This window comes from Lithobates pipiens, unplaced genomic scaffold (assembly GCF_037356315.1).
Source record: "Lithobates pipiens isolate NorthernLeopardFrog02 unplaced genomic scaffold, aLitPip1_a1.2 Scaffold_24, whole genome shotgun sequence".
In the NCBI taxonomy this organism is placed as follows: domain Eukaryota; kingdom Metazoa; phylum Chordata; class Amphibia; order Anura; family Ranidae; genus Lithobates; species Lithobates pipiens.
Window position 1 is genome coordinate 17,246,598 of NW_027507786.1, and position 72,089 is coordinate 17,318,686.

General features: G+C 42.6%; 1 protein-coding gene across 1 annotated transcript; it reads right to left on the reverse strand.

Annotated features, from left to right (window-relative positions):
• Positions 1 to 15,363: 15,363 nt before the first annotated feature.
• LOC143929581 (vomeronasal type-2 receptor 26-like) lies at positions 15,364 to 55,580 on the reverse strand. Its single transcript, XM_077453461.1, has 5 exons — positions 55,344 to 55,580; positions 45,298 to 45,495; positions 35,271 to 35,498; positions 22,615 to 22,741; positions 15,364 to 16,383 (listed from the first exon to the last, which is right to left on the reverse strand). Exons 1-5 carry the CDS (start codon positions 55,578 to 55,580, stop codon positions 15,458 to 15,460), a joined length of 1,716 nt encoding a protein of 571 aa, XP_077309587.1. The 3' UTR covers positions 15,364 to 15,457.
• Positions 55,581 to 72,089: the final 16,509 nt, after the last annotated feature.

A 72,089-nucleotide genomic window follows, 5' to 3' on the forward strand; every position in this document is an offset into this window, starting at 1 on the left:
AGCAAGGCGAGCCATGGCCGTGTAAGATCTTCTGAAATGGGCCGAGATTTTCCTTGCCTGCCGCAAGATGTCCTGGACCCCAGGGTATTTGACAAGGAATCGCTGCACGACCAAGTTTAAGACGTGTGCCATGCACGGCACGTGCGTGATTTTGCCCTGTTTCAATGCGCTAAGCAGATTGGCACCGTTGTCACACACCACTTTACCAACTGTCAAATTGAGCGGTTTTAGCCACTCATCTGCCTGTGAACGCAAAGCTGAAAGGAGTGCCGGGCCAGTGTGGCTCTTTGCTTCCAGGCACAACAGACGCAGCACGGCATGGCAACGTCTCACCTGGCATGTGGAATAGGTTCTGGGGAGCTTGGGCGGTGCAGCGGAAGAGACGCTAGCAGCGGAAAAGGAGGAGGCAGCTGAGGAGGAGAGGGAGGAGGATGGAGTAGGAGGAGGAGAAGAAGAGTCAGGCCTGCATGCAATCCGTGGCGGTAAAACCAAATCTACACGGGTGCCACGGGTTACATGCTTGACGGCCGTCAGAAGGTTCACCCAGTGGGCAGTAAAAGTGATATACCTTCCCTGCCCGTGTTTGCTAGACCACGTGTCTGTGGTCAGATGTATCTTGGCACCGACACTGTGTGCCAGAGATACATTCACTTGCCGCTGAACATGGCCATATAGCTCTGGGATGCCCTTCTCTGAGAAATACTTCCTTCCTGGGACCTTCCATTGTGGTGTTCCAATGGCCACAAATTTGCGAAAGGCCTCCGAGTCCACCAGTTTATATGGCAGTAGTTGGCGGGCTATGAGTTCTGACAAGCCAGCCGCCAACCGTTGGGCAAGAGGGTTATCCGGCGTCATCATTTTTTTACGCTCAAACATTAGGCCCACGGAAGCCTGCCTTTTTGCAGAAAAATGTGAGCTTGGCGTGATGGAAGGTGGAGTGGAGGACAATTGTGAGGAGAGAGGAGAAGGAGAAGTAGAAGACGAGGCTGGACGGTGAGAGCCTGCAGTGTGGCTTTGTGTGTTCCGTTGCTCCCACTGGGCTCGGTGATGGCTGCTCATGTGCCTTCTTAAGGCGGTCGTCCCTAGGTGAGTATTGGGCTTACCGCGACTAACGCGTTGACTGCAAAGATTGCAGATGGCAACGCTATTGTCAGCAGCGGACACGTTAAAAAAAGCCCACACTGCGGAGCCATGTGCCGGTGTCCTGGGAGCGCCAGATGTGACCGTACATGGTCGATGACTCGCTCCTGATACATTTGCAGTCTGCTTTGTCCCTCCTGTGCAATGTAAGTTATTCCTGCTTCTCCTCCCTATCTGCTGGTCCATATCTCCCTCTGAACTCCCCTCCTCTTCCTCTCTTGTGGGCACCCACGTGACATCACTAGACACGTCATCATCAACGTCACCTTCCCCACCGCTATAAGTAGAGATCTCGGAGTAGGCAGCAACACCGGGGACCAACCTCCTCCTTGGGCTGATCTGGGTACTGTCGTCAGACTGCTGAGTAGCGCTTGTTGCTACCTCCTCTTCCTGATCCAATACCAAGAGTGGCTGCGCATCAGAAATGTCCTCTTGATATGGATCGGAAAATAATTCCAGTGACTCAAGCGGAAGGTATGTGGTGGTGGTGGTGGTGGTCGTGTTGTTGGTGGTAGTGTCTTTGGGGGTGCACATAGCAGAGAGTGAAGAAGAGGGTGCAGATCGAGAGGATGAGGAGGGTGCAGAAGAGTAAGGCTGAGCGAGCCACTCAACCAAGTCTGGTGCATCCTTTAAAGTAATTGAACGCACCTTCTGCAACTTCCCACTTTGGCTCAAGCCTGTTGCTCCTGCCCTACCCCTACCACCCCTGCGGAAGGGCCTGCCTCTTCCTCTGCCTGTCATTTTTTAAATGACCCTGTGACAAAACTCTTAGTCCCTATACCGATGAAGGACTGCTGCAGTATAGGGCAGCAGTCAGCAGTGGTGCACGTCAACCCTATCTATTGTGGACCGATAGCGGTCCTTACAGAACAGCAGACTGTACCGCACTCAAGCCTATGTACCGTAGCACCCTATACCAAGTTACCAGTCCTTATAAGAACTTTTGTGGACCAAGCAGGTTGTGTATTAGTGTTTAGCAGACTGTACGTCAGTCCCTATACCGCTGAAGGACTGCTGCAGTATAGGGCAGCGGTCAGCAGTGGTGCACGTCAACCCTATCTATTGTGGACCGATAGCGGTCCTTACAGAACAGCAGACTGTACCGCACTCAAGCCTATGTACCGTAGCACCCTATACCAAGTTACCAGTCCTTATAAGAACTTTTGTGGAACAAGCAGGTTGTGTGTTAGTGATTAGCAGACTGTACGTCAGTCCCTATACCGCTGAAGGACTGCTGCAGTATAGGGCAGCGGTCAGCAGTGGTGCACGTCAACCCTATCTATTGTGGACCGATAGCGGTCCTTACAGAACAGCAGACTGTACCGCACTCAAGCCTATGTACCGTAGCACCCTATACCAAGTTACCAGTCCTTATAAGAACTTTTGTGGAACAAGTGAGTTGTGAATGTTTAGCAGACTGCAGCAGAAGGGCAGCAGTCAAGTATAATATCCTTTCTATATTTGGAAGAAAGAATATTATACATGTACAAGCCTATTACTGTACCACTGATACCAGTCCTGAAAAGAACCTTTGTGGAACTAATAATAACAGCAAGTCTTTAAAATTACCCTCACTGCCTGACAACACTGCTTCCTTCCTGTCCCTATACAAATTGGCAAAAAAAGAGAACGATTAGTGGTTACTGGAACAGCTCTTTTGTGGACCTTGATAGTAACAGCTAATGATGATGATGATGATGATGAAAGACTAATCTGGCTGTCCCTGTAGCATACACCGTCCTTTCCCTTTCTCTAAACTAACAAAAGACACTCAGGCTGCTGCAAGAATCAGCAGCACAGCAAACCTATCAACACCTAACACCTATACCAGTCCTGAAAAGAACTTTTGTGTACCAAATAGCTAGTGGTTTATCTCTCCCTACTCCACACAGGAACCTGTCCCTATCGTAACAGAAGAAAGAATGTAAAATGGCCACCGGATCGGGTGTATTTATAGGTTAGGGGGAATGTCCAAGTGTCCATGTGCTGTCATGTCTCAATTGGCTGTCCTGTATCACATGATAAACGTGTCACCAAAGGTTAAAGTTCTTGTATACATTAAACACGTAAGTCCGCCGCGGCGAACGACGGAAAAAGGCGTTCGAACGTGCGGACCGCGAATGTCGGAAATTCGCCGCGAAACGACCGCCGGGCGAAACGTTCGTCCATCACTACTTGTTGGTTCTAGTTAACGATAAATTATACCCAATAGATAGGCAGTTGCCGATCTCATTTGGATTATTATGGCTTAATGCCGTGCTGTGACGTTGATATTTACTTACAAGGCATTTCATCTTTTGGATGGGTTTTTCCATCTCCTAGCCTGCCTTTAATATATGGACAGGACATATTACTTATCCTGACGGACATCTTTCTTATTGAGGTTTTTTTGAAGTCCAACTTCTTTGTTTTGAGGTTATGTTGTTGCCTATTCCCATGCTGAAAGTCCTGTGCATTTAACTCAGGCTGTGTGGCACTTATTGTGTGTTATTATGCCGCGTACACACGATCGAATTGTCCGGCGTACTTAGTCCGACATACAATCCGGCGGATAGTCTGGCGGACTTTCTACCGAACAGACTTGGCCACACACGGACACACAGAAAGTCCGACATTCGCTTGCGCGATGATGTACAGCACGTACGACGGGACTAGAAAAAGGAAGTTCAATAGCCAGTAGCCAATCGCTTCCTTTTTCGTACTTGCTTCTGAGCATGCGTCATTCTTAGTCCGCCGTACTAGCATACTGACGAACGTATTGTCTGCTGAAACCCAAGTCCGACGGGAAGATTGGAGTGCAAAAATACTTTCTTAGTCCGCCGGACTTCACGCTGGAAAAGTCCGCTGAAGCCCACACACGATCGAATTGTCCACTGAAATGCATTTCGGCGGACTAAGTACGCCGGACAATCTGATCGTGTGTACGCGGCATTAGTCTCCTATTGTTATAAAAATTACTGCTCCTGAGGAAGCGTATTCCACGCGCAACATGTCGAGCTTCTGAAAAAATTGATATACCCGGACCTAGATTTAGACAGACACAATTTATTGGATATTTACATCAGGCAATAATTCAAGAACCTATATGGTTCAATGTCATGAATGTGGTTACACTAGCTATTATGTGATGTAATTTTCTTTATGCGTAGGGTATATTAACAATTCATTTTATTCTTGTGTTATATATTTTTGTAGTAACTGTACCCCAGTTTTTTATACCTTTTTTTAATAAAACAAGATAAATATTATTAGCGTTTTTCTAGATCTATTACTCGTGTGCCTATAAAGTCCACTTTGTTTAGTATTTCAACCTCTAATTATCCCCAATAGATGATCAGGATACCGAATGTAGTATATCTTGATAGAAAAAAGAGGTACTTGGAACTTTGAGGGAGGCCCGCCATGTCAGAAATGAGGACAAATATCAATAAATAAATAAAATTACAGTACATGATTTATTATTGCAAAGATTCATACCAGATTCATAAGAAAAACATTGTATCAAATGTATAGGTAGTCCCTTGACTTACATTGAAATATGCTGCTCATAGCATGTAAATATTTCTTAATCGAGGATGATGTAGCCCTATTTTGAATTTCTCTCCTCTTTTTTACACCATTGACTTTGACCTGGAGCTGGAACAGGGCTGGAGAGGTAGGAACGTGCTCTCACGCTGAAATAAATAATAATAATATATACAATTTTAACTATGTCTCCATACTAAAATGACTATATTTCTATACTGTGATTGTTAATGTTCAATGACTTGCTATACTAAACTAATGTATCTCCAGACATAGGTAATGTCCTGAAGAAGCTGTGAAGCAAAACTAGTCGAGCAATTACCTCATCCGTCTCTACCAATTGTGTCATTTTAATATGAATTAATGTCTTGATCCCAATCTATTTGTAAAAAGTTACATGTGCCCTGTAATGGTCCCCATGCTCACACTTCTTCTGTTGACACCTCTGATAGGAGACCAGAGACATCAACACCTCCTTTTAACTTACATTGAAATATGCTGCTCATAGCATTTAAACATTTCTTAATTGAGGATGATGGTAGCCTTTTTTGAATTTGATATAAGATTATTATGATGAAATATTATTTTGTAAATGATAATTAGTAAATTCCTCCTGAAGAAGTGGCCTTTTACCACGAAACATGTAAAGTACTATACATCAAGTTATACTAGAACAGTGAATTGGATGTGACCTGACGCACACATGGCGTGCCTCCATCCCTATATATAGAATAAAGAGGTACTTGGGACTATGAGGGAGGCCCGCCATGTCAGAAATGAGGACAAATATCAATAAATAAATAAAATTACAGTACATGATTTATTATTGCAAAGATTCATACCAGATTCATAAGAAAAACATTGTATCAAATGTATAGGTAGTTCCTTGACTTACATTGAAATATACTGCTCATAGCATTTAAACATTTCTTAATTGAGGATGATGGAAGCCCTATTTTGAACTTGATATAAGATTATTATGATGAACTATTATTTTGTAAATGATAATTAGTAAATTCCTCCTGAAGAAGCAGCCTTTTACCACGAAACATGTAAAGTACAAGTATTATACATCTAGTTATACTTGAACAGTGAATTGGATGTGACCTGACACACACACATGACACACACGGCGTGCCTCCATCCCTATATATAAAATAAAGAGGTAATTGGGACTTTCAGGGAGGCCCACCATGTCAGTAATGAGGACAATATCAATAAATAAATAAAATTACAGTACTTGATTTATTATTGCAAAGATTCATACCAGATTCATAAGAAAAACATTGTATCAAATATATAGGTAGTCCCTTGACTTACATTGAAATTTGTGGCTCATAGCAAGCAATACAATATCAAAAAATATATATTTAAGAGGATAAAAATACATAATGAAACCAGGTATCTTTGGACATCTAGTGGCACTCAACGAGTTTCTTGGCATTTCAGCCAGTCATCAGGAGTGTAATGATGTAATATACTAGAAAGAGAGAAAAATATTGATTGTTATATATTCCATCTTGTTGGAATATATATATTTCTTCCCTTTTCATTAGAGGGCATATTTAACAACCAACATTTATCTCTCTTTCTAGTATATTACATGATTACACTCCTGATGAATGGATGAAATGCCAAGAAACGCGTTGCGTGCCACTAGATGTCCAGAGATACCTGGTTTCATTATGTATTTTTATCCTCTTAAATATATTTTTTTGATATTGTATTGCATGCCATGAGCAGCATATTTCAATGTAAGTCAAGTTACTACCTATATATTTGATACAATGTTTTTCTTTGCAATAATAAATCATGTACTGTAATTTTATTTATTTATTGATATTGTCCTCATTTCTGACATGGTGGGCCTCCCTCAAAGTCCCAAGTACCTCTTTATTCTATATATAGGGATAGAGGCACGCCATGTGTGTCATGTGTGTGTGTCAGGTGACTTCCAATTCACTGTTCTAGTATAACTTGATGTATAGTACTTTACATGTTTCGTGGTGAAAGGCCGCTTCTTCAGGAGGAATTTACTAATTATCATTTTCAAAATAATAGTTCATCATAATAATCTTATATCAAATTAAAAATGGGGCTACCATCATCCTCAATGAAGTAATGTTTAAAGGGGAAAGCCGGGGACTGTCCCAATCATGTCCCTGGCGAAAAGGGGAAAAATGGACTATCTCGGTACCCACAAATTAACAAAGATTTTTGTAAAAAATATAACATTTTACTTATACAAATTCATTAAAAATGATATTGTACAGATTCATATATATGAATAAAAAGAATGGTTATATCGGTGCATTTGTACTTGTTGGTTCTAGGTAGCAATAAATTATCCCCAGTAGATGATGTGGAAACTGAATGTAGTATCTCTTGATGTATAATCCTTCACATGTTTCATGGTGAAAGATCGCTTCTTCAGGAGGAATTTACTTATCATTATCATTTGCAAAAAAAATAGATCATTGTAATAATCTTATATCAAATTAATTTGGAACATACAGAAAAAATATAACATAAAAAGGTGGAAAAAAACAGGATCTGAAAAGACACCATACAACTAGGGGGTTCTTTGGTCATTGTATTGCTTACCCAGAATAGCCAACAATCCACAGCAACAAGGCGGGGCACCAAAAGATATCCCGCTCCACTCCTTTCCCTTTCCAGTTAATTTTTCTGTTTCTCTTATTATTTATTTTTCCCTTGCCGTCCTGCATTACACAGAGAGAATTATTGGTACCATGTGAAGTATTAATACCTTTTATTTTGGGTAACTTTTAGATATGTGCGCTCCTGAGTGCCCCCCGCCCCCGTGTCCACGGTGGGGGGGGAATAATTTTTGGTGCCCCTGCCTTGTTACTGAGGATTGTTGGCTATCCCGAGTAAGCAATACGATAACCAACAAACCCCCTATTGATATGGTGTCTTTTCTGATCCTTTTTTTTTTGTTTAGTTTAGTTTTTGTTTTGTTTTTGTTGTTTTTGTCTGTATGTTTGATTGCATGGTGAATTTGATATAAGATTATTGTGATGATCTCATATTTTGTAAATGATAATAAATAAATTCCTCCTGAAGAAGCAGTCTTTCACCACGATGTAGAGGACTATACATCAAGCTATACTACATTTGGTATCCTCATCATCTATTGGGGATAATTTATCACTACCTAGAACCTACAAGTACAAATGCACCGATATAACTGTCATTTTTATTCATATATATATATATATATATGAACATGTAAAAATATACTTTTCAATTAATTTGTAGAAATAAAATGTTATATTTGTTATAAAAAATCTTTGCTAATTTGTGGGTACCGAGGTGCATTTTACTCTTTTCACCAGGGACAAGATTGGGGCAGTCCCTGGCTTTCCCCTTTAAACATAGGTGTATTTTAACCACTTGCCGACCAGCGCACGCCGATGTACGTCGACAGAATGGCACGGGCAGGCAAATGGGCGTACATGTACATCCCTTTAAATTTGCCGCCCTGCCATCGGGAGCGCGCCGCCGATGGCACGCTCCCGCGCTGGTTGGTACACCCGTGAGTCCGGTCGCGGGAACCGCGGACTCGATCACCACGGGCAACCCCGCGATCGTCTCACGGGACGGCCGAATGGAGAAGTGCCGTTGTAAACAACATTTCTCCATTCTGCCTAGCAACTAGTGACGCTGATCTCTGCTCCATGTGATTGGAGCAGAGATCAGTGTTCACTAAATGAAAGCCCAACCCCCCCACAGTTAGTAACACATCCCTAGGAACACTTAACCCCTACACTGCCACCCACTGGTTAACCCCTTCACTGCCAGTGTCATTTACACAGGAATCACTGCATTTATATAGCAGTGATTACTGTATAAATGACAATGGTCCCAAAAATGTGTCAAAAATGTCCGATGGGTCCCCCACAATGTCGCAGTCACAATAAAAATCGCTGATCGCCGCCATTACTAGTAAAAAAAATAATAAAAAATGATTAATAAAAATGCTATAAAACTATCCCTATTTTGTAAACGCTATAACTTTTGCGCAAACCAATCAATAATCGCTTATTGCGATTTTTTTACCAAAAATATGTAGAAGAATACGTATCGGCCTAAACTGAGGGAAAAAAATGTTTTTTTATATATTTTTGGGGGATATTTATTATTACAAAAAGTAAAAAATAATGCGTTTTTTTCAAAATTGTCGCTGTATTTTTGTTTATAGCGCAAAAAATAAAAACTGCAGGGGTGATCAAATACCACCAAAAGAAAGCTCTATTTGTGGGAAAAAAAGGACGTAGATTTTGTTTGGGAGCCACGTCGCACGACCGCGCAATTGTCAGTTAAAGCGACGCAGTGCCGAATCGCAAAAAGTGGTCTGGTCTTTGACCAGCAAATTGGTCCAGTCTGAAAGTGGTTAAATGATAGTGACAGAATATCAACCAAAATCTAGAAAAAACACAACACAAATGTTAAAGATTAAGTTTCAGTTCAGTGAGTAAAATAAGTATTTGATCCCCACGCAAAACATGACTTGATGAAGAAACCCTTGTTGGTAAGCACAGAGATGAGATGCTTCTTGTAGTTGGTGACCAGGTTTGCCCACATCTCAGGAGGGATTTTGTTCCACTCTTCTTTACAGATCTTCTCGAAATCCTTAAGGTTTCTTAGCTGATGCTTGGCAACTCAAAGTTTCAGCTCCCTCCATTCATTTTCTATGGGCGTAAGGTCTGGAGACTGGCTAGGCCACTCAGTGACCTTAATGTGCTTCTTCTTGAGCCACTCCTTTGTTGCCTTGGCCATGTGTTTTGGGTCATTGCCATGCTGGAAGACCCATCTTCAGTGTGCTGGCTGAGGGAAGAAGGTTCTCACTCAAGATTTTTACAATACATGGCCCCATCCATTGGCCCCTCAATGCAGCAAAGTTGACCTGTACGTATGGCAGAGAAATAGCCCCAAAGCATCATGTTTCCACCTTTGTGCTTGACTGTAGGGAAAGTGATCTTAGGGTCATAGCCCACATTCTTCTTGCTCCAAACTGTATTTTTCTCACTGTATTTTACAATTTTACATTTCATACACATATTACATACATTTCATGCATGTTTAACCACTTGAGACCCGCGCTATAGCCGAATGGCGGCTACAGCGCGGACCTCCTTTGTTGGGACTACGTCTATTGACGTCGTCCCGTGCACGAGCGGCCTGCGCGCCCCCTGAGGGGCACGCGCGGCGCACTCTGTGATCGGCGAGTCTATAAGACTCGCCTGATCACTGATCCGAGCAAGGGGTCGATCCCGACCCCCTTACCAAGTGATCAGCTGTCAGCCAATGACAGCTGATCATGTGATAAAACGGAGCCGGTAATCGGCTATTATTTCTCCTCGCGCTGACAGCGTGAGGAGAAAAAAAAGAGCCGATCACGGCCAGCCCTGCCAGTGCCCACCTGCCCCCTGCCAGTGCCACCTCATTAAAAAATAAGTGCCCCCCGTCAGTGCCACCCAGCAGTGCCCACAGTGCCACCCATCAGTGCCCACAGTGCCACCCATCAGTGCCCACAATCTGCCTCAACAACGGTGCTGCACCCCAGTGCCACATATCCATGCCCATCAGTGTCAGCTACCAGTGCCCATCAGTGCCGCCCATCAGTGCCCAGCAGTGCCACCTATCAGAGCCACCTATCAGTGCCACCTATCAGTGCCCATCAGTCCCATCTATCAGTGGTACCTATCAGTGCCCACTTAGTGCCACCCATCCGTGCCACCCATCCGTGCCATCTTATCTGTGCCCATCTTTGCCCATCAGTGCCGCCTTATCTGTGCCCATCAGTACTGCCTTATCTGTGCCTATCGGTGCCACCTTATCTGTGCCTATTAGTGCCGCCTTAACTTTGCCTATCAGTGCCCACCAATGCAGCCTATCAGTGCCGCCTCATCAGCGCACTTCAATGAAGGAGAAAAATGACCTGTTTGCAAAATTTTATAACAAACTATTAAACATGATTTTTATTTTATTTATTTTTTGCATTTTTTTTGTTTGTTTAGCAAAATATAAAACTCCCAGCTGTAATTAAATACCACCAAAAGAAAGCTCTATTTGTGGGAAAAAAATGATAAAAATTTCATTTGTGTACAGTGTTGTATGACCGCGTAATTGTCATTCAAAGTGCATCAGCGCTGAAAGCTGAAAATTGGTCTGGGCAGGAGGGGGGTTTAAGTGCCCAGTAAGCAAGTGGTTAAAAAGTTTACAAATACCAAAAAAGATGAAAGAAAAGGAAAACATTTTGGAATAGGATTTTAAAAACTTTTTTTTTGTTTCTAAATGAAGATGGAGGATAAGAATGTGAGAATTGTGGAAACAAGACAAGATTGAGCCAAGGATATTATTGGGTGAGAGTCAAAAGACAATTGTGTGTTCCTATGGCACCAGAATACAGGCTGTCCCAAAAGTCGCAATATATAGGGAAAATGGGAAATATTTATTACAAAATTTTAGAAAATATGTTGGCCACCGCTTTCTAAATAAGTTTATATATTTTTTTTCAAATATTAGGAACTAAAGCACTTTAAAAGGTACAAAATATTTATTTTGCATAAACTATTTCACCACTAAGATTAATTTTCAAGCAGACACGGAGTTAACTTGAAACTGGCTATCGATGTTCTTTACATTTATTCTTGTGTATTCTTTTGAGGCTGTAAGATATTCAATGATAAGTGAAATCTCACCAGGTTGCATGGAAAATAATCATAGGTTTGAATGCTGAAATAAATTTAATTACAGGTAAAAGAAAGTCACAAGAGAAAGCAGTTGAATTTCTAAGAGGTCTTTCAAGTTCATGTTGCTTTCAAGTTCCCTTAGGGATTATTGACTGAACAATGATTTTTAGTATCTGTAGACTGACAGAGACAAGTTAACATATTAAATCTCATCATTCAATGTAACATTTTATTGTTAGATCCAGCTAAATAAATTAATTTATAGTGCATTCACTTCTTAATAGAGATATCAAATAATGTAGAAGCCCTTGAAACCAGTTTTATTTTAACATTATTTTGAAAAAAAAAAAAATGTAATGTAATAATTGTATAAAAAATATATATATTACTATTAGTAGTGTTAATAATAATAATAATAATAATAAGAAGAAGAAGAAGAAGAAGAAGAAGAAGGTTATTATTATTATATTTCCTTTTTTTATTTTATAACATTTTACTGAAATTTTTTAAATACATAACAGAGAAAAGATCAACAGTTGCGGACACAGCCGCTTGTTACAAGCAGAGCCGTCTTTAAGGCAGGGCAAAAGGGGCAGCTGCCCTGGGCACCTGTCATTGTTGTGGGGCCCAAAGTAGCTCCCTTATACTTGCCAACTATCCTAGTTTAAATTTCCTTGTGCCTTGAAGTTTAAGGCCGCGTACACACGGGCGGACTGTTCGCCCAACCTTGTCCGCTGAACAGTGTTTGGGCGGACAGTCCGCCCGTGTGTGGGCTTTCAGCGGACAGTTTCAGCGGACAGTTGGACGGACAAAGTCTTTCGGAAATTCCGAAAAACTGTCCGCTGAAACTGTGTTTGAGCGAACAGTCCGCCCGTGTGTAGGCCACTTTCGAAATGAGCAAACTGTTCCCGCTCGGAAAGTCCGCCCATTTCGAGCGCGTGTACAGGTAGGCGGGGCCCGGGAAGGAGACGTCGCGGGCTCCGCCGCCTGGAATGGGCTTAAAGGGGAACCCCAACGCCGAAAAAAATCGGCGTGGGGGTTCCCCCAAAGTCCACACCAGACCCTTGTCCGAGCACGCTACCCGGCCGGCCAGGAAAGGGGGGCGAGCGAGCGCGCCCCCCCTCCTGAGCCGTACCAGGCCGCGTGCCCTCAACATGGGGGGTGCCTTGGGGAAGGGGGGGCCGCGCGGCCCCCCCCACCCCAAAGCACCTTGTCCCCATGTTGATGAGGACAAGGGCCTCTTCCCGACAACCCTGGCCGTTGGTTGTCGGGGTCTGCGGGCGGGGGGCTTATCGGAATCCGGGAGCCCCCTTTAATAAGGGGGCCCCCGGATACCGGCCCCCCACCCTATGTGAATGAGTATGGGGTACAATGTACCCCTACCCATTCACCTGTGAAATAAAGTACAAAAAAAAAACACAACACAGGGAAAAAATATTTTATTGCACAGCTCCGGGGGTCTTCCGTCTTCGGGGGTCTTGTCCCCCTCTTCGGTTCTTCTGCCGGGCCACCGCGCCTTCTTATAGCTCTTTTACAGGCGGTGGCCCGGTCTTCTGCCGCCGCTGCCTTCCGTTCTTCTGTCGCCGCCTTCGGTTCTTCTGCCGGGCCACCGCGCCTTCTTGTAGCTCTTTTACAGGCGGTGGCCCGGTCTTCTGTCGCCGCTGTCGCCGCCGCCGCCGCCGCCTTCCGTTCTTGTTCTTCTTGTTCTTCTTCTTCTTCTTCTCCTGGAGATGTTGACTCGACGAGCTCTCCGGCCGGAATGCCAGGGACACGCTCCGCTGCCACTTATATAGTGACAATGGGGCGGTGTCACATGGTATATGTCACATGGGTTGGTCACATATTTTTTATTTTTTTTTATTATAATAGTTACAATAATTGGTGACTATTAAGTAGATTATAGAAAAAAGAAAGACAACAGGCATACAGAAGATTTCCTTTTCATATAAAAATTGCTCTTCCCAATCCAAGCATGAAGGGGTTAATCAACTATAACTGGAGATGTAGCGTGTTATTTTATTTATTTTATTTATTGCTTCCTTATTATTATTATTTGAATTTGTTACTTTTATCTAGACTTTATGTTAGACATGACCAGTTAGTTTCGTTTCCGAATTAAAATTCGGACAAATTTTTTTTTTAGAAATTTGGATGGCTCAGAATTTTCTGAAAATACAATAGTAACACATTTAAATGAATCCGAAATAACAAAAAAAAAAAAAAATTCAGAACTTAATTTGAATTTATTCGAATCATTTTAGAATCAATTTCAAACAGTTTTCAAATTAGAATAGTTTTTTGATTTGTTTTCTAATTTACAAAGAAAATAAAATAGAATGGAAAATAAAATTCTATTTTGTTCTGCTTTACTCTTTATATAATATCATATTCTTTTATTTTCTGTTATATTCTTTTATATTATATATATTATATTATTCTTTTATATTATATTTTTTTCTAATCTATTCCTTTATTTTTATATTTTATTTTTATTATTTATTTATTTTATATATATATATATATATATATATATATATATATATATATATATATATATATATATATATATATATATATATATATATATATATATATATATATATATATATATATATAATAAATACATAATAAAAATAAAATATAAAAATAAAGGAATAGATTAGAAAAAAATATATAATATAAAAGAATATAACAGAAAATAAAAGAATATGATATAATGTAAAGAGTAAAACAGAACAAAATAGAATAGAAGATAAAAGAACAGAATAGAATAGCATAGAATAGAAACACATAGAAGAGAATAGAATAAAAAAAAGAACAGAATACAATAAAAAGAATATAACCATCTTCTGAACTTATTTAAATTAATCCGAAATTACAAAAAAAAAAAATTCAGAACTTAATTTGAATTTGAATTGATTCGAATAATTTTAGAATCAATTTCAAACAGTTTTCAAATTAGAATACTTTTTTTGATTTGTTTTCCAATTTACGAAGAAAATAAAATAGAATGGAAAATAAAAATAAAATAATAAATAATAAATATATATATATATATAAAAATAATAAATAAATAATAAAAATAAAATATAAAAATAAAGGAATAGATTAGAAAAAAATATATAATATAAAAGAATATAACAGAAAATAAAAGAATATGATATTATATAAAGAGTAAAACAGAACAAAATAGAATAGAAAATAAAAGAACAGAATAGAATAGCATAGAATAGAAACACATAGAAGAGAATAGAAGAAAAAAGAATAGAATAGAATAAAAAGAATATAACCATCTTCTGAACTTTGAATGGAATAAATTTGAATAGAAATGAATAGAATAAAATTGAAGAGAATAGAAAATAAAATAATAGAGTTGAAAAGAATAGAATAAACAACTAGAAAATAATAGAATAGAAAATTAAATGATAGAAAAGAAAAGAATATAGCAGAAAATAAAAAAATAGAATATAATAGAGTAAAACAGAACAAAATAAAAGAAAAAAGAATATAACCATCTTCTGAACTTTGAATTTTGAATGGAATAAATTTGAATTTGAATAGAAAAGAATAGAAAATAATAGAATAGAGTTGAAAAGAATAGAAGAGAATAAACAAATAGAAAATAATAGAATAGAAAATAAAATTATAGAATAGAAAATAATAGAATAAAAAAATTGAAAAGAAAAGAATGGAAATATATAATAACAATATAACTGTTTTCCGAAATTCTAATTTCAATATTAAATAGAATAAAAAAGAATAGAATATAATAGAAAATAAAAGAATAGAATAGAAAATAAAAGAATAGCATATAAAAACAATAGAATAGAATGGAATAGGAAGATTATAACCATCATCCAAAATTCTAATTTCAAATGCAATTTGATTTGAATTCGAATGGAATTCGAATTCAATTGGAATTCGAATTGATTCAAATTCAGAAAATTTAAATTGATTGCAATACGAATAAATGAAAGGAATTCTTAAAATTAATAAAACAAATTTAACAAATTTATGTAAATAACGAATCGAAACAAAACGAAATGAAACGTATTTTTACGTTCTGCACATGTCTACTTTATGGTGATGCCAAATGCTGATTTTCTCTCCAGCAAATATATTTTATTATCAAGTTTTGGGCGGCATAAAAATATGTAACATTTTGGAAAGAATATACAACCTAACAGTCCAACATTAGAGACCAGTATGGCGAATATCTCCACAGCCACCGTGTATTTCCCTTTGGTGCTCAGATAGGCCGGGATCATGGCAATCCAGACACTGCAGAACACCAGCATGCTGAAGGTGATGTATTTGGCTTCATTATAACTGTCCGGTAATGTCCTGGCAAAAAAAGCTATAATAAAACTGACAGCAGCCAGGATCCCCATATATCCCAGGACAGAGTAGAACCCGATAACTGACCCTTCATTACACTGAATGATGATCTTCTCCTGGTAGGAGTGTGTGTCCAATTCCGGGAAGGGAGGAGAGATGGACAACCAACTAACACAGATTATAACCTGAACAGAGGTACAAAGGAAGACCACGGATTTGGGAAAGCTTCCCCCAACCAGTTTTCTGAACACACTTCCGGGTGTGGTGGCTTTAAAAGCGATGCAAACCAGGAACGTCTTGGCCAACACACAAGAGATCGCCACCGTGAAGAGGATTCCAAATGATATTTGGCGCAGTTGGCAGGTTAGGTCCACAGGCTGACCCAGGAAGAGGAACACACAGAGGAATCCCAAAAAGATGGAGGCCAGAAGAACAAAGCTGAGGCTTTTATTATTGGCTTTTACAACCGGCGTGTGATGGAAAAAAATAAAAACTGCAAATATCAAAACGGTTTTCACACAGCACAGGCCAGTCACCGATATCACCACCACCGTTACTGTTTCATTTTCATAGGAGAGAAAGTCTTCTAGTTTAGGGATACAAAAGTTCTTCATTTCATTTGGCCACTCAAGATCTGAGCATGTGTAGCATTTTTCACTATCTGAAAAACAAATAAGTAAAAAACAAACTTGCAATAGTGTGGTTTAAATGCTACATCATTTTTGATGTGAGATTCACATTTTCATGCACATTTTTTCAGAACTTTTGCTGTTGCATTAGACCAGCCTCTTGGTTAGTGAGAAGAATGTTCCTTACATTGGTGATCAGTGAGAAGAACGTTCCTTACATTGGTGATCAGTGAGAAGAACGTTCCTTACATTGGTGGTCAGTGAGAAGAATGTTCCTTACATTAGTGATCAGTGGGAAGAATGTTCCTTACATTGGTGATCAGTGAGAAGAATGTTCCTTACATTGGTGATCAGTGAGAAGAATGTTCCTTACATTGGTGATCAGTGAGAAGAATGTTCCTTACATTGGTGATCAGTGAGAAGAATGTTCCTTACATTGGTGATCAGTGAGAAGAATGTTCCTTACATTGGTGATCAGTGAGAAGAATGTTCCTTACATTGGTGATCAGTGGGAAGAATGGTCCTTACATTGGTGATCAGTGAGAAGAATGTTCCTTACATTGGTGATCAGTGAGAAGAATGTTCCTTACATTGGTGATCAGTGAGAAGAATGTTCCTTACATTGGTGATCAGTGAGAAGAATGGTCCTTACATTGGTGATCAGTGAGAAGAATGTTCCTTACATTGGTGATCAGTGGGAAGAATGTTCCTTACATTGGTGATCAGTGAGAAGAATGTTCCTTACATTGGTGATCAGAGGGAAGAATGTCCCTTACATTGGTGATCAGTGAGAAGAATGTTCCTTACATTGGTGATCAGTGAGAAGAATGTTCCTTACATTGGTGATCAGTGAGAAGAATGTTCCTTACATTGGTGATCAGTGAGAAGAATGTTCCTTACATTGGTGATCAGAGGGAAGAATGTCCCTTACATTGGTGATCAGTGAGAAGAATGTTCCTTACATTGGTGATCAGAGGGAAGAATGTCCCTTACATTGGTGATCAGTGAGAAGAATGTTCCTTACATTGGTGATCAGTGAGAAGAATGTTCCTTACATTGGTGATCAGTGGGAAGAATGTTCCTTACATTGGTGGTCAGTGGGAAGAATGTTCCTTACACTTGAGGTCATTGGAAAGAATTATCTCTGGAGGAACCCTAGGGGTCCGTGGAACCGTGGTCGGAAAACTCTGCATTAGATGTAAAGGTTTGTTGACTTGTCATTAACTAGTCATCACCTGTTGAACATCAGCCACATGATACATTTCAACAGAGCTTTTAACCATCCTACACTTCATCACAAACTAAAAAAGAAAGATTTGGCCTTAAGTATTTTCTCTTCTCAACAATTTAGGCTAGCCATACACGGGTCGAATTTCAAAAGAATTTTCTTGTGAAAAACAGAAATTTTGTGCGTTTTGTGATCCGATGGCGCCACCATTGATTTCGAAACTCGGCCAACCAAGCCTTCAATTTCACCTCATGTTGTTACAGAAAATAATTGTTGTGGCTGGGAATCTTTTATTTCTGGGATTTTTTTTTTACATTTTTTACATTTCTCGCACGATTCTTCCACCATCAATTAGAAGATCGTTTGTTTTTCACAAAATTTCCATCATGCTCAATTACTCAAATTCGATGGCCGCATGGAAATTGGCTGTTTCTGCAGCCCACTAATGGTGGAAAATTCGAAAGAAAATACTTAGATAAGATGTTCGAATGAAAATTCTTCAGAAATTCGGCCCATGTATGGCCTGCCTTACACTAGCAAAAGTATGACTGTTTCAGAATGTCAACAATGGAAGAAACACAGGTGCCAGGCGCTAACACCTCAACAAGTGTGTGACGGAACCGATCCCACACTCCGATTGAGTGCTTCCATCAGTATATCCCGCTTCCTCCAATCTGACTTCAATCAGATATTCCAACCGCCTACAAGCCCAAAACAAGACGACACTTGCTTAGCTGCTCAACATGGTCTCCTTTAGTAGAACCAAAATGACAAGTATTTATAATACAGTAGAAGGGGAGCCCCCCCCCCCCGATCATTTATTCTAACAATACAAATGTAGCCAGAAACAGAATTAACCTGAGCTAATGATCTAAATCAACACTCAGACTAGTTGACTGAGGGATAAGACTTTTCAGCTCCTAGCTCACTAACAATTCAACAAACATTACTATAAACATCAACACAGGGTTAATTAGCCCAAACAAAAATGTGTGGAATACTATTACAAGCCAGACTAGACTCATTTACATTATACAAGCCAACAGACAGGTGGCTGGAGTTCATGACATTAGCATCTGACAGTGTGTGTCCCAACAGCATGAGACAACACACATTATATATACATATATATAGCATTGAATCTGACTAGCACAGATTATAACGGCGTTCTCATTCACCCTGTGCCACTTAAAATCCAGGGCCCATAATCAGTCAGCAAGAGGCTCGCATTCAGTCCTCTCAAAAAGCCTGTGTCCCGGCTAGGTCTGTCACATATCTCCCCTTTCGGAAGGAGACTAACACAGGAGGAGACCCCAGACGGGTTGACTCCGAAGTTAGTCAGGGGTTCCAGTCCTCTAATGTTGGTATCCACACAGTACCCCAAACAAATTGTCCCAAACAGAGTATTCCTCACCCAGCCAACCTCTGCCTCTCTCAGAGAACATGCCTGATGCTGGGGAGAGGTGTGGACCGCCCCTTCTTCCTGGAGGCCTTTCAGCCACTGGAGAGAAGACAGGGTGGTTGGGCTCAGTCCACCATGCTGTTGGGCATCTGGGCCAACTGCCCAGAATCCCCGGGGTATACAGGTGGAGACTGAAGTCCCATCCACCTTTACAGGAAATCTGTCCTCTGTTTGTTGTGGGCAGAGGCCAGCAGCGCTCTGTTCCGTTGCCAGCAGTTCAGCGGGGTGTAGGAGCTTCTCTACATCATCTGCTCCAGCTAACTGTTGGGGAGAGAGGCTGACTACCCCAGCTTCCTGGAACTCTGCAGTTGTTGCTGGTGCTGGGCAGAGTTTGATAGCACTCTGCCCTGTTGCCAGCTCTTCTGCTGGGGGCTCCACATCATCCGCTTCGGCTAACTTTTGGGGCAAGAGGCTGGATTCCTCCATTCCCAAACTGTGTAGCTGCCATTGGGGAGGTGAGCTGGCTGCTTCCCTTTCCGTTCACTCATCTGACTGCTGGAATGACATGTCTGTGGCACTGTCTCCCAGGTGCACAGATCTTTGCTGGGAGGAAAGACAGCTTTCTCCACCCTGGCCAACGGTTGAGGAGGGACAAACAACACCTTCTCTCCCTTCTCCCCTGTATCTGCTGCTGGGAAGTGATCGCTACCTTCTCACCCGGAGCCTCTGGAACTGCCATAGGTGTGGGGCAGAGGTCTTCGGCCTTCTGGCCGGTGACCAGCGCTTCATCTGGGGAAGTTCCTTGCAACTCCACAGATACTGCTGTTGGTGCTGGGCAGAGCACAGTGAAGTTTGGCATAATACCAGCTCTTCTGCTGGAGGCTCATCAGGTTCTTTTTCCTCAGCATAAAAGTCTATCAAATCCCCTGTCACTGCAACTGGTGTCTGGGGATAGAGTTTCACCATCTCCTGTCCATGGAACCCAGAAGATGCTATCGGTGCTGAGCAGTGGTTAGCAGAACTTGGCCCTGTTGTCAGCACTTCAGGTTTGGGGACAACAATCTCCGGAGTTTCCACTGCTGATTCTCTGGCATGCTGCTGAACGTGTTCTAGCAGTTTTCTGTATGCCCTTTCCAGATGCTGTTCCTTCCTTAACAAATGGTCCAGATCAGGTTTAAGCTCTGAGACCCCTGCAAGACCGAGCATAGCCTCTCTATATTCTCGCAGGTCCTCAAGGGTAGTTTCCCCTTTATTGCCAAACACAAATCGATCTGTAAGGCTCTCACACAGCAATCCAGGGCCTCCTAAGTCATATCCCTCCGGAGAGTATTCTGTTGTCTCCCCTAAATATCCCTGCTCTGTGTGCGATTGCAGAGCCCAATAATGATTGTCCAGCTCTATCTCCTGCTGGACCAGCCTGTCCAACTCAGTCACCCATTGCTCCTGGGGCTGCTCTCCCAGGAATGCTATCCGCAATGCCTATTGGTCACTGGCCCATTGCTCTTCGTTTGGAAAGCACTTGCCTTGTTTTATACCAGCGAGCTGGAGGGCTCCAATCCAGAGCTCCACCCAAATCCGCTGCCTGAGCTCCAGGTATTCATCCTCAGACACAGTCCTGGTGTATGCTGAAAGGACGATCCACAGAACCCCCCAGGAACTCTGATGCCAGGTCCATATCTCCGCTGGGGTGACTTAAGTCTGCTATCCTGATCTTGGATTCCAGTGGAGGTTTGGATGTCTCAGACTGCAGGAAGTAACCCACTGCTTGCCACCAATGTGACGGAACCGATCCCACACTCCGATTGAGTGCTGCCGTCAGTATATCCCGCTTCCTCCAATCTGACTTCAATCAGATATTCCAACTGCTTCCACCCCAAAAAAAGACGACACTTGCTTAGCTGCTCAACATGGACTCCTTTATTAGAACCAAAATGACAAGTATTTATAATACAGTAGAAGGGGAGTTTCCCCCCCCCCCCGATCATTTATTCTAACAATACAACTGTAGCCAGAAACAGAATTAACCTTAGCTAATTATCTAAATCAACACTCAGACTAGTTGACTGAGGGATAAGACTTTTCGGCTCCTAGCTCACTAACAATTGAATAAACATTACCATAAACATCAACACAGGGTTAATTAGTCCAAACAACAATGTGTGGAATACGATTACAAGTCAGACTAGACTCATTTACATTATACAATCCAACAGACAGGTGGCTGGAGTTCATGACATTAGCATCTGACAGTGTGTGTCCCAACAGCATGAGACAGCACACATTATATATACATATATACAGAATTAAATCTGACTAGCACAGATTATAATGGGGTTCTCATTCACCCTGTGCCCCTTAAAATCCAGGGCCCATAATCAGTCGGCAAGAGGCTCACATTCAGTCCTCTCAAGAAGCCTGTGTCCCAGCTAGGTCTGTCACAAAGTGCATAATCATCAACTTCATTCTACTATCAATCCACTGGAGTGCAGTGGCAGCCCGTCCATTGGGGCGCACAGGCCCCGCGCTCCCTCTCCATCCTTCCGGCCCCTTAATCTACATGCAAAGCACCGGGCGCATGGATTCCAATGCGAGGGGTGTTTTTTGAAGCACATGCTTAGAACCAGAGGCTCTAATAGGCTTCAAAATAGGGTCGGCTTGGGGCACAGCGCATTACTCCAAAAGTCCACCCAGTTGTGTGAGAATAACGAATGAATATTCGCTATTCTCACACTGATCCTCCTCCCGGCCAATCTGGAAGCAGGTCATGAGCTGGTTTTGCATTACCATACACAACTATGGGAATATAAAACTCAATTAAGGCAGGTCAATTGCAGATCAGAAAGAGGTCAACCGCCGTTCCAATGCTCCTGTCAGTGTATTCCGAATGACCCCCAGAAGACTCTCAAAGTGGTGTCAATCTGAGGCCACCAACACAAGCTCAAAGCTCAGGGCAGCCATCAAAATTTTTTGGGCCCCTTACACAGCTTTAGACCTGCCCCCGTCCCCACGAGCCTGACCACCATTTCCCAGGGCTTGCCCACAAGCCATCCTACCGAATCCGTACACCAGCCACCTCACTAGTATGCACTTAGCCCCTCCTCACACCTGTATATTTATCAGCCCCCCCCACACACCTGTATATTTGCCAGCCCCCTCACACCTGTTTATATGTCAGCCCCACCCCCCACCTGTATGTATGCCAGCTCCCCCCCTTTCCTTCACAGCCCCTACTTGTAAAGAAGGTCTTTCTACCTAGTCCCAGCACATTTTCACAAAGACATGTTGCTGAGAAGCATAGTACAAGCAGATCACATGAGGGGTGCATATGCACATAATTGCCAGAGGTGGCAGTAAAGGGCTTGATGTCTGAGCTCAATGCCACAGAGAGCAGCAGGCACTGTGAAATTGTTTCTGTAGAGCACCGCATGGCTCCCCTTCACCTGTCCTGCCTTCTTCTGGCCCTGTGGGCCTCTCAGGCCCCTGGGCCCCTTACAGTTGTAACAGCTGTACCCACCTGATGGCGGCCCTGCCAAAGCTAATTTGTTTTATACAATCAATTGTAGTGATGAGTAGAAAAATATCCCACTTGTGAAGCATCTTTATAAAATCACCAAGAATATTCTATAAATATACCGGAGATGTTGGACATTTCACCATCTGAACAGGGTGCACAGGCATAGCAGCAGAAGCTCTGAATTCCAGACTTTGGCATCTTTCTACTACCCGGCAGACATGTTTCCGAACACTGAGATCTTGGAATCTGGTGAAGAAATCATTATATATATACACAACAAGATATAATCACAAAAATGTTTTATTTATCATAAGACTATTTTAAAAACAATAAAGGTACACAGTATGTAGCGCAGAACCATTGGTGAAGTTGGTTATTCTCCTGGCCGTGCGTGCACACAGGCAGGCATACGGCATTTCCTCTCTCTTCTGGCTCAAAGGAACAGTCTAGGGGTGTCCTTTTAGGGTTTCTTTTGTAAAAGTGAACTTGGATGGGGTACAGGGAGAATGAGATACCCCACAGCTGGTGAACTGCACATTTTGAGGACTCTTCTCTCTCTCTTCCTCAGCTGCACAAAAATACCCTACAGAATTTCTAATGCTGACAGTTGACTAGGACCTTTCTCCCAAGAAAGGCCAAAAGCTGCACACAGTCACTAACTTCCACCCCCAGGGATATTTATTCACAAAGCCACAGGATCATTTGTTGCCTCCTCCATATATCCAACGGGTGCTCTCCAGTGAGGGAGATATGGACTCACACTACAATAGGACAGCTGGACAATTTTCCCCACAACTTCCTTCTTATACTCTCCAGTGAGCTACTCCAGACCCAAGTGATCTCCAGGAGTAGGCTTTGCAAAAATTCCCCCCCCCCCCAGCTGAAACTGAAGCTGGGACCCTGATGCCTTCTAGGTGGCACCTCCAATAATCATGCCCCAGGGGCAGAGCCCCTGCACATAGATCTCCTCCAGCAGTACTGGACTCAGGAACTCTCTCCTGTTGCCTCAGGCTATTTATGGGCTCTCCCACCAAGAACTGGGTACACCTCCCCAGGGACTGGCTGGATTTCCTTAAATATTCAGGATGCATTGTCTGCTCTTCCTCATACTATAGTCCTAGAATCCTCTAGAATACAGTTGCAAGCAATCAGAGCAGCAGCCTGAGATTCACCGAGATTCACCGAGCAGACCTGAACAATCAATCCCTGACCTGAACAATCAACTCCTGCTCCACCGATCACAGAGGAGCTGACTAAATTTACTTAAAAGCCTACACTGTTAAATTACCAGTAACCAAAACATAGAAAAAATGTTTTATTGCCCTAACCGGTTCCCGACCAGCGCACGCTGATGTACGTCGGCAGAATGACACGGGCAGGCATACTGGCATACAGGTATGTCCAATCTTCAATGCCGCCCTGCCGTGCCGGTCGGGACCCCCGTGAGTCTGGTCGCGGGTCCCGCGGACTCGATCGCCGTGGGCATACCCACGATCGTCTCACGGGACGGCTGAATGGAGGAAATGCAGTGTAAACAGCATTTCTCCATTCTGCCTAGCAACTAGTGACGCTGATCTCTGCTCCATGTGATTGGAGCAGGGATCAGTGTTCACTAAATGAAAGCCCAACCCCCCCCCACAGTTAGTAACACACCCCTAGGAACACTTAACCCCTTCACTGCCAGTGTCATTTACACAGGAATAAACGATCAAAAACAGCGCATCAAAGGGACTAGTAGATTGATGTGAAAAAGACTTTAAAATGTCATTTATTAAATGTAAAAAATAAAACACAGACATCTGATCCCTGCAGGATCTCAAACACATAAAAAACACCAATCATAAAACGGACAGATGTTTGATAATGAAAAGCTCCTCAGATCTCTCAATTATAACTTTGGAAAGGTCAAAACCAAAGACCAATGTGCACAGCTTTCGAATGCCTAATGAATGCAATCAATCATCTGAAAGAACCCAAAAAGTCAGTGTAAACGAATGGAACAACGTTCCTAGGGACACTCACTTCATAGGTGTTCAATGGGCTGCAGAGCTGATGAGTCCAGTCTGATGACCGAGGGGGAGGTGTTTATTTCAGCTCCATCTGAACCGAGTCCGTCAGACTATCCGATCGTGTGTGGGCTGCAACGGACTTTTGATTCGCCAAAGTCTGACGGACTTTAGAAATGAAGCATGCTTCAAATTTTCCCGAAGGAACTCCGCCGGACTCGGTCCCCTTCGAAAACTCCGCTCGTGTGTATGCTACTCCGACGGACTAAAACCGACGCTAGGGCAGCTATTGGCTACTGGCTATGAACTTCCTTATTCGAGTCGGGTCGTACGTCATCCCGTTCGACTCCGTCGGAGTTTGGTGTGATTGTGTGTGGCCAAGTCCGTTCGGTCGAAAAGTCCGCCAGAACTCTGTCGGAACTCCGCCAGAACTCCGTCGGAAGTCTGTCAGACTTTTTCCCTCGAAAAGTCCGCCCGTGTGTACGGGGCTTTTGAAAGCCTGAAGGCGGTGCTTGGTTTTCGGGGCCTCGTACGCGGCTAGGCTCCCAAAAAGTCCCACATATGTGGTATCCCCGTACTTAGGAGAAGCAGCAGAATTTATATCCTTTAATATCCCCATGGAAACCCACACAGGCACAGGGAGAACATACAAGCTCCAGGCGGGTGGTGGCGTGGTTGGGAATCGAACCAGCGTCCTGCTTGCTGCTAGGTGAGAGTGCTAACCACTACACCACTGTGTCAACCATATGTTTCAATCCACATTTCCTATTAGATGTTTTCTAACAGTTCTTTCACTGACACAGACCCCTGTCTAATAAGGTTTTAACTGCAGGAGGCTTAGTGACACATTAGGGGTTAACCTGAGAGACTTCGACAGTCCCCGCCCCTACACACTACCCGATGCCTTTATCTTTCTGGTTGCTGTATGCCGCTCCAGCTTTGACAAAGCGCAGGAGCGCGAAACATGTAAGCAGGAGAGTCGGCATAGCAACCTTCCCCTTCACAGCCTTCCACGTGACAAGCCTCTCATGTGATCCACAGCCGCTCGGACAAGCGGCACTGCAGGCAGTGCAGCGTTCTCCAAGCTGCCTATGTGTACAGCTGATATCATCTGGTGACTAAGCTTGATCCTTACCACCTAGTGTGCAGCATTACACCTCTGCCTCCAAGCCGAACGCTTCAGATGGAGCTGAAATAAACACCTCCCCCTCGGTCATCAGACTGGACTCATCAGCTCTGCAGCCCATTGAACACCTATGAAGTGAGTGTCCCTAGGAACGTTGTTCCATTCGTTTACACTGACTTTTTGGGTTCTTTCAGATGATTGATTGCATTCATTAGGCATTCGAAAGCTGTGCACATTGGTCTTTGGTTTTGACCTTTCCAAAGTTATAATTGAGAGATCTGAGGAGCTTTTCATTATCAAACATCTGTCCGTTTTATGATTGGTGTTTTTTATGTGTTTGAGATCCTGCAGGGATCAGATGTCTGTGTTTTATTTTTTACATTTAATAAATGACATTTTAAAGTCTTTTTCACATCAATCTACTAGTCCCTTTGATGCGCTGTTTTTGATCGTTTTTTCTGCTGCATCCATTTTTTGCCAAGTCCATAATGGGTTAACAGCCGCACATTGAGACCATCTACAGGACATTTATTTAAATAAACAAACATCCCACGAGATAGTCAAACGCTCTTAAAGAGACCATTCATTTGTGCGCCAACTTTATCTTGTTTTGATTTACACAGGAATCACTGCATTTATATAGCACTGATTGCTGTATAAATAACAATGGTCCCAAAAATGTGTCAAAAATGTCCGATGTGTCAACAAAAAGTGGTCTGGTCTTTGGCCAGCAAAATGGTCCGGTCTGTAAGTGGTTAATCGAACTGCAATGGACCATAGATACATGGTGTTATCATAATCCCAAAATAATTATGAGGATACGGGATACCTTTTATTTGCTAACTTAAGTTATTAACCACTTTCAGATCGGACCATTTTGCTGGTAAATGACCAGAGGTCTTTTTACACTTTGGCACTGCGCTGGTAATTGCGCGGTCATGCAATGTTGTACCCAAACAAAATTTGCATCCTTTTCTTCCCACAAATAGAGATTTCTTTTAAAGGTATTTGACTGACTCTGCGATTTTTATTTTTTGCGATATAAATGTAAAAAGACTGCAAATTTTGAAAAAAAATGATATTTTCTACTTTTTGTTATTAGAAAAATCCAATAAACTCAATTTTAGTCATACATTTAGGTCAAAATGTATTCAGCCACATGTCTTTGGTAAAAAAAAGTCAATAACCGTATATTTATTGGTTTGCGCAAAAGTTGTCACATCTACAAACTAAGGTACGTTTTCTGGAATTTACGCAGCTTTTAGTTTACGACTGCCTATCTCATTTCTTGAGGTGCTAAAATGGCAGGGCAGTACAAAACCCCCCAAATGACCCCATTTTGGAAAGTAGACCCCCTAAGGAAATTGATAAGTGGCATGTTGAGCCCATTGAATATTTTATTTTTTTGCCTCAAGCGATTGAATAATGACAAAATTTTTTTTTTTTTTTTTTTTTTACACAAAGTTGTCATTAAATGATATATTGCTCACACATGCTATGGGCATATGTGAAATGACACCCCAAAATAAATTCTGCTGCTTCTCCTGAGTACGGGGATACCACATATGTGGTACTTTTTGGGAGCCTAGCCGCGTACGGGGCCCCGAAAACCAAGCACCGCCTTCAGGCTTTCTAAGGGCGTAAATTTTTGATTTCACTTCTCACTACCTATTACAGTTTTGAAGGCCATAAAATGCCAAGATGGCACAAAACCCCCACAAATGACCCCATTTTAGAAAGTAGACACCCCAAGCTATTTGCTGAGAGGCATGTTGAGTCCATGGAATATTTTATATTTTGCCACAAGTTGCAGGAAAATTACAAACTTTTTTTTTTTTTACACAAAGTTGTCACTAAATGATATATTGCTCACACATGCCATGGGCATATGTGAAATGACACCCCAAAATAAATTCTGCTGCTTCTCCTGAGTACGGGGATACCACATATGTGGGACTTTTTGGGAGCCTAGCCGCGTACGAGGTCCCGAAAACCAAGCACCGCCTTCAGGCTTTCAAAAGCCCCGTACAAACGGGCGGACTTTTCGAGGGAAAAAGTCTGACAGACTTCCGACGGAGTTCTGGCGGAGTTCCGACAGAGTTCTGGCGGACTTTTCGACCGAACGGACTTGGCCACACACAATCACACCAAACTCCGACGGAGTCGAACGGGATGACGTACGACCCGACTCGAATAAGGAAGTTCATAGCCAGTAGCCAATAGCTGCCCTAGCGTCGGTTTTAGTCCGTCGGAGTAGCATACACACGAGCGGAGTTTTCGAAGGGGACCGAGTCCGGCGGAGTTCCTTTGGGAAAATTTGAAGCATGCTTCATTTCTAAAGTCCGTCAGACTTTGGCGAATCAAAAGTCCGTTGCAGCCCACACACGATCGGATAGTCTGACGGACTCGGTCCTTCGGACTTTGGATGTTGAAAAGTCCACTCGTGTGTACGGGGCATAAGGGCGTTACAGTTTTGAAGGCCATAAAATGCCAAGATGGCACAAACCCCCCCCCCCAAATGACCCCATTTTGGAAAGTAGACACCCCTAAATTTACGGGTACACTAGTGAGACTAGGTAATAAATGGCGGGTGCCCTGAAACTATAAAAAAATAACTAACCAACCAGCGTCACCTGTAACAGTTATATGGTGATCACTGGTGAAAGGGTTAACTAGGGGGCAATCAGGGGGCTTTATGCGGTAGTATATGGGGGTCCCTGGCGCTATAAAAAGCTGCGGCGAACCTAAATACCTACCTGCCTAACTAGCGTCACCTGTGACACTAATACAGCGATCCGAAAAACGATTGCTTATTAGGCTGGGTTCACACTGGAGCGATGCGGGAACGCCACGAATCCGCGGCGGGTTCCCGCATCGCATGCCTCCCGGCGGCAGTTCACACTGCCCTATGCGAACTGCTGGGAGTGTCAGTGAAATGTTAATGACACCCCCAGATCAGTTCGCATATCGCAGTGCGATCTGCAAACTCGGATCGCATGGTGTGAACACCCATGCAATCCGATTCTGCTGCGGACCAAAAAAAGGGTCCCGTGCGAGTTTGCAGCGGGCGCGGCGGGTGCAACGCAAATTCAGCCATACTATCTGTATGGCTGAAATCGAATCGCACAGAGATCGGATGTGATTTGCACTGGAGTGCGGTGCGAATCACATCCGTTCTCATAAACCGCTGCAATGTGAACCCAGCCTTAGTGACACTGGCGACGGGGGGTGATCACGGGGTTAAACCTTTATTGGGGGGGTTAGGGGGGTACCTTAGAACTAAAGGGGGCTAACCCTAACTGCCCTAACAGTTATTAGTCACAAATGACACCCGCCGGGTGATCAGGGGGTTAAACCTTTATTAGGTAATAAATGGCGGGTGCCCTGAAACTATAAAAAAATAACTAACCAACCAGCGTCACCTGTAACAGTTATATGGTGATCACTGGTGAAAGGGTTAACTAGGGGGCAATCAGGGGGCTTTATGCGGTAGTATATGGGGGTCCCTGGCGCTATAAAAAGCTGCGGCGAACCTAAATACCTACCTGCCTAACTAGCGTCACCTGTGACACTAATACGGCGATCAGAAAAACGATCGCTTATTAGGCTGGGTTCACACTGGAGCGATGCGGGAACGCCACGAATCCGCGGCGGGTTCCCGCATCGCATGCCTCCCGGCGGCAGTTCACACTGCCCTATGCGAACTGCTGGGAGTGTCAGTGAAATGTTAATGACACCCCCAGATCAGTTCGCATATCGCAGTGCGATCTGCAAACTCGGATCACATGGTGTGAACACCCATGCGATCCGATTCTGCTGCGGACCAGAAAAAGGGTCCCATGCGAATTTGCGGCGGGTGCGGCAGGTGCGGCGAATGGCTGAACTCGAATCGCAGAGATCGGATGTGATTTGCACTGCAGCGCGGTGCGAATCACATCCGTTCTCATAAACCGCTGCAATGTGAACCCAGCCTTAGTGACACTGGTGGCGGGGGGTGATCACGGGGTTAAACCTTTATTGGGGGGGTTAGGGGGGTACATTAGAACTAAAGGGGGCTAACCCTAACTGCCCTAACAGTTATTACAGTCACAAATGACACCAATGCAAAAAAAAAAAAATGCATTGGTGTCACTGTGACTGGGGGGGCAGGGGTAATTGGGGGGGTGATCGGGGGGTAAAGGGGGGGTGTGAGTGTGCCTGGCATGTTCTACTGTGAAGTGTCGTGTTGGTGCAACTCACCGATCCTCTCTCCTCGGTGCCGGAACGAAAAATACCGACACGGAGGAGAGATTACATCACTTCCTCTCCTGTGTTTACATTACAGGAGAGGAAGTGATGTCACGAAGGATTTCCATTCGTCGGGAGCGATCGTGAGGGGGTGGCCATAAATGAATGGCCGCCCCCTCATCCCGGATCGCTCCCGTACGAATACCGACCGCCGCAGGCACCGGGCGGGGGCCCGATCGCGGGAAGGCAGGGACGTACATGTACGCCCATATGCCTGCCCGTGCCATGCTGTTGACGTACATCGTCGTGCGGCGGTCGGGAAGTGGTTAAAGATGTAAACTTCCTGCTCAAAATTTGCTACGGCCTAAAGATAACTGTAAAAGAGGAAATAAAGAACACGGCCTGACCAATAGGGGTTGACAATACTGAATAACAGTATTTTTACAAAGAAAATGTAATAACTCAACTTAGCTAATGAAAGCTTAACCACTTCAGCCCTGGAAGATTTTACCCCCTTCCTGACCAGAGCCTTTTTTGCGATACAGCACTGCGTTGATTTAGCTGACAGTTGTGCGGTCGTGCGACGTTGAATTTGCGTCCTTTTTTTCCCCACAAATAGAGCTTTCTTTTGGTGGTATTTGATCACCTCTGGGGTTTTTATTTTTTACGCTATAAACAAAGAAAAGGCGTCAATTTAAAAAAAAATATATATTTTTTACTTTATGCTATAATAAATATCTCCCAAAAATATATATAAAAAAAAAAATTTCTTCCAGTTTAGGCCAATATGTATTCTTCTACATATTTTTGTTAAAAAAAAAATCACAATAAGTGTATATTGATTGGTTTGTGCAAAAGTTATAGCGTCTACAAAATAGGGGATATTTTTATTTTTATTAAATTTTTTACTAGTAATGGTGGCGATCTGTGATTTTTAACTGGACTGCGACATTGCGGCGGACACATCGGACAATTTTGACACTATTTCGGGACCAGTGACATTTATACAGTGAACAGAGCTACAAATAGCCACTGATTACTGTATAACTGACACTGGCAGGGAAGGGGTTAAACATTAGGGGGCGATCAAGGGGTTAAGTGTGTCCTAGGGAGGTGTTCTAACTGTAGGGTGGATGGGCTCACTACAACATGACAGAGATCACTGCTCCCGATCACTAGGAGCAGTAGATCGCTGCCATGTTGCTAGGCAGAACAGGGAAATGCTCCCCGTTCTGCCTTTCTTCGCCTCAATCACGGGCCGCCAGCAAACATAGAGCTTGCGGGACCCGCGGGGCACGCTCCCATGGTGCTCTAAGCTAGGTGCTAGGCTAGGTGTCAAATTTAAAGGGACGTGCAGGTACGCCCATTTGCCTGTCTGTGCCATACTGCCGACGTATATGTGTGTGCTGCGGTTGGCAAGTGGCAATTTTTTTTTTTGGTAAGTAGACAGTCTGAGGTATTTAGTAAGAGGCATGGATTGTTTTTTGTAATTTTTGTCACAATTTTTTGGGAAATTAAGAAATTAAATAGTCCCAAATTTTTTTTTTTTTTTACACACTGTCACGAATGCACTAGACTCGGGTCATCACTTTTTTAAAAAATACTGTCAGCAGCCAGGATACTAGCCGCTGACAAGTATGTTAAAAAAAATAAAAAATTCCATTGGCCGCCCCAGAACAGGAAGAAGACGCACACGGAGGAGTCCTGCATACATCGCCGCGCTACACGTCCCACAGCTCGGCGCCTGACCCACCACCGCGATGGTGTAAGTGACGGGCAGACAGCAGGCGCGCGAGGGGCGGGGGCACAGTGGTTGCATATTATGTGCACAAAGGCTGCAATTGATGGAGCACAGATGGCTGCATTTGCGGGGCACAGTGGCTGCATATTATGGGCATAGACACTGCAATTGATGGGTACAGTTGGCTGCATATGATGGGCACAGATGGCTGCTTTTGCTGGGCACAGAGTCTGCATATGATGGGCATAGTGACTGCATATGGTGGGCACAGTTAGCTGCATATGATGGGCACAGTTAGCTGCATATTATGGGCACAGATGTCTGCTTTTGCTGGGCACAGAGTCTGCATATGATGGGCACAGTGGCTGCATATGATGGGCACAGTTGGCTGCATATGATGGGCACAAATGTCTGCTTTTGCTGGGCACAGAGTCTGCATACGATGGGCACAGTGACTGCATATGATGGGCACAGTTGGCTGCATATGATGGGCACAGATGTCTGCTTTTGCTGGGCACAGTGACTGCATATGATGGGCACAGTGACTGCATATGATGGGCACAGTTGGCTGCATATGATGGACACAGATATCTGCTTTTGCTGGGTACAGAGTATGCATATGATGGGCACAGAGTCTGCATATGATGGGCACAGTTGGCTGCATATGGTGGGCACAGTGACTACATATGATGGGCACAGTTCGCTGCATATGATGGGCACAGATGTCTGCTTTTGCCGGACACAGAGTCTGCATATGATGGGCACAGTGACTGCATATGACGGGCACAGTTGGCTGCATATGATGGGCACAGATATCTGCTTTTGCTAAGTACAGAGTCTACATATGATGGGCACAGAGTCTGGATATGATGGGCACAGTTGGCTGCATATGGTGGGCACAGTGACTGAATATGATGGGCACAGTTGGCTGCTTTTGCTGGGCACAGTGTCTGCATATGATGGGCACAGAGGCTGCAACTGATGTTTTTGTTTCAGTATTCTCCAGTTCGTTTGCGCCCTCCCCAAAAATTTTGAGCACCAGCCGCCACTGATGTCTAGGGTTAAGTTAGAGAAAAAGTATACAGGGAGGAGGCTAGAATGGACTTTGATGGTACTGTATGAAAACGGAAGATAACAGTCTCAAGTAGAATTACACATTTTCTTACAAAAATATATATTCAATAAAATACAAAATATTGTTTAAAAACAACAAGGGTAATCGATCCACGTTTGCTCTATAGTCACACAAGTGTGACAATTAGGACAATAATACCATCTGTGTATTGATTGCTCTACGTGTTTCGTGGGTGAAGTTTGCGGCTTCTTCAGGAGCTTTATTGTACATATACACAAGGTTTTATAGAGTGATTATCAATTTGTGACAAAGATACAACCTTGCGAGTGGCCCAAGAGAGAGTGGCCCAAAAGAGAGTGGCCCGTTCCGGAGGGCATAGGAGCCCCAAGACACAGAAAAGACACCGATTGAGAGTCAAAAATACTGTCTAGATCCAAAAAAAAAACTTAGGACTGTAGTGTAATGGTCTGTATGGGATGTTATGAGGCCTTTAAAAGATTGAAACACAAAGAGCAAAAGGTGATATAATTCTGAATAAGGAGATGTAGATATACATCTACCAGTGTTTCTATGTGCGGTCGGCCCAGCTCCGTGATGTCATCATGGGGGAGGGAAAGAGGACTCCAGTGCCAACCTGTGAAGCTCTGCTGACCTCCATGCCCAAGAGGGTGAAGGCAGTGCTGGAAAATAATGGCGGCCACACAAAATATTGACACTTTGGTCCCAATTTGGACATTTTCACTTAGGGGTGTCCTGACTTTTGTTGCCAGTGGTTTAGACATTAATGGCTGTGTGTTGAGTTATTTTGAGGGGACAGGAAATTTACACTGTTATACAAGCTGTACACTCACTACTTTACATTGTAGACAAGTGTCATTTCTTCAGTGTTGTCACATGAAAAGAGAGAAGAAAATATTTACAAAAATGTGAGGGGTGTACTTACTTTTGTTATATAATATATATATATGCCCGGCCGGTCAGTTTAGGTGGACGGCCATGTCTCGGTAGGTTTGCGGCTGTGCCATACTCTTTCCATTTTCCGATGATGGATTGAACAGAGCTCCGTGAGCTTGGGATATTTTTTATTACCTAACCCTGCTTTATCCACTTACAGACCGGACCATTTTGCTGTCTTAAGACCAGACCACTTTTTTTGCGATTCGGCACTGCATCGCTTTAACTGACAATTGCGCGGTCGTGCGACGTGGCTCCCAAACAAAATCGACGTCCTTTTTTTTTTTTTTTTTGCGCTATAAACAAAAATAGAGCGACAATTTTGAAAAAAAAAAACGCATTTTTTTTTACTTTTTGTTATAATAAATATCCCCCAAAAATATATATAAAAAAATGCCCTCAGTTTAAGCCTATACATATCCTTCTACATATTTTTGGTAAAAAAAAAAATCGCAATAAGCGATTATTGATTGGTTTGCGCAAAAGTTATAGCGTTTACAAAATAGGGGATAGTTTTATGGCATTTTTATTACTATTTTTTTTTTTTTTTTTTTACTAGTAATGGCGGCGATCAGCAATTTTTATTGTGACTGCGACATTGTGGCGGACACATCGGACATTTTTGACACATTTTTGTCGACGTACATCGGCGTGCGCCGGTTGGGAAGTGGTTATACTTCTCCACAACTTTATCCCTGACCTGTCTGGTGTGTTCCTTGGGCCTTCATGATGCTGTTTGTTCACTAAGGCTCTCTAAAAAACCTCTGAGGGCTTCACAGAACAGCTGCATTTATACTGAGATTAAATGGCATGCAGGTGGACTCTGCTGGTCGGGAAGTGGTTATACTTCTCCACAACTTTATCCCTGACCTGTCTGGTGTGTTCCTTGGGCCTTCATGATGCTGTTTGTTCACTAAGCCTCTCTAACAAACCTCTGAGGGATTCACAGAACAGCTGCATTTATACTGAGATTAAATGACACGCAGGTGGACTCTGCTGGTCGGGAAGTGGTTATACTTTTCCACAACTTTATCCCTGACCTGTCTGGTGTGTTCCTTGGGCCTTCATGATGCTGTTTGTTCACTAAGGCTCTCTAAAAAACCTCTGAGGGCTTCACAGAACAGCTGTATGTATACTGAGATTAAATGACACGCAGGTGGACTCTATTTACTAATTAGGTGACTTCTAAAGGCAATTGGTTCCACCAGATTTTAGTTAGGGGTATCAGAGTAAAGGGGGCTGAATACAAATGCCCCTCCACCTCCCACACTTTTCACATATTTATTTGTAAAATAAAATTGAAAACAATTTATAATTTTCTTTCCACCTCACAAATACCCTGTTTCCCCCGAAAATAAGACCTAGCGTGATTGTCGGTGATAGCTGCAATATAAGCCCTACCCCCCAAATAAGCCCTACCCTGAAAATAAGACCTACAAGGACTTTAAACTAAGGCTTATTTCGGGGGTAGGGCTTATATTGCACGCTAGGTCTTATTTTCGGGGAAACAGGGTATGTGCCACTTTGTGTTGGTCTATCACATAAAATCCCAATAAAATATATTTATGTTTTTGGTTGTAACATGAAAAAATGTTGAAAATTTTCAAGGGGTATGAATACTTTTTCAAGGCGCTGTATTTTCCTACCTCTGTCTTGTTGTGTTTCCAAATAATACGTTTCACATTTATAGGAAACTGGTAGTCACCGTTTTTCCAAGGGTCGAAGTGGCCAACGCAATTCATCACAATGCTGCCATTGCTGAGGATAATCCAATTTTTAATGATATAAAATGTAACAAATTCATTGTCTTTATTATAAAAGTGATGAGTATTTCCTTCCCTTCTATATGTAAGTTTCTTCAAAAACTTATGTAACTTTCAACAGAAATTGAAACATTAAAAAAAACATACGTTTGCCACATATTTAGGTAACAAAAAAAAAAGAAAAAAGATATGTTTATTTTTGTTTAACAATTATTTTAGAGTGCAATTAAAAAAAAAAAAAAAAAACAGCGAGGAAAACGATTAATTCTATTATTCTTTATAGCTCAGAAGTAGTTACTTCAATTAATATATACTTAGTATCAATGAAGCAATTAGTATTAATATAAAGTTATAGGATCTCTAGTTATTTGTGCCTTGATAAAGTAGGTATGTTTAACCGTTATGTATGGAAGAGCCCTGGGGCCATCAAAAAAAATACAGAATTATGTTTTTGGAAAAAATAAATTCAGAATTCTGAGATTAAAAGTCAGAATTCTGAGATTCAAAGTCAAAATTGTAAGTTTAAAAAAATATATATTTTTTTTACATAATTCTGAGATTAAAAGTCAGAATTCTGAGATTAAAAGTGTAATTTTTTTTTTTTTTTTAAACTTACAATTCTGACATTGAATCTCAGAATTCTGACTTTCAAATTCAGAATTCTGACTGTCAAACTCAGAATTCTGTACATTTGTTTTCATAAACATAATTCTGTATTTTTTTTTTTTATGTTGGCCCCAGGGCTCTTCCATACTTATACTGCTGTTGCTACCTTCGATGCTTTCTATTTTTCATCTCAGGTTACCAGACCAATTGTGCAATTTTTTTCACCTTTTATTTTTTCATTTGCAGCTTTTAGAAACATAGAATGGTGACAGCAGAAAAAAAAAATATCCTATTGAGTCTGTCCTTTTTTTTTTTTTTTTTTTTTTTTTAATTTTCACTTTTTTTTATGTTTGCACTGTAAAAAAAAAAAACACAAACCCTATTTCTTTCAATTTTTTTTACATTTTTTTCTTTTACTTTTTTATTATTTTTATTTGTTTTTTTGTTTAAAAAAAAAAAAAATCAAACCCTATATCTGAAAGCACAGGAACGGCAGAATGAAAAGAGGGTGCTAATGATTTTGTAGGTCCTTTGATAGTTGCACGAATGTTTAGCAAGAACAATATTTTTTCTATAAAGGTAAACCAAAAAAAAAAAAAAAAAAAATTATTTATTAGCACACACAATTACAACATAACATAAAATTCCTGACCGGGACAATTTTTGAGATACAGCAATGCGTTATTAACTGACAATTAGGTAATGCTGTACCCAAATAAAATGGATGTCCCTTTTCCTCAGAAAATAGAGCGTTCTTTTGGTGGTAGATGATCACCTTTGCGGTTTTTTTTGGGGTTTTTTTGCATTATAAAAAAAAAAAATACTGGTAATTTAAAAAAAAAAATAATTTCTATAAAAAAATTCATAAATGTAGGCCAATATGTATTCTGCTACATATTTTTTTTTGGTTAAAAAAAAATCCCAATAAGTGTATATTGATTGGTTTGCGCAAAAGTTATAGCGTCTACAAACTATTGTATTTATACTGGAACTTTTATTTATTGATTACTAGTAATGGCAGCAATCAGTGACTTATAGTGGGATTGCGATATTGCGACGGACAATGGGATACTAACTGACACTTTTGACACAAAGAAGGAAAAGGGGGTGATCCCTGTGGCCGCAAATCCCTCTGGTCCCATGGTCAGTATGAGAGTGGCAACCTCAGCCTGGACTGTAAGCCACGCCCCCAGCGTGTCTTGCTCCACCACCCCCCTGTAAAATCAGTCTGTGTATGCAGAATAGCATGCTTGTTATACTCCCTGTGGAAATAAGGGGTTAATCCTCTGCATTGTGTAAAAAGGCTGTTTGATCCTGTATGCACAGATCCTCCCCCTCCTGCAGGGTCTTTCTTGGCAAGGCCAGATAAGACACAGTGAGGTTAGTACTTCTGCACATGCTCAGTTTGGTCTCAATTGCTGGAGAGAACATTTCCTTGTTGATCAGAGCTAGCCAGGTCACATGATATTGACATCACACATGTGGGCGTGTATACAGATCCTAAATGACAGCCCAGCCCCTCCCTCCTCAACCATGCCCGGGAAATAAAAAAGAACACAGTGGGTGGGGTGTGGCATCTTGATGGATGCTCCGCCTCCCACCACAGCATGAGGACACAGGCTGTAGTAGAAATCTCCTCCTACCAGAACACTCAGCACTCAGGCAGACCCTGCAGTTTATCACGTGAGCGTGGTATACAGATCAGCCAAAAAGGTATATAAAATGTTAAAAGAGTATGAGGGATGAGTGTGAGGCAACTATGACCCTGCAAAAAAGGTATATAGTCTCAGTATTTTAATGTAAATAGAAGATTTATAAGCTGTGGGCACTGCAGGCGTCTGTAGTTTGTTATTATTGGTCATGAAGACCCTCGGCCCTCCTCTGGTCCGCAAAGCTGACACTCCACAGGTCTCAGCTTCGGCCAATGAGAAGCTGTTGGCGGGGGAGCGTTTGTTAGGTTGTTGTGTGTTGCTGCCATGGAAGTGTAGAGCGCCGAGAGGAGTGTAGAGCGTCAGCTCTGCAGACCAGAGGAGGCCTGAGGGTCTTCATGACCAATAATAAGAAACGACAGACGACTGCATCTGTGTATATCCCCCCACGGTGAGGCGAGCGCCGCCATGTGGAAGGATAAATCCCTTCAGTGAAGGACAATCCACCCATATGGTTACACCACTCAACTAGTGTTATACCGCCCATCCAGGTGTCTCTCTATATAGACATATTATAACACGCAGACCAGATTTTGTTCTTTAAGGCTCTGATGAAGAGGAAAACCCTCGAAATGCGTTAGCCAAGTATTCTTTTTTATCATTTGCATGTCTATCAATTCATATCATTCTATTTAGTGGCAACATTGTTATTTTTATTTTTATTATTATTTATTATTATTATTTTTAGTTTCATTTTGATGAATACGTAGTATTTACCTTTGTATAAACGTATTTGTTTACAATAAACATTTTATTATGATTCATGCATCAGGCCGCGGGCCTTCCTTTTCCTTTTCTATGTAGCATTTTGGACTTAGTCTTGCGGCACAGCCAGGTTCAGAATCCCCGAGACCCGCCTCACACCCCATGCCATATGCAGCTTCAATAAAAGACGGGACATTGTACACTTTTCTTTTTTTTTTTTTTCTTAAAATGATCCATTTTCTCAGATTAATCATTTGATACGTTTTTTATTTTCTGTTTTTTTGTGAATCGAATAAAATGTGTTTATGGAATGTACAAGGCTCTGGTGAAGAGGAAAACCCTCGAAATGCGTTAGCCAAGTATTCTTTTTTATCATTTGCATGTCTATCAATTCATATCATTCTATTTAGTGGCAACATTGTTGTTATTATTTTATTATTTTTATTATTATTATTTTTAGTTTTTTTTTAGACATTGTACACTTTTCTTTTTTTTTCTTCTTAAAATGGTCAATTTTCTCAGATTAAACATTTGATACGTTTTTTATTTCCGTTTTTTTTTGTGAATAGAATACGGGTTTATGGAATGTACAAATCGTTGCATTCTGTTTTTATGCAGATTTTACACAGCGTCCCAACTTATTTGGAATTGGGGTTGTAGTTGATCTTGCAAAAACACCATACAGACCACACTGCTAACCTCCCGCCCAAGACCACACTCCTACATCTAACCAGTGCCGGCTGGTGCAATATTTTTTTGGAGGGGAGGGGCAAACAATCCTTCTGCCACCACCCCCCCAGTCAGTCAATTAGATCACCTGCACCCCCCCTCCTTCTGTCAGTCGGTCAATCGGTCATCACCAGCCTCGCACTTACCCCATCTAGGTCACGGGCAGCACTTCCCCTTGGCGGCGGCTTCACCCAGCGTCTCCTCCTCCTCGGCTTCACGGCAGCTTCCCCTGTGTCTCCTCCTCATCTACCTCTTCTCCTCCAATACGAGCACTTCTCCTCTCGGCCAAGCGGGTCTCAGGAATCGCTTCCTGATTGGCTGGGAGGGGAATCAGGAAGACAATAGAGAATATTCATTCGCTATTGTCACAGGGCACATCCCGGGGCACAGAGCCCACCTTTTTTGAGGCCAATTAGAGCCTCCGGATCTAATCATATGATTCTAAAAAAAAAAAAAAACAGTGGAATTTGTTCATCTGGCACCATGCATATAGATTCGGGGCCGGGCGAATGGATTGGGAGGACGGAGCCCCCACACCTCATAAGGGGCACTCCATAAGGATGAGCTGCCAATGCTTCTAACGTGTGCCACCAATGACAGGGCTTAATTGTTGTTTTAATTCGTTAATTAATTAATCTCGTTTAGTTATGTTCGATAAATTAGTTAAATTCGTTTTTGGATTTCGTTTCATTTTCTACTGAATTTGAAAAATCGGTCGCATTCTGAAATATTTCAACCAAATATTACTAAAAATTAAAAAAATTACAAAAATTACTAAAATATTTCTACCGAATTCGAAATGATTTCAACATGATTCGAAATTATTTCAACCGCATTCGAAATTATTTTGGGATCCGACTTTAGGGCCATGTATCTCGGGCTCACTTGGTGCTAGAAACCCCAAATTTTGGAGCGCTAGTACTATTGTGTTTGCATACCAAATTTGGTGTTTCTACCTATAAGTGACTCCGAGATATGTGGCCCCAAATTCGGGTCGCAAAATGTAATTCTCTGCTGCAGAAAAGTGCTTGACATTTTGTGACCCGAATTTGGGGCCACGTATCTCGGGGTCACTTGGTGCTAGAAACCCCAAATTTAGAGATGTTGTAGCGCTAGTACTATTGTGTTTGCATACCAAATTTGGTGTTTCTAGCTATAAGTGACCCCGAGATATGTGGCCCCAAAGTCGGGTCGCAAAATGTAATTCTCTGCTGCCGAAAAGTGCTTGACATTTTGTGACCCGACTTTAGGGCCATGTATCTCGGGGTCACTTATAGCTAGAAACACCAAATTTAGAGATGTTGTAGCGCTAGTGCTACTGTGTTTGCATACCAAATTTGGGGTTTCTAGCTATAAGTGGCCCCGAGATACGTGGCCCCAAATTTGGGTCGCAAAATGTAATTTTTCGAATTTTATTCAAATTACGTCCGAATTTGGTTGAATTCGTTAGCATTGTGTATCGTGATGCATCCGTATGTCCGAATAATGAAAATTCTACCGAATTTCGATTCGGAACTAAACGAAATGCACATGCCTAACACTCACCTGTCCCGGGGTCCAGCGATGTGGGAGTACGAAGCCTCGTTCCTCTCCCCTTCCTCTCCGCAGCGCCGGAATTCTAACTGTGATCATGAGAAGGAAGTGCCACCAGCACACCAGGATCTCCGAAATTTGGGTCCAAAATTTTAATCACATCATCAATCAATCAAAAAAATAAATAGAAGCAAAGTTTTGGAGCGATGTCACATGCCCGATGAAGGGGTCCTACGTGGCTCCAAAACGTTGCTTCTATTTATTTTTTTGATACTATGTGATTAAAATTTTGGACCCAGTTTTGGAGATCCTGGTGTGCTGCTGGCACTTCCTACTCATGATCACAGAATTCCGTCGCTGCGGAGAGGAGGGGGAGAGGAACGAGGCTCCGTACTCCCGCACCGCTGGACCCCGGGACAAGTGAGTGTCTGATTATTAAAAGTCAGCAGCTACACTTTTTGTAGCTGCTGTCTTTTAAATGGGTGAAACTCTGCTTTAATTGTAAACACACAACAATTAAGCCTTCTCATTGGTGACACATGTTAGAAGCATTGGCAGCTCATCCTTATGGAGTGCCCCTTATGAGGTGCATAAGGACCCAATTTTGGAGATCTTGGGAGTATTGCATTGGGCATTCTAACTACCGGCTGTGGGTTCACAGACAGGCACGCACTGCGCATGCACGAGCCGGGCTTTGCGCTGTGAATGGCTGGGCAATCTTCTGGGACCTGTGACGTGTCCCAGAAGATTGCAGGGAGGTAGGGGGAAGATGTAAACTTCCTTCCAGCGCCGCAGCACCAAGGGAGGAAGGGGAAGCAGGGTGCCTGTAAAAACAGGTTACGCGCTCCCCCCCCCAAAAAAAGGACATGCCAAGTGTGGCATGTCAGGGGTTACCAGCACTTAAAGCGGAAGTTCCATTTTTGGGTAGAACTCTGCTTTAAGTCCCAGCAGGTTAAAGAGGAGGGCCGGTTTTGAAAAAAAAAAATTAAAAGTCAGCAGCTGCAAACACTGTAGCTGCTGACTTTTAATAAGCACACTTACCTGTCCAGGGCGCCCGCGATGTCGGCCGCCCGAGGCTGACCCGTCCCTCAGTCTCAGGTCCCAGCGCCGCCATTTTGGGTAAGGGAAACAGGCAGTGGAGCCTTGCGGCTTCACTGCCCGTTTCCTACTGCACATGCGCGAGTCGCGCAGCGCTTTGTGAATGGGACGCGCTGTGTTCTGGGACACACAGTTCCCAGAACACAGTGCGACCCATTACCCATAAGACGCCGCACGGAGGAGAGAAGAAAGAAGATCTCCGCGGAGGAGGAAGAGGCAGATTAGGATGATGTGTCTAGCAACAGGCATTTCTGGTAAGTTAAAAAAAATTATTTTTTTCATTTTTTTTTTTTTTTTTTATGATTTTTTTCTAATTTTTTATATGTATTTTCTTTTTTCAGGGTGGCCTTCCACTTTAAGAGTTCTGCCTCGTACACACGGTCGGACATTCCGACAACAAAATCCATCAGATTTTTTTCCAACGGATGTTGGCTCAAACTTGTCTTGCATACACACGGTCGCACAAAGTTGTCAGAATTTTTACAATCCTCAAGAACGAGTTGGCGTAGAACACGTACGACGGGGACTATAAAGGAGGCAGTAGCCAATAGCTTTCGTCTCGTAATTTATTCTGAGCACGCGTGGAAATTTGTCTGTCGGAATTAGCTACACACGATCGGAATTTAAATGATCAGATTTCGATGTTGGAAAATTTTAGATCCTGTAGATCCCGCTCTCAAACTTTGTGTGTTGAAAAATTCAGACGGAAAAAGTCAGATGGAGTCCACATTATTATTATGCCCTGTACACACGGTCGGATTTTTTTCTGATGGATTTTGGCCCAAACTTGTCTAGCATACACACGGTCACAAAGTTGTCGGAAAATCCAATCGTTCTGAACGTGGAGATGTAGAAGACGTACAATGGGACTATAAACGGGCTGGTAGCCAATAGCTTTCGTCTCGTAATTTTTTTAGAGCATGCGTGGCACTTTGTCCGTCGGAATTGTCTACACGCGATCGGAATTTAAACAATCAGACTTTGTTGCCAGAAAATTTTAGATCCAGTTCTCAAACTTTGTGTGTCGGAAATTCCGATGGAAAAAAATCTGATGGCGCCCACACACAATCGTATTTTCCCACAACAAGATCCGATCGCACATTTTTCCATCGGAAAGTCTGACCGTGTGTACAGGGCATTCAAGCCCAGGCTTTATCTTTGATACAGTACATGATGTACACCTCATGATGAAAATATTTAGCTCAGAGGTTTAACCCCTTCCCGCCGAGTGTACGCAGATCTGCGTACTCGACTTCCGGGGGGTATACCGGGATCAGCTGTTATGCCGGAGGAGCGGGAGGGGACGTCCCCCCCTCTCACCGCTGTTACCGGTGCTCCCGCTCGATCGGGAGCACCGATTCGCAATCCGACGCCTCCGGCTGCTGGGGAGGAACTGTAACAAAGCTGTAAGCGGCTTCGTTCCAGTCTCCTCATAGTAAACATGGAAGCGACGTCATGACGTCACTTCCCGTTTACTCAGCTGCCAATGTCGCCGGTTTTAAAAAGATATACGGTATTCAGAATCGCCGTTTTCAGCGATCTGAATACTTTGAAGTGTAAAGGAGGGATTTGGGGTCTTTTAGACCCCCGATCCCTCCATAAAGAGCACCTGTCACCACCTATTACTGTCACAAGGGATGTTTACATTCCTTGTGACAGCAATAAAAGTGATCAAATTTTTATTTATTTTTTTAAAACAATTTATTCATTTTCAAATAAATAAAATAAAATAAAAAATAAAATAAAACATTTTTAAAGCGCCCGCCGTCCCTGCGAGCTCGCGAAGCAAAGAAAACGCATACGGAAGTGAGCTTGCATATGTAAATGGTGTTCAAATCACACATGTGAGGTATCGCCGCGAGAGCAATAATTCTAGCACTAGACCTCCTCTGCAACGCTAACTTGGTAACCGTAAAAAAAAAATTAAAGCGTCGCCTATTGAGATTTTTAGGTACCGTACTTTGTCGTCAATCCACGAGTGCGTGCAATTATAAAGTGTGACGTGTTTGGTATCTATTTACTCGGTGTAACATTATCTTTCACAGTACGCAAAAAAATTGGGCTAATTTTACTGTTTCGTTTTTTTTTTTAATTCATGAAAGTGTCCTTTTTTCCCAAAAAGTTGCGTTTAAAACACCACTGCGCAAATACCGTGTGACATAAAATATTGCAACAATCGCTGTTTTATTCTCTAGAGTCTCTGTTAAAAATATATATAGATATAGATATATCTATAGATATAGATATATAGATATAGATATATCTATAGATATAGATATATAGATATAGATATATCTATAGATATATAGATATAGATATAGATATATAGATATAGAGATATAGATATAGATATAGATATATAGATATAGATATAGATATATAGATATATCTATAGATATAGATATATAGATATATCTATAGATATAGATATATAGATATATCTATAGATATAGATATATAGATATATCTATAGATATAGATATATAGATATATCTATAGATATAGATATAGATATATATATATATATAGATATAGATATATATATAGATATAGATAGATAGATATAGATAGATAGATATATCGATAGATAGATATATCGATAGATAGATAGATATATATCTATAGATATATATCTATATATATATAATATTTGGGGGTTCCAAGTAATTTTCTAGCAAAAAATATGGATTTTAACTTGTAAACACCAAATGCCAGAAATAGGCTTAGTCATGAAAGGGATAAAGTATTTCATTCATAAATATTGCATGTTTGTGAACTAAAATTTTCATTAGAGGGTCATCACCAAGCAAATAAACCCATGGAGCAAAAGTAACTCCAGCATCCTAGAGAATTGACACTAATCCAGATTAAAACAAGGATCACATTTTCTTTCAAAATAAAATTGTATGTACTTGATTCTTAATAGTAGAAAACAGAAAATTCTTCCCTTTCAAAGTTTGACCGAGAAGCAATAGTTCATTTAGGGCACTGGCCATGGTATAGACAGAGACATACACTTGAGGGAAGAGTCCAGATTGGTTGAAACTAGTAAGTAATGTGACTGGTCCTTTCCCAGTGCAATTATGAAACGATCGTTTGTAATAATGTCCATAGTATCGATTTTTCGCTGGGTCGTTGGACAAACAATTGTTGAAGGTCATCCAGAGGTTTTCAAGTAACATGTCATTTGGATATTTCATACGCGTAAAATTGTTTAAAAAATCTGACATGTCCGGGACTTCTATATTCATGACATCAAGCGCCAAGCTCCCGTTAAATATTTTCCCGTAGTAGTTTATAAGAAAACTCTGAGCCGCCCAAGACGGTTGAAGGATCAAGGTTCGGTCGCTTAAGAAATTTTCCAAAATATTTAAAAACAAATTCATCGGATGGGAATTTGATCCACAAATTATAATAACGTGGGCTGATGATTTTTTAATCATTTCAATTTTTTTTTCAATAGATCCACTCACTATAAAAAGCCCGTGGTCGATCTTTATAAGGAAGGCAACGCAGATCCCTTCGCTTACCAGAAAATTGTTCAACTCCTCAAATTCCTTTTCTCCGCTGTCGTCGTTCGAAGCCACAACCCCGACCCAAGTCCAGCCCAAGAGTTTAATTAGATTTGTTAGAATTAAATAGATGGTTCGGTAATTTTGGACAGTTCGAAAAAAATGTGGATATAGGTCTCTGTTGCTTAGCTCATAACTTGTGGAACCATAACTGATCTACGACAAAAAAAAAAAAGACATAAAAGCAATGGAAATATCTTTGAATCCCAGTTATTAAAGCTGAATTTCAGGAATTCAGCTCCTTTGTAAAAATGAAGGCATATTATGAGTTAAGTCCAGCAAGGTGCATGGTGCCACCCCCTGGGCTTAGCTCTTTTATTTACTGGATGGCTGGCTGCTTTATAGTACTCCTGGAAGATAGCTACAGTGTTGCCGCGTACACACGATCAAACTTTCCAGCATTCGTGTGTGGGCTCCAGCGGACTTTTTCTTCCCAAAAGTCTGGCGGACCTAGAAATAAGACTGTCTTCAAATTTTGGCTTTCAGCGGACAATCCGACGCTAGGGCAACTATTGGCTACTGGCTATGAACTTCCATATTCTACATCCTCACATTCGAATCCGTCAGACTTTTGGAGTGATCGTGTGTGGCCAAGTCCGTTCGTTTGAAAGTCTGGCGGACCTCAGCTGCAAAGTCCGTCGGATTGTCCGCCGGACCAAGTCCGTCGAAAAGTCCGGTATTGTGTGTACGCGGCAAAAGTCTGTCATTTCGGGAGAGCAACACAGAAGGATCAGTGTCGTTCCTTTCCGAAAATAGGATAGCTGTCTTCCAGGAGCACTATAAAACTGCCAGATATACAGCATATAATAGAGCTAAGCCCAGGGGGTGTCTTGCACCTTGCTGGACTTAACTCATGAGAATGAATTTCTGAAATTTCGAAAGAAACTGAAAACCAAACTTTTTGTACAAGCTTTTGGAGTTACCTAATTTTCTGGGGGTGTGATGGACAGACCTCCAGGTTTTGATTTTGTATGTTGCCATGTTGGTATGTATGGACCTTTCTTAAGGTCTTTTTATGTCAATGTCTTTTGTTTTGTGCATCGGGCCTTTGGGTAAGACTGCGTAGGTTAAGCATTTTAATAAATAAATAAATAATAAAATAGCGTGCCTTCATTTATTTTACCAAGGAGCTCTGCATCCTGAACAGAAGAATCACTGCAGCTGCTATGCTCACTCTTCATCTCCTCCTGCCCATTCACAGAAGCCTTTGTATTATGTGAACACAAAATACAAAGGCTTCACTGAATGGGCAGCAGAGGGGAGGGAATGGCCTCTCTCACCTCTCTCAGCGCTGAGTGTCAGTGTATGCTCTGACAGGGTAAACATAAATAACAGAGATAAGCCCAGGAGATGTCATGCAGCTCATAGTGTGCCTATGAGTCAGAGTCACAGTTTACCCCACCAACCAAAAAAAAACCCAAAAAACTTAAATGAAGAGAAGTGACATTTCAAACAAAAGTGGAATATTTATTTAAAGCTTGATAATTATTTTCAGTGTTAAAGCGGGAGTCCGTCGTTTTTTTTTTTTTTTAAAAGCCAGCAGCTACAAATACTGCAGCTGCTGACTTTTAAAATAATGACACTTACCCGCCCAGCACGCCCGCGATGTCGGCACCCAAAGCCGATCTCTCGATCGTCTCTCGGGTGCTGCCGCCGCCATCTTGGGTGTGGGAATCAGGAAGTGGAGCCTTGCGGCTTCATTTCCCGGGTCCCCTACTGCGCATGTGCGAGTCGCGCTACGCAATAAGGATGGTCCCTGCTGTCTCTGGGATCTGTGTGTTTCTCAGCAGACAGCGGGGGACCTTCAGAAAGGGGCGTAATCTACGCCCCTTTCCGCAGATAGCTATGCCGGAAGTGGGTGCAGATACCTGTACTGTACAGGTACCTGCACCCCCCTTCCCCCTGAAAGGTGCCAATTGTGGCGCCGGAGGGGGGGAGGGTTCCAATGAGCGGAAGTTCCACTTTAGGGTGGACCTCCGCCTTAAGAAAAAATAATGATCAAACTATAAATAAATACACCAGTTTGGCTTTTCCAAAAAAATAAAACCAGCCCATACCAGTACCCCACCTCCACCTTGCTGGTGTCTGAGTCGAAGTGGAGCTATATGTCCATTATTGATCCAGCCACAGGCCCATCCATCTGGTCCGTCACTCTCATCTCATCAGTCCATAAAACCTTTGAAAAAGCTGTCTTCGGATATATGTTGGTCTAGTCTTGATATTTCAACTTATGTATCTTGTTCAGTGGTGGTTGGATTTCAGCCTTCTCTTTCTCGGGCCCTGTCTCTGAGCACTGAACCTTCTGGGCACTCCAGGTAGGTTACAGTTCTGGAATATGACAGCACTGGAGGATAATGGATTCCTGGTAGCTTCAAGTTTGATTCTTGTCAAATCTTTGGCAGTTAATTTAAATCTTTTTCTCAACGCGTTTCTTGCGACCCTATTGACTATTTGCAACAAAACGTCTGATGGTTCTGTGATCAAACCTCAATATCTTACTAATTTCAAGAGTGCTGCATACCTCTGAAAGACTTTTTACAATTTTGGATTTTTCAGAGCTAGTTTTGCTTTTTTGGCCCATTTTGCCCGAGGAAAAAAAAATCTGCCTAATAATTATGCACACCTTGATATATGGTGTTGATCTCTTTAGGTCACACCCTCCCTCATTACACAAATACACATCAGCTGATATGCTTAAATCCAATAAGCATTCAAGTTTATAGAGCTTGGAGCTGGACAAAATGCATAAAAATAGTGATTTGGTCAAATTTGGTCACTAATTTGCCTAATAATTGTGCACACAGTGCAAATGCTGAAGGTGGCTTCTCTCTACACCTCCCTGGATTGCCGCAGTTCAGTCCGGGTCCCTGAGATGAATTCCCTTGGTCTTTAGATATGCCTTTTTTACTAGAGATAAGTTTGTTTCGAACAGTGAACAATATGCGGCGTTCGCAGCAAATTCGAAAGCCAAGAAACGTCGTTAAAGTCTATGGGACACTAACATGAAAAACCAAAAGTGCTCATTTTAAAGGCTTATATGCAAGTTATTACCATAAAAAGTGTTTTGGGACCTGGGTCCTGCCCCAGGGGACATGTATCAATGCAAAAAAAAAGTAATAATGCTTAACCAGTTGAGATCCGCGCTATAGCCAAATGACGGCTACAGCGCGGACCTCCTTTGCCGGGACTACGTCTATTGACGTCGTCCCGTGCACGAGCGGCCTGCACGTCCCCTGAGGGGTGCGCGCAGCGTGCTCTGTGATCGGCGAGTCTATGAGACTCGCCTGATCACAGATCCGAGCAAGGGGTCAATCCCGACCCCTTACCACGTGATCAGCTGTCAGCCAATGATAATACAACGGAGCCGGTAATCGGCTATTATTCCTCCTCGCGCTGTCAGCGCGAGGAGAAAAAAAAGAGCCGATCACCGGCGGCCGTGATCGGGACATCAGTCCCGATCACGGCCAGCCCTGCCAGTGCCCACCTGCCCCCTTCCAGTGCCACCCATCAATAAATAAGTGCCCCCGTTAGTGCCACCCAGCAGTGCCCACAGTGCCACCCAGCAGTGCCCACAGTTCCACCCATCAGTGCCCACAGTGCCACCAATCTGCCTCAACAACGGTGCTGCACCCCAGTGCCACATATCCATGCCCATCAATGTCATCTACCAGTGCCCATCAGTGCCGCCCATCAGTGCCCACCTATCAGAGCCACCTATCAGTGCTACCTATCAGTGCCCATCAGTCCCATCTATCAGTGGTACCTATCAGTGCCCCTTAGTGCCACCCATCCGTGCCACTCATCCGTGCCATTTTATCTGTGCCCATCAGTGCCGCCTTATCTGTGCCCATCACTGCCACCTTATCTGTGCATATTGGTGCCACCTTAACTATGCCTATCAGTGCCCACCAGTGCAGCCTATCAGTGCCCACCAGTGCAGCCTATCAGTGCCGCCTCATCAGCGCACTTCAATGAAGGAGAAAAATGACCTGTTTGCAAAATTTTATAACGAACTATTAAACATGATTTTTATTTGTGCTCTATTTGTGGGCAAAAAATGATAAAAATTTCATTTGGGTACGATGTTGTATGCCCGCGCAATTGTCATTCAAAGTGCATCAGCAATGAAAGCTGAAAATTGGTCTGGGCAGGAGGGGGGTTTAAGTGCCCAGTAAGCAAGTGGTTAAAGTGAAACAATAAAAATAAAATATTCCTTGAAATATTGTGCCTGGGGGGTGTCTATAGTATGCCTGTAAAGTAGCGCATTTTTCCCATGTTTATAACAATACCACAGCAAAATTAAATTTCTAAAGAAAAAAAAGTAATTTAAACAATCAAGCTGTACTGCTCTACTGATGTATTGTCTGATTCCGGCAATATAGATAAAAATCATTGATAAAAACGGCATGGGTTCCCCCCAGTTCAGGCCCATTACGTGGCGTAAAGTCCATTACTATTATTTGACATCACATAACATCAGAGGAGGGTGGGGTCACCTGTTTACATCACTGGGTGGCCCTGCTCTCAGCTACATAACAGCTGTCATCACGGAGAAGCTTCAGTCAGCGGGAGCCTCCTATGGAGGTGGAGTTTTTCCATTTGTTTTCTTCTCGCTTTGATCGAAGATGAATGGACATCGTGGGACAGTATTTTTTTTTTTTAGTAAAGGTCTTCTCCCAAATTGTCTCTTGTTATTTTTAACATGTTGACACTTTTTTTTTAAATGGTAGGGGTACAATGTACCCGATACCCAATCACATGGGGGTCCAGGATCTGGGGTCCCCTAGTTAAAGGGGGCTTCCAGATTCCGATAAGCCCCCCACCCGCAGACCTCCGCGACCACCGGTAAGGGTTGTGGAGATGAGGCACTTGTCCCCATAAACATGCGGACAAGGTGTTTTGGGGGCGACCCCAAAGCATCCACCCCATGTTGAGGGCATGTGGCCTGGTACTTTTAAGGAGGGAGGGGCGGGCACTCTCTAGTCCCCCCTCTTTTCCTGCAGCCTGCCAGGCTGAGTGCTTGGTTAAGGGTCTAGTATGGGTTTTGGGGGCCCTATGCCATTTTCTTTTTATTTTGGCTCAGGGTTCCCCTTAAAATCTGTACCAAACTTGAAGGACCTGGTATGGATTTTGGGGGGACCCCTACTCCATTTTTTAAAAGAAATTGGTGCAGGAAGGAGGAGCGCTCTCTAGTCCCCCCTCTTTTCCTGCAGCCTGCCAAGTTGAGTGCTCGGATAAGGGTCTAGTATGGGTTTTGGGGGCCCCTATGCCATTTTCTTTTTATTATGGCTTGGGGTTCCCCTTAAAATCAGTGCCAAACCTGAAGGGCCTGTTATGGATTTTGGGGGGACCCCTACGCCATTTTTTTAAAAGAAATTGGTGCAGAGTTCCCCTTAATATCCATACCAGACCTGCAGGGCCTAGCGTGGATTTTGGGGGGACCCCCACGCAATTTATTTTTAAATTGGGGTGCGGGGTTCCCCTTAATATCCATACCTGACCCAAGGGTCCTGGTATTGGACTGGGGGGAACCCATGCCATTATTTTCAAGGATTTTCATATATATGGCCGAGACCCGACAATTCATTACAGCCGCTAGCAGTTTTAAATGACTTTTTTTCCTTTAGAAATGTCATTTTTTTGTGGTATTGTTCTAAACACAGGAAACATGCACCACTTTACAGGCATACTATAGACCATTGGTGCCCAACCAGTGGCCCGCGGAGCCCTCTGATGTTGCCCGCGGAGCCCTCTGATGTGGCCCTCGACCTCCTGCTCTGGGATGGCTGGTTGGCAAGCCCAGATCGCAGGTTCTCGACCCGGCATCCCAGAGCATCAATGTTGTGAATGAAGTCGGTGGTAGAGGAAGCAAGCGGTTGCGTAGCAGAGCCACATAAGACGATGCTTCCTGTATAGCGCCACATCCTGTCACAGACGGAGTGATACCAAATGCACTCTGCCTGGAACAACAACAGCTGGCGATACCCGAATCGAAGACTGTTATTGAAGGTATGTTTAATACTGTAATCTGCAGTGGTTACCAGGCTGTTTTCAAACTGCACTGAGCCATAGACTTCTGTTATTACCTACGGGTTTGGTGCGTTTCAGAAAGTGCACAACACCTGCAGGATATTATAGAATTCTGTGGCAAAGTGCAGCTAACCCCAAGAATAGCCAGAGGTGCACTGCTCTGGGAAGACCACAGCACATCAGTGTGAAAGCAGCCTTAGGCCCTTTTCACATGATTGGTCCGGCCCAATCAGACCCTCCATTCACCTCTATGGAGTGGAAAATGTGAACAGGCTTGTGTCCGTTTACACCTGCATACCTTCAATCCGATCCGCTAAAAGAAAAAAAAACAGAAAGGGATCTGTCCCCTTCCATCTGGGCGGATCGGAGGGCCCATAGAGCAGAGTGGGCTGTGTCCGCTCTGCATATGCGGAGTGTACATGGACCTGTCATCCGCCCACTCCACTCATTGTGGCCCGCGACTTGTTACCATGTCACTTAAGTGGCCCTTGCTCTTCAAAAGGTTGGCCACCCCTGCTATAGACACCCCTCAGGCACGATATTTAAAGGGATATTTCATTTTTATTTTTTCTCTTTAACCACTTCCCGACCAGCGCACGACGATGTACGTCGACAGAATGGCACGGGCAGGCATATTGGCGTACAGGTACGTCCAATATTCAATGCCGCCCTGCCATCGGGAGCGCGCCGGCGGCAGTGCTCTCCCGCGCTGGTCGGGACCCCCGTGAGTCAGGTCGCGGGACCCGCGGACTCGATCGTCTCACGGAGCGGCCCAATGGAGGAAATGCAGAGTAAACAGCATTTCTCCATTCTGCCTAGCAACTAGTGACGCTGATCTCTGCTCCATGTAATTGGAGCAGAGATCAGTGTTCACTAAATGAAAGCCCAACCCCACCACAGTTAGTAACACACCCCTAGGAACACTTAACCCCTACACTGCCACCCACTGGTTAACCCCTTCACTGCCAGTGTCATTTACACAGGATTCACTGCATTTATATAGCAGTGATTACTGTATAAATGACAATGGTCCCAAAAATGTGTCAAAAATGTCCGATGTGTCCGCCATAATGTCGCAGTCACAATAAAAATCGCTGATCGCCGCCATTACTAGTTAAAAAAAAAAAATTATTAATAAAAATGCTATAAAACTATCCCTATTTTGTAAACAATATAACTTTTGCGCAAACCAATCAATAATCGCTTATTGCGATTTTTTTTACCAAAAATATGTAGAAGAATACGTATCGGCCTAAACTGAGGGAAAAAAATGTTTTTTTATATATTTTTGGGGGATATTTATTATAACAAAAAGTAAAAAATAATGTGTTTTTTTCAAAATTGTCGCTCTATTTTTGTTTATAGCGCAAAAAATTAAAACCGCAGAGGTGATCAAATACCACCAAAAGAAAGCTCTATTTGTGGGGAAAAAAGGACGTCAATTTTGTTTGGGAGCCACGTCGCACGACCGCGCAATTGTCAGTTAAAGCGACGCAGTGCCGAATCGCAAAAAGTGGTCTGGTCTTTGGCCAGCAAATTGGTCCGGTCTGAAACTGGTTAAGCATTATTAAAAAACCTGCTCCCAAAAAAACTTTAGTTTTTAAAACTTTTTGCTGCATTGATACATGTCCCCCGGGCCAGGGCCCGGGTCTCCAAACACTTTTTATGGCATTAACTTGCATATAAGCCTTTAGAATGAGCACCTTTGATTTTTCGCATTCGTGTCCCATAGACTTTAACAGAGTTTGCGTGTTCGTACACATTTTTTGCCTGTTCGCATGTTCTGGTGCAAACCAAACCGGGGGGGAGGGGGGATGTTCGGCTCATCCCTGCTTCTTACATCTTACTAAATGTGAGTGCCTTTTTCATGTTTTCAAATATAAACACTAACTTGCCCCACTTAGAAGTGCCCTCTGATGTCCATTTTACCCTAAGTAGCCAATGTTTCACCAGTGGCCAGACTGTTAAAAAAAAAACATGGAGCATCAGGTTGTACAAAGCTGGCCCACATTGAGTCATTTTCTGAGTTCGGCTTTAAATATGAATGCCAGGCAGATATAAAACATATGTGGTGACCAAAACCATGGTGGCAAAGAGATGAGAGTTGAGGTCATTTTTCTGCCCCCTCATGGTTGAATCACAGGTTGGGGGCTGGAAGGTGACCAATCTCTTTAAATGCAACCGGTTTACCAAAAAAATCGATTTAGTATAACCTCTTACAATCTGCTGTACAACTGGGCTCAGACTGGAAAAGAGAGGAGTAACACTAATGCCCCCTACACACGATCGGACTTTCCGACAACAAAACCGTGCATTTTCGTTCAAAGGTTGTTGGCTCAAACTTGTCTTGCATAAACACGGTCACACAAATGTTGGCCAACAATTACGAACGTAGTGACGTACAAGGCGTATGGCGAGCCGATAAAAAGGAAGTTCGATAGTCATGCTCCAACCTTTGGGCTCTTTCTGCTAGTGTTTGTGTTTGGTGAGCATTGATTCCAAGCATGCGTGGACTTTTATGCGATGGGATTGTGTACACACGGTCGGAAAGCCCGACAACAAAATTTGTTGGGGGTAAATTTGAGAACCTGCTAGCCAACATTTGTTGGCGGAAAGTCCGACAACAAATGTTTCGATGGAGTGTACACACACAGTCGGACTTTCCATCAACAAGCTCACATCCAACATTTCCCTTCGGAAAATCCGTCCGTGTGTACGCAGCATAAGGGCCAATCATATGGGCTGCATGCATATGTGGTGACCAAAACCATGGTGGCAAAGAGATGAGAGTTGAGGTCATTTTTTCTGCCCCCTCATGGTTGAATCACAGGTTGGGGGCTGGAAGGTGACCAATCTGTTTTCTTTACTGTAGTAGAGTGTGACAGACCTATCCGGGACACAGGCTTCATGCTAATTAGGTTAGGTTTTAGTCTTCTACTGTATTATAAATACTTGTCATTTTGGTTCTAATAAAGGAGTCCATGTTGAGCAGCTAAGCAAGTGTTGTCTTGTTTTGGGCTTGTAAGCGGTTGGAATATCTGATTGGAGTCAGATTGGAGGAAGCGGGATATACTGATGGAAAGCACTCTGTCATGGTTATGCAATAGTTTGTCTGCTTACCTGTTTCCATGTGTTCATCTAGAGACCAGCCGACCCTCACCTGTTTGCTTTTGTAATCCATCCTCTGGCATGGCTCCACCCTAGCTCCTATCAGAGAGCTCTATATTAACCTGTGCACTGCAGGCCAGCCCTGCTGATCAACCTTTGTGTGTTAGCTTCCTGTTACCTGCCGTGTGCTCGTCTGTTGTTCCGTTACCAACTTTGGCGTGTCCTTGACTATCCCTGTTTGCCTGTGATCCTGACCTTTTGGCGTGTCCCTGACTATTCCCGTCTGCTTGTGGCCCCGACCTTGGCTTTGTCCCTCACCATCCCTATCCTCCTGTTGCCTACTGTGGGTGGGAGCTGGGGGACCCTGGGGGTCGCGACCTGGAGCCAGTTGCAGCCAAGTCCATCCTCACCACTAGAGGCGCTGGTGAACACCTGCTGGCTCTTAGACTCCGCGCCCCAGGGAATCTTACGCTCTAACCCCAGTGGGATCTGTCCCCCGTCTGCAGCAGTCAGCCGTAGGGTCCACAACCTTGCGGTGCACTCCTGATCCCTACGGTGTACATCTGTCACCTCGCCTCAAGGTGACCTGACACACTCAATCGGAGTGTGGGATCACTTCCGTCACAAAGAGAAAAGTCTGGTCTCTAGTCTAGCTATAATAATGTGTGGAAGGCTGTGTAGATCTCAGGACTGGATGGACATAAATACAAATCCTTTAGCAGGTAACACGCCCTCCATATATCTATACAGTATCTACAACATATTTAGCTGTTTGCCTGGAGTTCGGCTTTAGGAGGACACAGAAACAGTTGTTAAGATTGAGTTCACCTTGGAAAATGTAAAGCCGAGTAAAAGGAAAAGCTCACCTGGGTGTACCTGTAGACACTCAATACCTGAGCTATAGGTATGGTCGTCCTGGAGTGATGATCTCCGATAAAACCGATGATCTGCTTTTGTTTCATACAGGAATAGTTGGGGACGGTTCTCCCCGGCCCGGATAATATCTGTAGGACGCTTTTTACAGCTTTGTTTGCATCGGCGCACGAATCGTAAATGTGATATCCCAGAGAAATGTTCTGCAGCTCCCAAAAATTTTCATTCATTATTTCGATGCCGAATAAGAACGCAAGGAGGTTTTTATAGTAATGAGGGACGGGGCTGTGAAAGGAACATGTATACAGTATATACAAAGGAACCAATGAAAACTGTGATAGGTTAACTATATGCAGATAGACGGATGGACGTACAGTATATAAAGGTCCTGTCAGCAAGTGGTTATTGTGAGATCATGGTTGCAGCCATTTTTTTCAGCCAGCAATCTACTGTTTTTGTAAAAGGGGTCCGGTTGGCTTTTTACTCGCTATATAGGTCCTCCTCCTCTCGTCACCACTCGCTGTGGTTCCCACGCTTTCCCAGGGCTTATCATGCCCCAGTGAAGGAGGCATTTTTTAGGTCACCATAACATGTTTGCTCAAGCTTTTTTTAAATTCATATTGGAATAAATACTCTATATTGTCAAAAGTATTGGGACACCTGCCTTTATACGCACATGAACTTTAAGGGCATCCAAGTCTTAGTCCGTAGGGTTCAATATTGAGTTGGTCCACCCGTTGCAGCTATAACAGCTTCAACTCTTCTAGGGAGACTGTCCATAAGGTTTAGGAGGGTGTCTATGGGAATGTTTGACCATTCTTCCAGAAGCAAATTCGTGAGGTCAGGCACTGATGTTGGATGTGAAGGCCTGGCTCATAGTCTCCACTCGAATTCATCCCAAAGGTTTTCTATCAGGTTGAGGTCATGACTCTTTGCAGGCCAGTCAAGTTCCTCTACCCCAAACTCACTCATCCATGTCTTTATGGGCCTTGCTTTTTGTAATGGTCCAAATCATTTGGTGGAGGGGGGGATTATGGTGTGGGGTTGTTTTTTTAGGGGTTGGGCTTGGCCCCTAGTTCAAGTGAAGGGAACTCTTGAGGCGTCAGCATACCAATATATTTTGGACAATTTCATGTTCCCAAATTTGTGGGAACAGTTTGGGGACGGCCTCTTCCTGTTCCAACATGATTGCCCACCAGTGCACAAAGCAAGGTTTATAAAGACATGGATGAGCGAGTTTGGGGTGGATGAACTTGACTGATCTGCACAAAGTCCTGACCTCAACCCGATAGAAGACCTTTGGAATGAATTAGAGCAGAAACTTTGAGCCAGGCCTTCTCTTCCAACATCAGTACCTAACATCACAAATATGCTTCTGGAAGAACGGTCAAATATTCCCATAGACGCCCTCCTAAACCTTGTGTACAGCCTTCCCAGAAGAGTTGAAGCTGTTATAGCTGCAAAGGGCGGAGCCAACTCAATATTGATCCCTATGGACTAAGACTGGGATACCATTAAAGTTCATGTGTGTAAAGGCAGGTGTCCCAATACTTTTGCCAATATAGTGTATCTGTCTCTAAACAAAGCATAAATATTAGTTATTAACCGCTTTCCCACCAGCGCACGCCAATATACGTCGGCAGATTGGCATTGGTGGGCAAAAGGGCGTACAGGTACATCCCCTTTAAGAAGCAGTGTTGTGGGCGTGCACAACTGCGACCGTGGGTCCCACAGACTCGATGTCGACTGGGTGCCCGCGGTCGTGTCACAGAGAGGTAGAATGGGGAGATGTTTTTGTAAACAATGTATTTCCCCATTCTGCCTAGTGACAGGAGCGGTGATCGCTGTCATGCGAGGTGTAGCCCCCCCCCCCACAGTTAGAATCACTCCCTAGGACACACTTAACCCCTTCACCGCCCCCTAGTGGTTAACCCCTTTACTGCCAGTGTAATTTACTCAGTAATCAATGCATTTTTATAGCACTGATCGCTGTATAAATGACAATGGTCCCAAAATAGTGTCAAAAGTGTCCGATCTGTCTGCCATAATGTCGCAGTCATGAAATCGCAGATCACAACCATTACTAGTAAAAAATAAATAAATAAATAAAAATGCCATAAAACTATCCCCTATTTTGTACACGCTGTAACTTTTGCGCAAACCAATCAATATACGCTAATGCCCCGTACACACGGTCGGACATTCCGATGTCAAAATCCATCAGATTTTTTCCGACAGATTTTGGCCCAAACTTGAATTGCATGCACACTGTCGCACAATGTTTTCGGAGAATCCGATCGTTTAGAACGCGGTGACGTACAACACGTACGACGGGACTAGAAACGGGCCAGTAGCCAATAGCTTCTGTCTGGTAATTTATTCTGAGCATGCGTGGCACTTTGTCCGTCGGCATTGTCTCCACACGATTGGATTGTAAACGATTGGATTTCCTTGTCGGAAAATCTCAGATCCAGCTCTCAAACTTTGTGTGTCGGAAATTCGGACGGAAAAAGTCTGATGAAGCCCACACGAGATCGGATTTAGATCCGATCGCACATTTTCCGTCAGAAAGTCCGACCGTGTGTACGGGGCATTATTGTGATACCGACGTCAAAATCCATCTGATTTTTTCCAACAGATTTTGGCCTAAACTTGAATTGCATACACACGGTCGCACAAAGTTTTCAGAGAATCCGATCGTTCAGATCGCGGTGACATACAACACGTACGACGGGACTAGAAACGGGCCAGTAGCCAATAGCTTCTGTCTGGTAATTTATTCCGAGCATGCGTGGCACTTTGTCCGTCGGTATTGTCTCCACACGATTGGATTTTAAACGATCGGATTTCGTTGTCGGAAAATTTCAGATCCAGCTCTCAAACTTTGTGTGTCGGAAATTCGGACTGAAAAAGTCTGATGAAGCCCTCACGCGATCGGATTTAGATCCGATCGCACATTTTCCATCAGAAAGTCCGACACACTTAACCCCTTCACCGCCCCCTAGTGGTTAACCCCTTTACTGCCAGTGTAATTTACTCAGTAATCAATGCATTTTTATAGCGCTGATCGCTGTATAAATGACAATGGTCCCAAAATAGTGTCAAAAGTGTCCGATCTGTCTGCCAAATGTCGCAGTCATGAAATCGCAGATCACAACCATTACTAGTAAAAAAGAAATAAATAAATAAAAATGCCATAAAACTATCCCCTATTTTGTACACGCTGTAACTTTTGCGCAAACCAATCAATATACGCTAACGCCCCGTACACAAGGTCGGACATTCCGATGTCAAAATCCATCTGATTTTTTCCGACAGATTTTGGCCCAAACTTGAATTGCATACACACGGTCGCATAAAGTTTTCGGAGAATCTGATCGTTCAGAACGCGGTGACGTACAACACGTACGACGGGACTATAAACGGGCCAGTAGCCAATAGCTTCTGTCTGGTAATTTATTCCGAGCATGCGTGGCACTTTGTCTGTCGGCATTGTCTACACGCGATTGGATTTAAAACGATTGGATTTCGTTGTCGGAAAATTTTAGATCCAGCTCTCAAACTTTGTGTGTTGGAAATTCGGACGGAAAAAGTCAGATGGAGCCCACACGCGATCGGATTTAGATCCGATCGCACATTTTCCGTCAGAAAGTCCGACCGTGTGTACGGGGCATTATTGTGATTCCGACGTCAAAATCCATCAGATTTTTTTCCAACAGATTTTGGCCCAAACTTGAATTGCATACACACGGTCGCACAACGTTTTCGGAGAATCCAATTGCTCAGAACGCGGTGACGTACAACACGTACGACGGGACTAGAAACGGGCCAGTAGCCAATAGCTTCTGTCTGGTAATTTATTCCGAGCATGCGTGGCACTTTGTCCGTTGGTATTTTCTACACACGATTGGATTTTAAACATTTTTGATCCAATCGCACATTTTCCGTCAGAAAGTCCGAACGTGTGTACGGGGCATTATTGTAATTCTTTTTACCAAAAATATGTAGAAGAATAGAAAAAAATGAACAAAAGAGCTGCGCCAAATAATATAAATAAAAAAAAAACAATTTATAAAGAAAAGTCCATGAAAACTGTATGTTATCCAAAAAAGGAAAACGATCGCACCACAGTGATTCCACACTTCCTTATCGCTATAGTGTCCCACCACCGACAACACAGTGCGCTTACCAGATGGTAAAAGCACAAGGAGCGTTTAAAGTACCAAGCCACCGGCAGCTCCTCGCTTCCACCGAACACTTTATCCTTGATCCCTCAGGAACGCTGTGAACGCTGTGACGATCCCTCAGGCAGGCTGTGACGTCACCACGTGTTACGAGAGGAGGACGGGCTCTCGTTTTTTCCGGCCGGCTTGATTTTACATGCGAAAAACTTTCATTTTTATGTAAGTGTATTTCTACTAATTAAAAAAGCATTGACGTTTTTTACACTATGGGAGGCTTCTTTTCTTTTTATATTACGAACGTGTATCTGGGTTACTTATGAGATTGTGGAGCGGCTACAGTGTATGGATCGTTCGTTCCTGAGGGATCAAGGATAAAGTGTTCGGTGGAAGCGAGGAGCTGCTGGGGGCTTGGCACTTTAAATGCTCCTTGTGCTTTTACCATCTGGTAAGTGCACTGTTTTGTCGGTGGTGGGACACTATAGCGATAAGGAAGTGTGGAATCACTGTGGTGCGATCGTTTTCCTTTTTTGGATAACATACAGTTTTCATGGACTTTTCTTTTTAAATTGTTTTTTTTTTTTTTTGATTTATATTATTTGGCGCAGCTCTTTTTGTTCATTTTTCTATTTATACTTATGTGTGTGTATCCCACTGTGGAGCAGCAGCCTTATATTTTGTGAAACATTCATTTGTAATTTTTGCACTATTTGTATTTATGTCTAAGGCCGCGTACACACAGGCGGATTGTCTACCCAACTAAGTTCGTCAGACAATCCGACAGACAGTCCGTTCAAATTTTGAATGAACGGACTTGACCACACACGATGAGCAGACAGTCCGCTGAAAACTTGCGCGATGACGTGTACAGCACGTACGACGGGACTAGAAAAACGACGTCCAATACACTGCAATGCAACCTTCGGCCGTGTAAATCCTTTCTGAGCATGCGCCATACTTAGTCCGTCCAACTTGCCTACTCACGAGCGGACTGTCCGCTGAAACCAAGTTTGGACGGACAAAACCAAGTTTCAGCGGACAAAATTACGGAAATTCTGAAAGACAAAGTCCGTCAGACTGTCCGCTGAAAAAGTCCGCTGAAGTCTAAGTAGTCTAAGGCCGCGTACACACGCAGGGACTGTTCGCCCAACTTTGTCCGCTGAACAGTGTTTCGGCGGACAGTCCGCTCGTGTGTGGGGCTTCAGCGGACAGTTTCAGCGAACAGTCTGCTGAACAAGGTTTTTCGGAAATTCCGAAAAACTGTCCGCTGAAACTTTGTTTCAGCGAACAGTCCCCTCGTGTGTAGGCTTGTTCGTCAAACTAAGTTCCGCGCATGCTCAGAAAGGATTTACACGCCGAAAGTTATAATGCAGTGTATAGGACGTCGTATTTTTCGTCCCGTTGTACGTGCCGTTCACGTCATCGCGCACGGTTTCAGCAAACTGTTCGTTCGTCGTGTGTGGCCATGTCCGTCCATGCTAATTTTGAGCGCACTGTTTGCCGAAACTGTTTGACGGACAAAGTTGGGCGAACAGTCCGCCCGTGTGTACGCGGCCTAAGAAGGACTAAGTTGGGCAGACAATCCGCCCGTGTGTACGCGGCCTAAGATTAATTTTTTGTGAATATTCATTTGAGGAAAATACTTATTTTTTCTTGCTTGATAGTTTTTCCTCTTGCACGATAAAATAAGAAAGAGGAATTGTTTCCTTCCTTTTTTTGAGGGTTTCAGCGCGGTTTTATTTTTCTTTTATATGTAGAAGAATACATATCGGCCTAAACTGAGGAAAAAAAAAAATTTTATATCTTTTTTGGGGGGGGGATATTTATTATAGCAAAAAGTAAAATATATTGCATTTTTTTTTTGCTAAATCGTCGCTTTTTTTTTGTTTATAGCGCAAAAAATAAAAAAGTGCAGTTGTGATCAAATACCACCAAAAGAAAGCTCTATTTGTGGGGAAAAAAAGACGTCAATTTTGTTTGGGTACAACATCACACAACCGCGCAATTGTCAGTTAAAGCGACGCAGTGCTGAGATCGCAAAAAGTGCTCTGGTCAGGAAGGGGGTAACATTTTCTGGGGCTGAAGTGGTTAAAAAAAAAAAAATCAAATTTCACATTCAATTCTTAAAACTCTGCATCAAAGAATGCATTACTAAAAGAGCATAAAAATGCTAACTGGCGACTCCGACTTTTAACTGTGTAACTATCACCTGCCTTATCTTACGGTTTAAAAAAATATATATATATATATATAGTACCCCATTCACAATTCACACATTGCAATCTTATGTATAGTGCTCAGTAAACCAGACTTATAACTGTATTGGCTGAAATGTTGCAAATTTGATGTGAAATGACAATAATTATTTTTGCACTGTAAAATAACATCAAATACAAAAGCTGAAAAATGTCCGTTTTAATCCCGATGGTGCCTATTTTGAGCCCCTTACATACAATCAATGACATATGTTTCTTCCTTTAATACAAAATGCACACAGAAAACACATTTTTTTTTAAACATATTTATCTCTCTCCATCAATTGTGACAATGTAGACTTTAAATGTAACAATATGAATTTGCATGAAGAAAAAATAAATAAAAATCAATGAACAAAATTCTCACTTGAAACATGCAATGGCCGTAACAATGGAGTTAGCTCTCAATGGCACCATATTATAATTCACCGTGAACACTCCTCCAATAATAAAATCTCCGCTTTGAAAATATCCGAAATCCTCCCAAGTATCTCTTATCTGTAAATCACAAGCTGCCGGTGCATTCCGAGTCACAGATCTGCAGGAACACAGAGTGGCCGAGCCGGCGAGCAGTAGAAGCAAATAACAAATCAATAACGCACAAGACTTAGTCATTGTCTTGCTAAATATCACATGAGGCGATGAAACTAAGTATCGGAAAATGAGTTAATTCAGCAAAGCGAATAGTAAAAAAAAAAAAAAAAGAAAAAAAGTAAATCTCCAGCACTGTGTAAATAACCCTTTTAAAAAAAAATTTGATTTAACATAAATTGTATTCATTCAAATGTTAACAGAAAATCCACATTAGACAGAACTCAATCAACATTTGCCTTCATTTATGAAGCTCTTTGCCACATCATAGGCAGCGTGGTTTCCTAGGCTCGGCTAGTGACCTGCTCCACCTTATATTGGAGTTGTTGAAGATTCGACAAACAAAAGTGCACCTGAAAATAAGACTGATAGTAGTGCTATGTGCTATTAATTTGCACAGTCCCCTAAGTGATGAAAAAAAAAAAACTCTACAAATATTCTAAAGATTTATTTCACTCGAGTTCTTGAAATCACTTGCAAAAAAAATAAAATGAAAAATACATATCTAGGCCCTAGCTTCCAATGCTTCCTGGAGTTCTATCATTGGACCTCACCGTTGCCTCCTGCTATAGCCTGGTGCTCCAAATCCCATGAGAATATGCCTCTACGGGGGGTGGAGAACCTAGCTATCCCAGGAGACTACAGAGGGGAAAGGTGACATCATCCGCACTTCCCAGAATTGTTGGAATCTGGGGAAAATGTTTTTCTTCTTTTTTTAGCATGAGCTAAAAAAAGCATCATCTATCCGAGGTCACGCTCTCCTTATTGGCTGAGACACAATGGGGTTTATTTACTAAAGGCAAAACAATAGGTGCTGGAACTCAACCACGACCCCCCACTCAAACAATAGGTGCTGGAACTCAACCACGACCTCACACTTAAACAATAGGTGCTGAAACTCAACCACAACCCCCCACTCAAACAATAGGTGCTGAAACTCAACCACGACCTCCCACTCAAACAATAGGTGCTGGAACTCAACCACGACCTCCCACTCAAACAATAGGTGCTGGAACTCAACCACGACCCCCCACTCAAACAATAGGTGCTGGAAATCAACCACGACCTCCCACTCAAACAATAGGTGCTGGAACTCAACCCCAACCCCTCACTTAAACAATAGGTGTTGGAACTCAACCACGACCCCCTACTCAAACAATAGGTGCTGGAACTCAACCATGACCCCCCACTCAAACAATAGGTGCTGGAACTCAACCACGACCCCCCACTCAAACAATAGGTGCTGGAACTCAACCACGACCCCCCACTCAAACAATAGGTGCTGGAACTCAACCACGAACCCCCAAAGCCCCCCCCCCCCCACACACACCCTCCAAATCACATCAAATAGTGGGTGTGGTCATATTTCACAAACAATAGGAGGGTCTTAAAGGGACATTAAATATCAGGATTGCATTACATACAGAGTGCAGAGTTCATGGGGGTTACACACAGAGTGCAGAGCTGTCACTTGTAAACACAGAAACTAGACTTCTGTGTTTACAAGTGATTGCGGTGAGCAGGCACCAAAGGGTCTGAGCCAGAGGTTCCCCTGAAAAAAAAAATGCCCTGACTAAAGGCAAATCCACTTTGCACTACAAGTACACTTGGAAGTGCCATCGCTGTAGATCTGAGGAAGACATGCAAGGAAAATAAAAAAACAGCATGTTTGCTTGTACATGATTGGATGATAAAATCAGCAGAGCTTCCCTTCATTTCACATCTTCCCCTCAGATCTGCAGCGACTGCACAAAGGGGATTTGCCTTTTATAAATCAACACCAATATCTCCCAAACTGCTGATGCACAATGCCCAGGCAAGTTCCACCGTTGTCACCAAATAAAGTGGACCTTCCATGGAAATGTAAGGTTTACTAGATTGACATCCGTCCAATTCCTAACGTCAAATCACCTTCAAATGTGACTAAAGCTGATCCAAAAACAAGTGAAACAAAAAAAACTTACCAGGGCCCCAGCTTCCAATGCTTTTTGAGACATGTGGGTGATGTGACTTTTCCTCACCTCCTGGGATAACACCCGCCCAACCCCCTGCTCTCTACTGGCTGGCTGTGATTGACAGCAGTGGGATCCAGTGTCTCAGCATATAAGGAGAGAGTGACCTGGGAGAGATAATGCTTTTTAAGCTCATGCTTATTTTCTGAGACACTGGCTCCCACTGCTGTCAATCACAGACAGCCAGGAGGGGGTTGGGCTGAGCCGCGCTCTGTGTGTTATCCCAGGAGGTAACGGTGAGGAAAAGTGGCATCACATGTCTCAGAAGCATTGAAAGCTGGGGTCTGGTAAGGTTTGGTTTGTTTTTTTCACTTTTTTTACATCAGCGTTATTTAACCACTTGCCGTCCGCCTCACAACGATATACGTCGGTAGAATGGCACAGGCAGGCAGAGTAAAGTATGGGTACGTTACTCCCTTCCCGTGGGTGGGGGGCGAGATTGCGCCCCCCCCTAGTGCCCAAGGTGGTTGGCATTGTTGCAGAAGTGACCCTTCCTGAGGGGAAGGCCACTGATTCATGGCCACCCCCTCACGATCGCTCCTGACGAATGAGAAGCTTCCTCTGCTTCTGAAATGTAAATAGAAGCAGAGGAAGTGATGTCATCTCTCCTTGTTTCGGTCTTTTCATCCGGAGCCCGAGGAGAGAAGACATCACTGTGAGTTTGAACCAACAGCACACTAACACCAGTACACATAGGCACACAAATCACCCCTCAATAAACCCCCGATCGCCCCGTTTTTATTTTTTTACTGATCACTGCATTGGTGTCATTTTGTGACTGTTATACGTGTTAGGGCAATTAGAGGTAGGCCCCTTTAGGTCTAAGGTACCCCTCTAACCCCCCTAATAATGGTTTAACCCCTAGATCATCCCCCAGATAACACTTTCACCCCCTGCCACTAGTGTCACTAATCAATCATATTTCTGATCGCCGTATTGGTGTCATGGGTGAGGCTAGTTAGCCTGTTAGTTATTTAGGTTCACCGTCAGCTTTTTATAGCGTCAGATACCCCATATACTACCTGATTAAAAATGTTAACCCCCTGATTGCCCCCTAGTTAACCGTTTCAACCCCTGTCACCAGTGATCACCATACAAGTGTCACAGGTGATGCTAGGTAGCCAGTTAGTTATTTAGGTTCACCGTCAGTTTTTTATAGCGTCAGCTACCCCATATACTACCTAATAGTAGTACCAGGGTTACCCCAGAGGCTTGTAGATTCCTGTCTTAGGTTGGGGGAGAGAGCCTGCTTGAAGTGTATTAATTTGCTCGCTGTGAAGTGGAGGGATAATAAGAATGTTTTCGTTCTGTCCTCCCTTCATGCAGACACGACGGTCCAAATTCCTATGGCGACTGGTGTTGTGGAGAAACCCTTCTGTGTCCACGAATATAACCAAAATATGGGCGGAGTGGACCTCAATGACCAGTTGTTGGCGCCATACCTAGTTGCCCGTAAGGCCAGACGCTGGTGCAAAAACTTGTCTGTATACTCATTTCAATTGGCTTTGCTGAACGCTCATGTGCTATACAGAGCTTCAGGACGGGCTGGATCCTTCCTTAAATTCCAGGAAGAGATCGTCAAAGCCCTTCTGTTTCCAAACGGTGCGCCACCTCACCTTCCCAATCCAAATGCAGTAAGCCAGCTGAATGAGAGCCATTTTCCATATGTCCTCCCTAGTTCCCCTACCCAACGAGCCCCCCAAATAAAATGTTGTGTCTGTAGCAAGTGCGGATTTAGGCGTGACACCCGCTATTAGTGTCCCTCCCGTCCTGACAATCCTGGTCTTTGCATTGGTGAATGTTTTGAATGCTACTAGACTTGTGCACAATGGAAAATTTCATTTAGTTTCGGTTCGTTGTCATTCGTAAAATACATAATTTCGTTCTGTTATATTCGTTATGTTACGTTAATACGTTTTCGGATAATTCGTTATTATTCGTAGAGTTTCAATATTCATTATACTGAATCTCGAATCATGTCGAATTAATTCGTTATATGCGCTATAATTTCGTTTGTATTCGTTGAAATTCGATATTTATGTATGTATATATATTCGTGATAATGATTCGTAGTTTGGAAAGTCGTTTGTTTATTGAATCTTTTAACACACACAATGACAACGTCTCTTCTCCTCGGCTCAAATACAATACAACACCCTTCTCACTCAGTTCTCAAGAATGCACTTTGCCCGTAATCCAACCTCCGGCACCAAATGAATCAGCTGATTGGACTATAAAATTTACTTTGAGCTGACCTTTTGTTTCATTGGATCTTTAACCACTTACAGACCGGACCATTTTGCTGGTCAAAGACCAGACCACTTTTTGCGATTCGGCACTGCGTTGCTTTAACTGACAATTGCGCGGTCGTGCGATGTGGCTCCCAAACAAAATTGACGTCCTTTTTTTCCCACAAATAGAGCTTTCTTTTGGTGGTATTTGATCATCCCTGCGGTTTTTATTTTTTGTGCTATAAACAAAAATAGAACAACAATTTTGAAAAAAACGCATTATTTTTTACTTTATGTTATAATAAATATCCCCAAAAATATATAAAAAAACATTTTTTTCCCTCAATTTAGGCCGATACGTATTCTTCTACATATTTTTGGTAAAAAAAATCGCAATAAGCGATTATTGATTGGTTTGCGCAAAAGTTATAGCGTTTACAAAATAGGGATAGTTTTATGGCATTTTTATTAATAATTTTTTATTATTTTTTTTTTTTACTAGTAATGCATGATTCCTGTGTAAATGACTCTGGCAGTGAAGGGGTTAACCAGTGGGTGGCAGTGTAGGGGTTAAGTGTTCCTAGGGGTGTGTTACTAACTGTGGGGGGGTTGGGCTTTCATTTAGTGAACACTGATCTCTGCTCCAATCACATGGAGCAGAGATCAGTGTCACTAGTTGCTAGGCAGAATGGAGAAATTTCTCCATTCAGCCGTCCCGTGAGACGATCGCGGGTATGCCCGCGGCGATCGAGTCTGCGGGACCCGCGACCGGACTCACGGGGGTCCCGACCACCATCCTGGCGGTGCCGCTGTACGCCACGTGGGTTGGGGAGCTTAAATAGAGGCTGTTTGTCAGTCTTCTGTTGAGCAACTTTGGACCGCAACGCTGGGCGTTCGTTTGGGCAAGTGCTTGTACAGGTGGGTACGTATACACTTTGAATTGATCGGATTATAATCCTTTTTTTATCGTGCTGTATTATTGGGCTTTTGATGACGTGCCTTTTCTTCGCACCAACAGTTCGTATTGTGTTGTTTTGTTGTTTTTACAATGTTTTGTTTGATTGTAATTGTTTTTGTACAGTTTATGTATAATCCTTCTTTTGAGTATTATTAAAAAAAAATTTAACTTATTTTTGATTTACCTGTGTTAATAAGTACCACAGATACTTTATAAACTGTGCAGGTTTGGCCACATTAGTGTTATTATTGCACTGATTTCCTTCTTGATTTCGATTGACGTTTTTAAAGGAACATGTACACCTGACACATTTACTTGATTATTTTGGTGTGTCAGGTAAGGTTTGTCCATCTCTACATAAATGATCTTTAATCAAAAGGATTTCATTACTTGATATACATATATATTTTGACGCATGGTGTTTTCCTTTTTTTCCTTTTTTACCTTTTACTCTTTCAGTGTCTCGTAGTCGTGTTGGCTTCTGGTACGCAGTATTGCCTCTTTTCCGCCTAATTAATTTCTCAGTGTCCCTGAATCTTCTGTTGATTTTAATACTATTAGGTGGGTAGTGAGGCCTTGTTGGCCCCCCTTGTGGTTGAAAATATATATGGCCATTATTAGCCAAGTCATTTCTAGTTACTTTGTAAGAGAGAATATTTTTTTTTTTTTTCTGTTGCAGTCCATCTGTCCGCCATTGCCCCCTGCAGCTGAAATCTGTTGGTGTCATTGAGGGTTATACTCTCGCGGGTCATCATAAGCATTTGCCAAGTCGTGGGGTTGTATGTGGTACGTGTTATGCTCACATGTGTGGTGGATTGGGGTATACTATCTGCCTATTTGGTGGGGACATTTGGGGGAATTCATGAATTTACCTGTTTTGGATTGGCTCTATAGTGATGTACATCAATTTATGCTAAGTTATTTTGAATTCATATATGTTTCTTAACTCATTGTTGTTCTCTGTATTGTAGAGCTTTTTATCTACTTTATCAGTCTATTTTGTTTCCCTGAAGAAGCCAATGCCTTGGCGAAACATGTAGGGAAGACCCGACTCGATTATCCCTCTGAAGGCTGATTACTATACCACTGGCCTTTATCATTTGGATTTTGCTCTCTAACATTGTTGTGGTTTTATTATTGTTGGTTTTTGTGTAACAATTAAATGGACATTTTTGTGATGTAATAAAATTAATTTTTTTATATATCATGCTGTACCTATGTTTTTTTTGCACCGCAATAATCCCTCCTGTTCTCTCCAATTTACCTATTTTCTTCATTGGGATGAGGTGCCTTATTTAAATTTGGACTATATAGCCACTTTCACTTTATTATCTTACAAAAATAGCTGTCAGTTTATTGTTATCTCTTTCTCAATTCTCTCTCTATTGTTCTTATGTTTTATCATGTTTGCTTTTCAGGTATGTATTTTTTTATACTTTACTGTTTACTGTGTTTTATCGTTAACCATTTTTTTTTGTTTTCAGGTACGCCATTCAGCTGCAGCATGGATAGGTAGTGAGGAGTAAAATCAAAAATTTACGCCCTTAATCATCCTAAAGGCGTTGATTGGTTTTCGGGGCCCCGTCCGCATCTAGGCTCCCAAAAAGTCCCACACATGTGGTATCCCCGTACTCAGGAGAAGCATCGGAATCTATTTTGGGGTGTAATTCCGCATATGCCCATGGCATGTTTGATCAATATATCATTTAGTGACAACATTGTGCAAACAAAAAATGTTTGTCATTTTCCCACAACTTGTGGCCAAATATAAAATATTCCATGGACTCAACATGCCTCTCAGAAAATATCTTGGGGTGTCTACTTTCCAAAGTGGGGTTATTTGGGGGTGGTTTGTGCCATCTTTGCATTTTATGGACTTCAAAACTGTGATAGGTAGTGAGGAGTGAAATCAAAAATTTACGCCCTTCGATATTCCTGAAGGCGGTGCTTGGTTTTCGGGGCCCCGTACGTGGCTAGGCTCCCAAAAAGTCCCACACATGTGGTATCCCCAAACTCAGGAGAAGCAACTAAATGTATTTTGGGGTGCAATTCCACATATAACCATGGCATGTGTGAGCAATATATCGTTTAGTGATAACTTTTTGTAAAGAATTATTTTTTTTTGTCATTATTCAATCACTTGGGCGAAAAAATGTAATGTGCAATGGGCTCAGCACGCCTCTCAGCAATTTCCTTGGTATGTCTACTTTCCAAAATGGGGTCATTGGGGGGGGGGGGGGGGGTTGTACTGCCCTGCCATTTTAGCACCTCAAGAAATGAAATAGGCAGTCATAAACTAAATGATGTGAAAATTTCTGAAAATGTACTCTAGTTTGTAGACGCTATAACTTTTGCGCAAACCAATAAATATACGCTTATTGACATTTTTTTTTACCAAAGACATGTGGCTGAATACATTTTGGCCTAAATGTATGACTAAAATTGAGTTTATTGAATTTTTCTTATAACAAAAATTAGAAAATATAATTTAAAAAAAAATGTCGGTCTTTTTCCATTTATATCGCAAAAAATAAAAATTGCAGAGGCAATCAAATACTATCAAGAGAAAGCTCTATTTGTGGGGAAAAAAGGACGGAAATGTTTTCCATTTGTAGAGTTAGCTGTTGACTTTTGATACATAGCTAGTCAGTTAAAAAAAAAAGTTTATCTATTTCAACCAATAGAGAAAAGGTCATCAGCATCACTCTTGATTGACATTAGTTCTACATTGCTAGACAGTGATATTGACGATGAATTTGCATCGGGCACATTTGTTACTTTTTTTTTCTAAGATTCTTCCAGATTCTGATTCTGATAAGTCCCCATACAGACCCCATACAGACCCCATACAGACCCCATACAGACCCCATACAGACCCCATACATCCATTGGGCCAAGGATGTGGGCATGAGGCCCTTCTCCCTATTAACAGTGGAGCAAGGTGCCTTCTGAGGGTGCCTTTGTTTCCCACCTCGAGATGCCATCCCCCAGTGTTGAGGACATGAGGTCTGGTATGGTTCAAGAAGGAACTGAGACCCCTTTCCTGGGCATCCAGGATGCATGGCTGGAAAGGGTCTGGTATTAACCACTTACAGACCGGAAGATTTGGCTGCTTAATGACCAGGCCATTTTTTGCGATACCTTCTCTGCGTTGCTTTAACTGACAATTGCATGGTCATGTGATGCTGTACCCAAACAAAATTTACATCCTTTTTTCCCACAAATAGAGCTTTCCTTTGGTGCTATTTGATCACCTCTGCAGTTTTTATTTTATGCACTATAATCCAAAAAATAGCGACAATTTTGAAAAAATATTTTTTAAATATTGTTTTTAAAAAAGAAATTTCTTCCTCAGTTTAGGTCGATATATATTCTTCTACAAATTTTTGGTAAAAAAAAATCGCAATAAGCGTCTATTGAATGGTTTGCCCAAAAGTTATAGCGTCTACAAACTATTGGAAAGATTTATGGCATTTTTATGACATTTTTATTATTATTTATCTTTTTACTAGTAATGGCGGTGATCTGCTGTTTTTTTTTAGCGGTACTGCAACATTGCGGCAGACAGATCGGACACATTTGACAATTTTTTGGAACCATTGACATTTATACAGCGATCAGTGCTATAAAAAATGCACTGATTACTGTTTAAATGTCCCTGGCAGGGCAGGGGTTAACACTAGGGGGGCAATCAACGGGTTAAATGTGTGTTCCCTAGGTGTGTTCTAACTGTGAGGGGATAGGACTGACTGGAGGAGGAGACATATCGTTTGTTCCTACATAGAACAAACAATATGTCTCTTCTCTCCTGACATAACAGGGTTTTGTGTGTTTACGCACACAAATCCCTGTTTCTGCTTTTGTGCATGAGATCGTGCACTGTACCCAAATACATTTTTTGTCCTTTTTTTTCCCACAAATAGAGCTTTCTTTTGGTCTTATTTGATCACCTCTGTGATTTTTATTTTTTGCGCTATAAATGAAAAAAAACGATTATTTGGTCTTTGTGAAAGTTATAGAGTCCACAAGCTGTGGTGCGAATCATACAAAATTAATCACATCTGATGTACTGGTGGTCTATCTCATTTCTTGCAACCGGAACAAGTCAGGAAAGTACAAATACCCCCCAAATGACCCCTTTTTGGAAAGTAGACATTCCAAGGTATTTAGTAAGAGGCGTAGTGAGGTTTTTGCTGTTGTCATTTTTTCCCACAATTCTTTGCAAAATTAAGATTTTTTTTTTCCCCACAAAATTGTCATTATAATAGGTTATTTCTCTAACATGGCATGTGTATACCACAAATGACACACCGAATTAAATTCTGCTACTCCTCCTGAGTATTATGATACCACATGTGTGGGACTTTTTCACAGCCTGGGCACTTAGAGAGGCCCAACATGCAGGGAGCGCCATCACATGTTCTAGGAGCATAAATTACACATTTAACTTGTTGACTACTTATTACACTTTTGAAGACCCTGGAGCACCAGGACAATGACACGTGACACTG

Excerpts from the sequence above, each read along its gene's own strand:
- LOC143929581 (XM_077453461.1), bottom strand. The coding sequence starts at position 55,580 with ATGAATGAAAATTTTTGGGAGCTGCAGAACATTTCTCTGGGATATCAC. Across the intron at positions 35,499-45,297 it reads AGGAGTTGAACAATTTTCTG|TTACATAAGTTTTTGAAGAA; the intron begins GTAAGCGAAGGG and ends TTCTGTTGAAAG. Across the intron at positions 22,742-35,270 it reads GGAAACACAACAAGACAGAG|ATTCCAAGATCTCAGTGTTC; the intron begins GTAGGAAAATAC and ends TTTCTTCACCAG.